General features: G+C 44.2%; 4 protein-coding genes and 3 non-coding genes across 7 annotated transcripts; 3 read left to right on the top strand and 4 right to left on the bottom strand.

The window, feature by feature from the left end:
• Positions 1-4,982: 4,982 nt before the first annotated feature.
• On the bottom strand, positions 4,983-5,410 carry LOC139324593 (histone H2A type 2-C-like). Its single transcript, XM_070954310.1, has one exon. It carries the CDS (start codon positions 5,408-5,410, stop codon positions 5,021-5,023), a length of 390 nt encoding a protein of 129 aa, XP_070810411.1. The 3' UTR covers positions 4,983-5,020.
• Positions 5,411-5,904: 494 nt separating this feature from the next.
• Positions 5,905-6,285, top strand: LOC139324628 (histone H2B 1/2/3/4/6-like). Its single transcript, XM_070954353.1, has one exon. It carries the CDS (start codon positions 5,905-5,907, stop codon positions 6,283-6,285), a length of 381 nt encoding a protein of 126 aa, XP_070810454.1.
• A 5,460-nt stretch (positions 6,286-11,745) lies between these two features.
• On the bottom strand, positions 11,746-11,819 carry TRNAI-AAU (transfer RNA isoleucine (anticodon AAU)). The gene has a single exon. It is a non-coding gene; the product is annotated as a tRNA-Ile (tRNA).
• An 11,813-nt stretch (positions 11,820-23,632) lies between these two features.
• Positions 23,633-23,705, top strand: TRNAK-UUU (transfer RNA lysine (anticodon UUU)). The gene has a single exon. It is a non-coding gene; the product is annotated as a tRNA-Lys (tRNA).
• Positions 23,706-24,230: 525 nt separating this feature from the next.
• On the bottom strand, positions 24,231-24,302 carry TRNAM-CAU (transfer RNA methionine (anticodon CAU)). Its single transcript has one exon. It is a non-coding gene; the product is annotated as a tRNA-Met (tRNA).
• Positions 24,303-30,505: 6,203 nt separating this feature from the next.
• Positions 30,506-31,607, bottom strand: ADAT3 (adenosine deaminase tRNA specific 3). Its single transcript, XM_070954463.1, has one exon. The coding sequence runs from the start codon at positions 31,572-31,574 to the stop codon at positions 30,546-30,548; it is 1,029 nt and encodes a 342-aa protein (XP_070810564.1). The 5' UTR covers positions 31,575-31,607; the 3' UTR covers positions 30,506-30,545.
• Positions 31,608-33,655: 2,048 nt separating this feature from the next.
• Positions 33,656-69,108, top strand: LOC139324262 (dnaJ homolog subfamily C member 3-like). The gene is made up of 12 exons (XM_070953982.1): positions 33,656-33,822; positions 37,923-38,033; positions 41,762-41,886; positions 42,669-42,743; positions 43,465-43,608; positions 45,555-45,736; positions 57,494-57,613; positions 58,560-58,665; positions 61,545-61,665; positions 64,038-64,170; positions 66,631-66,779; positions 67,731-69,108. The coding sequence occupies exons 1-12, from the start codon at positions 33,675-33,677 to the stop codon at positions 67,871-67,873; spliced, it is 1,557 nt and encodes a 518-aa protein (XP_070810083.1). The 5' UTR covers positions 33,656-33,674; the 3' UTR covers positions 67,874-69,108.
• Positions 69,109-70,825: the final 1,717 nt, after the last annotated feature.

The following is a 70,825-nucleotide window of genomic DNA, read 5'->3' as shown; positions in this document are numbered from 1 at the left end:
CCATCTGTACGCTGATGACACCCAGCTGTACATCTCCACCCCAGACCACCCCAACGATGCCCTTGAAGTGATGTCCCGGTGCCTGGAGGCGGTGCGGGTCTGGATGGGGCGGAACAGGCTCCGACTCAATCCCTCCAAGACTGAGTGGCTGTGGCTGCCGGCGTCCCGATATAGTCAGCTGGTGCCATCGCTGACTATTGGGGGCGAGACATTGGCCCCCACGGAGAGGGTGCGTAACTTGGGTGTCCTCCTGGACGCACGGCTGTCCTTAGAAGAGCATTTGACGGCCGTGGCCAGGGGGGCTTTCTATCAGGTCCGCCTGATACGCCAGTTGCGCCCCTTTCTGGATCGGGACTCCCTATGCACGGTCACTCATGCCCTCGTTACTTCCCGCCTCGACTACTGTAATGCTCTCTACATGGGGCTCCCCTTGAGGAGCACTCGGAGGCTCCAACTGGTGCAGAATGCGGCCGCGCGGGTACTTATGGGGGCGGCGTGGCGCTCCCACGTGACACCTCTCCTGCGCGAGCTGCATTGGCTTCCAGTGGTCTTCCGAGTGCGCTTCAAGGTGTTGGTTCTCATCTTCAAAGCGCTCCATGGCTTAGGACCCAGTTATTTACGAGACCACCTTCTGCCTCCGATAACCTCCCACCGGCCAACACGCTCCCACAGAGAGGGTCTCCTCAGGGTGCCGTCTGTCAGGCAATGTCGGCTGGCGACCCCCCGGGGAAGAGCCTTCTCTGTGGGGGCACCCGCCCTCTGGAATGAGCTGCCCCCAGGGATACGACTAATCCCGGATCTCCGGACCTTCCGCCGGGCCCTGAAGACGTTTTTATTTCAGCAAGCCGGGCTGGGTTAAAAATTTTTAATTGGTGAATTTTATGGGTAACGGGGTTTTAAATTGGTGAAGCCTAAGATAATTTAATCCTGTTTTAATGCATTTTAATATTTGTATTGTGTGTTTTTAATTTTGGCTGTTCACCGCCCCGAGTCCTTCGGGAGAGGGGGCGGTATAAAAATTTAATAAATAAATAAATAAATAAATAAAAATCTCATTTCGAAAAGACTCAGGAGCTATAGCTTATCTAATAACAAAGAAATAATTTTAAAATGTCAATCAAAAGAATCGGAAATACAAGTCCACCCGCACCCTGGGAACTTTTGGCCCGGTCGTGTCCCAGCTGTAGGAAGTTAGCACCCACCCCTTTCCTGGAAGAGTGAAATATTTTAGGAAATATGAAAAAGGCAGAATATTATATTTCCCTGGATGAGAAATGGAGAAGCACATTTTAAAGCAGCTCCCATCTTCCTGCCCCCACCCTTTGTCAATGGGCCATTAAGGCCTGGGCCAGTCTATTCTACATAACAAAGATCTACCTCCTTCAGGCAGAGCCATAGTAGGAATTGCCAAAGATCCAACAAAGATAGGATTAGCCCTCTACCCATCTAGCAACAGAAACTCACCACATGGCACCTAGGAAGATTACATCAGCCAGCAAGGCTAGCTAAGACCCCCACCCCCTGGGAGTCTGACAACCAATCAGGATACTCTTTCTGGGCCCCAGGAAATGCAGAGCCAGAGACAGCATAAAAACCCGAGGATTTGCTGTATCTGCCCCTTTTCTGTTCAGAAACTCAAGCCATGTGATCCTGTCCACCATTAAACCATCTCTCCAAGCAGTCTCCATGTTTCCAGTGTCTTTTTCCCCACTTGGAGCTGAACCTAGAAGAAGATTTCTTCCAACACAGCCTAGCCTACCTCACAGGGTTGTTGGCAGCAAGCACGAGAAATAGAGGAAGGCTACTTATCTCCTGCATCAGGCTCTTGGCTGTAAAACAATACCTTTAATCAAATCAATCCAAATAACTAGATAGCAAGCCAAGGTACTGATATCCTCTTAAATAGAACAGAACAGAATAGAACAGAACAGAATAGAATAGAATTCTTTATTAATCAGGTGTGATGGGACACACAAGGAATTGGTCTTTGGTGCATATGCTCTCAGTGTACATAAAAGAAAAGATACATTCATCAAGAATCATAAGGTACAACACTTAATGATAGTCATACGGTGCAAATAAGCAATCAGATCATATTAGGAAACAGTCAATATAAATATAACAGGATTAAATGGGGGGAAAAGCAATAACAATTACATTTTTGGTGCAAATCCTGGCCAGATTAGCCCACAGGGATCTGTGTACTCTTTTTAAGTTTTTCAACTTCAACAACTTTTAAGATGCAGGGATTTCAACTCCCAGAATTTCCCAGCCATCTGGCTGGGAGCTGGAATCCACATATCTTATAAAACTGCTGAATTTATTTTTAATCTGCCTTCCTTTTTAAATTGTGTATCACCCCAAAATATTTTCAAAATGCACCATTTGATCAATGAGAAACTGTAACTGATCCATTCCCCCACCCCACTTTGTGCAAAGGCGCGTTTGTCCTTCCAAGCCGGGCTGAATTTCTCTCCCCCCCTTTTCAAAATTCCCGCGCTTGCAAGCGACTGGCTCAAGTTCCTTTTTCAAAAAAAAAAAAAAACTCCCGCGCCGGCTGGACGGGAGCCAATCGCTTTCCTCCTTTGAGTTGGCGCGAAGTTGAGGATTTTGAAACAAGGAGAGGGAAAGCAAATGGCTTTAACATTTTTAAAGCCGGCGCTTTTCCTTTCTCAAACAAAGTGCTTTTTTATTTTTAAATTAAAAATGTGATCGTCGAAAAATCGCGGCCAGACTTCCTCCGGGGCTTTTTAAAACATTGTAAAAATATAAGGCCCACTTTGCAACATTTAAATTGAATTACAGTATCCATCTCGCAAAAGATGCTTACTAAAACGGGGCGAATTGGCTCGAAAGTTTCACGCGCCTTTCAAGCTCTCGTTTAAACTCGTCTTTGACAAGGGCTACGGGTTGCGTTCACACATTTTTGAGACGCTTTTTAAGGTTTTCATTGATTTAATCTGCCCTCCGGGTTGCAGCAAAACCATGTATTAAAAGGGACCATTTAAAAAATTAAGATCAGCTACAATTTGGTGGAAGTGAGGGAATGTCAACTGCTAAATTTCTGGAGGATCGAGTTATTATTTTTATTTATTTATTTATTATATTTCTATACCACCTTTCTCCCGTACGACTCAAGGCGGTGTACAGTCAAGAAAAATATAGACACACAAACATCATAAAATTGCTAATTAAAATTATTACTTAGTTTGGTCAATTAAATAAAACCCAGAATTAGATAACATTTAAAATGAGTTATGTGTGAGAATAAGGCCAAGGGGATGAAATGAATGGCTTTTTAAGAAAAACCCAGTTTTACTATCTCAAAAGTGGCTTTTTTTTTCAAGAGGCAAGAGGACTTTCATTTTTTTTGACTTTTGAACACGTTTCGCTTCTCATCCAAGCAGCTTCTTCAGCTCAGAATGAATGATGGGAAATAGATTTATACTCATTGCAGAAAGTGGGTCATTCAAAGAAACGTCTTCAAAGACAAACCAGGAAGTCCAGTTGCCTGGGGGGGGGAGGGAATCTCCATATAAACCAAAGTGGATAACTTTAAACACAATTGGAAAACTGAAAAAGAGGGGCTGTAATCTTGGGCTAATAAGTAGGTAATTTCTTTTAATTAGCACACACAAAAAGCAATATCAAGTACTATAAGATACAGAGTAGATGGTATGAATGGTTGAAAAATAAGGAAATAAGTTACCTGGCTAATTACTGGCCTGTCCTAATTTTCTCCCCCGTTTTAAAATTCTTTTAAATCGAAATTTTAATGTTTTAAATTATTGGGGTTTTTAATTGTCTCGGGCTAAATTATTTAATCTGGTTTTAATTATATTTCTAACTTTCCTATCTATGTATTTTATTTTGTGCCTGTTCACCGCCCTGAGTCCTTCGGGAGTAGGGCGGTATATCAATTTAATAAAAACAAACAAAACAAAAAACAAACATGAATGAAGAAAGGAAGGGGAAAATGTGGCCGATCAACTTATAGGATAGAGAGGGAAGGAAAGAAAGTAGAAAATGAATGTTACATAAGTCAAGACCTCAGTGCCTTCCGCCGTGCCCTTAAAACCCACTTTTTCCAGCAAGCCGGGCTGGTTTAGGAAGAAATTTTTTAAATGTTTTAATTGGTTTGTGATTTTTAAAATTTTTGGGCCAAATTTATATATATTTTGTTTTTTAATATTTGTATTTCATGTTTTTAATTCTGGCTGTGCACCACCCTGAGTCCTCAGGGAGAAGGGTGGTATATATATATATATATATATAAATTTTCTTACTTCTTCGTAGGGTTTATGTGTTTTTCTTCTAGCCAGGTTTTCCCTACGTAGCCAAAAAAAACCCTTGGCTACGTAGGGAAAACCTGGCTAGAAGAAAAACACATATATATGTGTGTGTGTGTGTGTGTGTGATATATATATATATATATATATATATATATATATATATATATATATGCATATTCTTTCTAGCCAGGTTTTACCTACGTAAACTAAGTTGTTCTACAGCCCTGGTTCTGTGAAATCTCATTCACAAACTTGTGAATGAGATTTCACAGAACCAGGGCTGTAGAACAACTTAGTTTACGTAGGTAAAACCTGGCTAGAAAGAATATGCACATAAAAGCCTACGAAAAAGAAAAAGACATATATATATATATATATATATACTAAAATATCTGTAAATATTGATATATAGAAAGAATCACTGCATCCAGCCAAAAAGTGAGATTTTCTCTTTATTTTTTTCTTCTATAAATGTTGTACGTCTATGTTTTGTTTTTAATGTGTTTAAAATAAAAAAACTTTTTATAAAAAAAAATATTTATGATTGCAAGGGGGGGAAAAAAATCAGAGATCGGCTTTTAAATTCTCTAACCCCCCCCCCATCTCAAAAAAAAAAACCACTTTATGTTCTCCTCAGCTCTTTCCGAGAAAAGGTGGGTGGCTCTTAAAAGAGCCTTTTGGGGGGTGTCGTTCTTGGGGCGAGCGAAGCAGGCGGGCCGGGAGGCTCCTCACTTCCCTTTGGCCTTGTGGCTCTCGGTCTTCTTGGGCAGGAGGACGGCTTGGATGTTGGGCAAGACGCCTCCCTGGGCGATGGTGACTTTGCCCAGCAGCTTGTTCAGCTCCTCGTCGTTGCGGATGGCCAGCTGCAAGTGGCGCGGGATGATCCGAGTCTTCTTGTTATCCCGGGCCGCGTTGCCCGCCAGCTCCAAGATTTCCGCCGTCAGGTATTCCAGCACCGCGGCCAGGTAGACGGGAGCTCCGGCGCCCACCCTCTCCGCGTAGTTGCCCTTGCGGAGCAGGCGATGCACGCGGCCCACGGGGAACTGCAGCCCGGCGCGGGATGAGCGAGTCTTGGCCTTGGCCCTGGCTTTGCCGCCTTGCTTGCCGCGTCCGGACATCCTGATTCAATTAGCCTAGAAGCGGAGAAAGAGAAAAAAAAGAGACTTTCAAATCTCCGAATGAAAAACTCGCCTTTTCCTGGCCCTTTATATACTTTTTCAAAGTCTCGCGAGCGCCTCTTTTGATTGGGCCGCTTGCATCTCCGTTCGTCCAATGAGGTTTGGGCTCTCCTTCTCCTCCTTCTTTCCCCCCTCCCCGGACTAACCAATCACCAAAAAAAAAAAAAAGACGTCTGTTTAAATCACCCAATGAGAGAGAGAGAGAGAAAGCAAATGCCTAGCGGTCGACCAATGAGAGCGCACCGCTGGTCAAACCCAACATTCCGAAAAGTTTTTTTGTTTTTTCCTTCCCACCACCATTCAAATTAGCCAATCATAAGCAGAGCATTTTTTTTTTATACTTCGTTTGCATAGGGCTCCTTTATAAGCTGGACCGATCAATGAAGTGCAAATTAATTCATTCGGTTGTGCTGTAGATTAAACTAGGACGAAGGATGCCCGAACCGGCTAAATCTGCCCCGGTGCCCAAAAAGGGCTCCAAAAAGGCCATCACCAAGACGCAGAAAAAAGGAGACAAGAAGCGCAAGAAGAGCCGCAAGGAGAGCTACTCCATCTACGTCTACAAGGTGTTGAAGCAAGTCCACCCGGACACTGGGATCTCCTCCAAGGCCATGAGCATCATGAACTCCTTCGTCAACGACATCTTCGAGCGCATCGCGGCTGAAGCTTCCCGCCTGGCTCACTACAACAAGCGCTCCACCATCACCTCCCGGGAGATCCAGACGGCCGTCCGCCTCCTCCTGCCCGGAGAGCTGGCCAAGCACGCCGTCTCCGAGGGCACCAAAGCCGTCACCAAATACACCAGCTCCAAGTAAAGTCGTCTTTCCTTGCAAAAGCTCGCGGGGATCCCCGAAGTTTTTTTTTTTAAAAAAAACCCAAAGGCTCTTTTAAGAGCCACCCACTTAAGCAAAGGAAGAGCTGCTGATCACTAGCCTTCATCTGATTTAAAGTCCCGTGCAGAGAAGAGCAACCAAGATAATTAGGGGACTGGAGGCTAAAACGTGAAGAACGGTTGCAGGAACTGGGTATGTCTAGTAGTTTGATGAAAAGAAGGACTAGGGTGACATGATAGGAACTTATATCTCTTTTTTTTTAATTGAAAAAGTTTTACAAAAAAGAAATACAAAAAAAAATTTTCCCCTGTTCCTCCCACCCTTCCCCCCACTTCCCAGAGCAAAATACAAGGTGTTTCATTTAATCAAACATAAACTAGATTAATCTACTTATCCTCAAAGTACTGCCTCCCCCACTGAAACCTTAACTCCACTACAGATAACCAAATACTTCTAATACCAACATTCATTCATAAGCTATTTGATATTTTCTTGTCAGATACTTATTTTGAATATAATCAATCCATCTTCTCCATTCCGATACGTATCTTAGGAACTTATATCTTTTATGTACACTGAGAGCTTATGCACCGGAGACAAATTCCTTGTGTGTCCAATCACACTTGGCCAATAAAGAATTCTATCTATGCTCTATATATTTGAATCAAGATGATTAGGGTACTGGAGACTAAAACATATGAAGAACGGTTGCAGGAACTGGGTACGTCTAGTTTGATGTGTAGGAAATTAGCACCCACCCCTTTCCTGAAAGAATGAAATATTTTAGGAAATATTAAAAAGGCAGAATATTATGTTTCCCTGGATGAGAAATGGAGAAGCATGTTTTAAAGACAAAGCAGCTTCCTGCCTCCTCTCCCCCCCACTCCTTTGTCAATGGGCAAGAGGCAGAAACTCAATCTTTCAATCTTTGAAACTCATCTGCAACACAATAGGGCCCATCTAGCAGCAGAAACTCACCACATGGCACCTGGGAAGATTACATCAGCCAACAAGGCTAGCTAAGACCCCCAACCTCTGGGAGTCTGACAACCAATCAGGATACTCTTTCGGGGCCCCAGGAAGTTCAAAGCCAGAGAAGGCATAAAACCCAGGGACTCACTGCGTCTCGGCCCTTTTCTGTTCAGGAACTCAAACCATGTGATCCTGTCCACCATTAAACCATCTTTCCAAGCAGTCTCCATGTTTCCAGTGTCTTTTTCCCCACTTGGAGCTGAACCCAGAAGGATATTTCTTCCTACAGTTTCATTACTATTATGTTCACATTTTTATCATTTTTCCTGCTTTACTGTTGTAAGCCGCTTAAAGCAGCCCATGGCAGGATAAACAGAGGCAAATAAATTTAACAAAGTTATGAGAGCTGTAGTTTTTACACATGTGGATTATGCCCAGTGAAGAAATGGCTTTACACGTAAATGGAATTAAACCAGCTTCATTGAGGCAGCCCACAATTCTACAGCTGGGCTTCCATAAACTGGCTGGGGAATTCTGGGAGTTGAAGTCCACAGGGCTTTAAAATGCCAAGGTTGAGAAGCAGTGGTTTAGATGTGCATTTAGATGCACATCTAATGTGAAAGATGTTAGATGTGAAAGCGGGGACTCCTATGGCATAATAGTAGTCTCTTAATTTCTAGTGGCAGTGGGTTTTATAGATTAATAAGAACAGGTGGGGGTGGATCAGTGGGTTTGGTGAGATAGAATACAATAGAATAACAGAGTTGGAAGGGACCTTGGAGGTCTTCTAATCCAACCTCCTGTTTAGGCAGGAAAGCCTACACCACTTCAAACAAATGGTTATCCAACATCTTCTTAAAAACTTCCAGTGTTGGAGCATTCACAACTTCTGGAGGCAAGTTGTTCCACTGATCAATTGTTCTAACTGTCAGGAAATTTCTCCTTAGTTCTAAGTTGCTTCTCTCCTTGATTAGTTTCCACCCATTGCTTCTTGTCCTGCCCTCAGGTGCTTTGGAGAATAATTTGACTCCCTCTTCTTTGTGGCAGCCCCTGAGATATTGAAACCCTGCTATCATGTCACCCCAGTCCTTCTTTTCATCAAACTAGACATACCCAATTCTTTATATGTTTTAGCCTCCAGTCCCCTAATCATCTTTGTTGCTCTTCTCTGCACTCTTTCTAGAGTCTCAACTCTAGAGTGCTTGAAGCACTTATAGTTTTAAACTAAGAGTTGAATTTAAGTGTTTCTTATATCCTTGGAAGAAGAAGTTGGAAGTCAGGATGTTCGTGACTTGACTCCCTCTTCTTTGTGGCAGCCCCTGAGATATTGGAACGCTGCTATCATGTCTCCCCTAGTCCTTCTTTTCATTAAACTAGACATACCCAGTTCCTGTAACCGTTCTTCATATGTTTTAGTCTCCAGTTCCCTAATCGTCTTGATTCAAATGATATTGAATATATAGAACATAGATACAATTCTTTATTGGCCAAGTGTGATTGGACACACAAGGAATTTGTCTCCGGTGCATAAACTCTCAGTGTACATAAAAGATATAAGTGACAGATCATGATCATAGTTATCATAAATACATTCATCATGAATCATAAGATGCAACACTTAGTGATAGTCATAGGACACTAAATAAGCAATCAAAAATCATACTAGGAAACTAAATAAAACAATACAAATCGTAAGGATTCTAACAATAATTTACTATCTAATTCTGGGTTTTATTTAATTGACCAAACTAAGTAATAATTTTAATTAGCAATTTTATGATGTTTGTGTGTCTATATTTTTCTTGACTGTACACCGCCTTGAGTCCTACGGGAGAAAGGCAGTATAGAAATATAATAAATAAATAAATAAATAAATAAATAAATAAATAAATAAGTAGAAAAGGAGGTAGTAATCGGAAGGTTGAGAAGAAGAATAGTAATACAGTCTTAGTAAATAGTTCTACAGTGTTGTGGGAATTAGTTGTTTAGCAGAGTGATGGCATGTGGGGAAAAACTGTCCGTTGTCTAGTTTTTCAGGTGTGCAATGCTCTATAATTTCGTTTTGAGGGTAGAAGCTGAAATAGTTGATGTCCAGGATTTGAGAGGTCTGAGGATATTTTCACAGTTCTCTTTTTGACTCGTGCAGTATACAGGTCCTCAATGGAAGGCAGGTTGGTAGGCAGTCAGATTGCAATGATGTCCATTAAAGGGGCATGAGAGCGGTGTCCCAATATTTGAGGGGCTTCCCCAGAGAGGGGGGGGGTCAGGCTATTATCCAAAGCACCTGAAGACCATTCAAGGAATAATGGGATGGAAACTGATCAAGGAGTGATTCAACCTGGAAATAAGGAGACATTTTCTGACCGTGAGAACAATCAACCCATGGAACAGAAGTTGCCTTCGGAAGTTGTGGGAACTTCATCACTGGAGGCTTTCAAGAAGAGACTGGGCTGCCATCTGTCAGAAATGATATAGGGTCTCCTGCTTGAGTGGGGGGGGTTGGACTAGATGCCCTACAGGGTCCCTTCCAACTTTATTAATCTGTAATCTGTAAATTGCCTCCAACAAACACCTCCAACAAACAGTAAAAAGGACACAGGAACTCCCAAATATGAGATTCGACTGCCATCTGTCAGAAATGGTGTATGGTCCTCTGGCTGGGCAGGGGGTTGGACTAGATGACCTACCAGGTCCCTTCCTTAATTAATTAATTGAAATTAAGATGTAAAACTGAATGAAATTGAAATGTAAAAAATGATTTAAATGACATACTTGTAAGAATGGCCTAGTCACCTCCCGTGTTGACTACTGTAATGGTCTCTACATGGGGCTCCCCTTGAAAAGCACCCAGAGGCTCCAACTGGTCCAGAATGTAGCCGCGCGGGTGATTATGGGCGCAGCTCGTTGCGCCCATGTAACACCTCTCCTACGCGAGCTGCACTGGCTCCCGGTGGTCTTCCGGGTGCGATTCAAGGTGTTAGTTCTATCACCTTTAAAGCGCTCCATGGCTTAGGACCTGGGTACCTATGAGACCGTCTTTTGCCACCAATAGCCTCCCACCGACCAGTTCGTTCTCACAGGGAGGGACTACTCAGGGTACCGTCAGTCAAATTATGCCGACTGGCGACTCCCAGGGGGAGGGCCTTCTCTGTGAGGGCTCCAACCCTTTGGAATGAACTGCCCCCGGAGATACGGAATATCCCTGATCTCCGTGCTTTCCGCCATGCCCTCAAAACCCTGATGTTCCAACAAGCAGGGCTAAACATATGAACATGTGAATGTTTTTAAAATGTTATCTAATTTTAGGTTCTATTTAATTGGGCCAAACTATGTTATAATAATAATTTTAATTAGCAATTTTATGATGTTTGTGTATCTATATTTTTCTTGACTGTACACCGCCTTGAGTCCTACGGGAGAAAGGCGGTATAGAAATATAATAAATAAATAAATAAATAAACAAACAAACAAACAAATAAATAAATAAATAAATAATAATAAATAAATAAATAAGAAGTAAAGTAGAAAAAATATCTTGTTAAAAGTAAAAAGTCTAAGGGTTGGAAGATTGCTTGAGTAAAGATTTAAAAGAAAAAATGGAATAAGATGAAATATACTGCTAATAATTAAAAAGATGAGGGGAAATTTTGAGAAATATACTTGATAAATGAAAGAAAGATTGGGGTTCCTGGACTCCATAGTGGAAAATATAAAATTGAAAATGAATACCGCAATAGAGAGGGATGAAGGAAGGAGAAGAGAAATGGAAGAGAGAAGGAAGGAGAGAGAAGGAAGGAAGAGAAGGGAGAAAGGAAGGGAAGGGAAGGGGAATTAGAGTAGGAGTGAGGGTAAGAGAGGGAGGAAGAGAGGAGGAGAAGGAGAAAGGAAGAGGAAGTAGAGAGGAGGAGAAGAAGAGGGGAAGAGAAAGTAAGAAGGAAAGAAAAGAGAGAGGTGGTAGGTTTGAGGAGAAAGATTACTGTACAATAAAAAAGATGAAATGGAAGAAAGACAACCCGGAACAAATATAAAGATATTAAGATAAAGAATGAATTGTTTAAAGAATAAAAGAGAACAAAAATGAATAAATAGCAATAATTAGAATTTAAGGGCAAATGAAGATGTTTTTTATGTAAGTAAGCATAGAAATATTCAGACATGATTAAAAAAAGGAGGGGGGAGATTTTGGCAAAAACTGTAATTGAGTAAAATGTATTTGCATTTGCATTGCATCACACTATTTCTTGCCTTGCTTTGCGTTACACTTTTCCTTTGCATTGCATGACATTGTGTTGCATTGCGTTTGCACACTTTTTCATGGTATTTTCTGCTTAACTGGGAAGAATCGCATAAAAGGTCGGTGTCCGAAAAGATTTGCCCGGGAAAAACAGCCAGTCACACAAGGGGTTTGTTGTTTAAAATAGTTTTTCATCGTCTTAAAAATAAAAATAAAATAAAATAAAAAATACTGGTTGGCCCGTACGGGGATCGAACCCGCGACCTTGGCGTTATTAGCACCACGCTCTAACCAACTGAGCTAACCGGCCACCTATGGAAGGAGCTGGTTTAGCCTCTTAATGAAGCCAATCGAGTCGAATTATAATCTCAAACGGGGAGATCTTTGGTGCCCCTTAAATTTGCTTGTTTTCATATAATCCTAAATATTAAATGACATTGTATAATCATCTTCCGTTGTTTCATTCGGATTCCTTGAACCCTCTGATCTTCATCCAGGATTGTCCTAGCCACTTTTCATCCTTCTTCCTGCAGCACATTTTAAAACAATATATATATTGCATATATATATATATTGTTTTATATATATACATATATAAAATGCAATATATATATTATATATATATATATATGCAATATATATATTATATATATATATTGCATATATATATATATTGTTTTATATATATACATATATAAAATGCAATATATATTATATATATATATATATATTGCATATATATATATAAATAGTATATATATATAATATATATGCAATATATATACACACACACACACACACACACACACACACACACACACACACACACATATATATATATATATATATATATATATATATATATATATATATATATATATATGTGCAAAAGAAACCTTTAGGATTTTTATTTAAATTACATTTTATTCACTGTCAAATTAAAGCTGTCAAATTCACTGTCAAATTAATGCTGTTCAGTTTATATGAACACTGAAGGCAGCACTAAGCGATTTTTTATAAAACGTAAAATCATGAAATAAACCCAGTTAACTCTGATCCTTAAAACGAGTAAGAATTTAAAGTAGAAACTTAAAAGCTTTGCCTTTTAGCTCAATACTGAACACTGAAAACTTTTTATTGCTACAAGAGAAGAGCCTTTTCCATATACTCAACAACAGAGCTTTGATGATGGTAGTGTAGGAAGCCCGTTCCCTCCCCAGATTAAAATATGCTTTATTATAAATATTGAATATTGAATATTGAATATTGAATATTGAATATTGAATATTGAATATTAAAAGAGGCAGGATAGAATATTTCCCCAAAGGAGATATAGACAAAACATGTTCTTAAAGGCAGAAAGCAGTCGTTCTTAACGGCCTCCAGCACATGCCTGAAGTCTTTAAGAGATGGATATTTTGTGCCCATTAAGAAAAGGCCAATCTATTCATAAACAGCTTCAACAAGTGGGAAAAAAGGAGAGATAGGATAGCAGTGTTCCAATATTTGACAGGCTGCCACAAAGATGAAGAGGTCAACCTATTCTCCAAAGCACCTGAAGGCAGGACAATGTGGGAAGCCCACCACCACCCCCTCCTAGAACAGTGATGGCTAACTTGCCGTCGCGTGCCAAAAGTGGGGGGAGCACGGGGGTCTCGTACACATGTGCCCACACCCATAATTCAATGCCCTCCCTGTGCCCCAAGCCCCATGCATGCGTGCATGACCCCCCTGCGCTCAACCCGCTTTTGGCACGCGGCGGCCAAAAGGTTACCAGTGGGCCTGCAAGGCCTGTTTTTCGACCTCTCCAGGCTCCAGAGGTTTTCTTGGAGCCTGGGGAGGGCGAAAACGGCCTTCCCCACCCTATCCCGCCTGAGACCCCCCGGAGGCTGGGAAAAGCCCATTTCCCAACTTCCGGTGGGTCCGGAAGGCCTTGTTGCAATATTTTCAGGATCAGACTCAATAAAGATAATAGAAGTTGGAGATTTAAATATATCTCTCTTTAATCATAATAGGCATTCTATATTCGCTGAATATTCAAGATAGAAGCAAGGAAAATGGGGAGGATGGCTCCTTTTATATACAAGGGGTGGAGCCAGGAATGGGAGTGGTAAATTATGAATACATTAAAGTCCAAAGAATAAGTTAACCCCTGATGTTCCATATATACATTATTTACACATTAGAGAATAAGGCATTTACATCTGACAAATCCCCCTCTAAATGCCGGTTCGTTATACAACACCAGTTACATTCAGATTCAGGACAATATAATACATATAATTTAGAAGTTAAATATTTGTGTTGTTTAGAAGGTAAGGGTTTTGTTAATATGTCAGCTAATTGTTCAGAAGTATCACAATGTATTGCTTTGATGAATCCGTCTTGAGATAGTTGTCTCACGTGCTTAAATTTTATATCAATATGCCTGGACCTTTGTCCAATTGCATCGGATCTAGATATTTCAATGGCCGCTTTATTGTCTTCATGCATAATAAATGGTAAAGTAGGTTTCTTCCAAACATCTGTGATCAAATCATTGAACCATACAAGGTTATTTGCAGCTTTAGACAAGCAAACATATTCCGCTTCTGTGGTAGAAGTGGCTACCAGTTCTTGTTTACCAGTATACCAGTAAACTGGACAATCGTTCAATAGAAAAACATAACCAGAGGTACTCTTTCTGCATGATGTATCACCAGACCAATCTGCATCAGCATAACAAGTAATTTTTGGTTCTTTGTCATTATTGGGTTCCAATATTAAACAAAAATCTAATGTACTTTTTAGATATCTTAAAATTCTTTTGACAGCTTCCCAATGATACAAGGTTGGTTTGCTAACATATCTTGACAATAAATTGAGAGGTAATGCAATATCTGGCCTAGTCCAATTAGATATATAAAGGAGTGAACCTATAACTGATCTGTAAAATGTGTTGTCTTTAAACTCAGGGGAAGATTCATCATTGTTTCTAAGAAAATCAGTTTGCATAGGTGTGTCACATGTTTTGGCATTATTTAAGTTACATTTGTTTAGGAGTTCAATGATTTTATCTTTCTGAGTAAGTTTGAATCCCCTTTTTGTTTTGTTAATTTGTACACCAAGGTATTTATTCACTCTACCTAGTGATTTCAATGAGAAGTGTTCGTTTAACTTATTTACAAAGATTTCCCTGCTCTCTTTATGCTTTCCAATATATAAAATATCATCCACATAAATTAATACAAATTCAATATGATCATTACTCTTTTTTACAAAGAAACAGTTATCAGCAGTGGTGGCGTTGAAATCCATGGTCTTTAGTACTTTTACCAAACAATCGTACCATCTTTTGCCAGATTGCTTCAATCCGTACAGACTCTTATTTAATAACCAAATTTCGTTCTTATTAGTGTATTGACTGTGTGGTGCTCTTACATATATTTCCTTATCTAATTTTGCATGTAAGTATGCAGTCTGTATGTCATATTGAAACACGTCTAGATTGAGTGCAGATGCTACTACAAGAGCTGTTTTGACACTCTCTGTTCTCACTGTGGGTGAATATGTGTCAGTATAGTCTTCTGGATATTTTTGTGCATAACCTTGTGCAACTAGTCTGGCCTTGTATAAGGTATTACCTCCTTCTAAATTCTTAATTTTATAAATCCACCTGGTACCTATAATTGTTTTATCCTTAGGTGCGATCGCAGGTGTGAATACATTTAATCCTTGTAAACTTTTCATTTCTTTTTCCATAGCTAGTTCCCATTTTTCTCTTTCTTCACGGGGAAGTTTCAATACTTCCTCATATGTATTAGGTGTTATTTGTTCTCCATCCATATGCATAATATAATCTTTGTATTTATTTGGTATTTGGTTTCTATTATTTCTAATATTTCTTTCAGGTTTGCTATGGTTGTCATGCAAATATCTGGCTTCCTTTTTTGTTAATGTGTCTGTCTTTATTTTATGCTGACTATTTGTCCAAGTTTTGGTTTTGTTCTTACTTTTGTTAATATTTTGATTTTCTGTTGTTCCTTCCTCGTAAGATATATTATCTTTGCTTTTATTAGGAAAAATTTCATTAAGGTGCAACTTAGACCAATTGGCCTGCTCATGAAACACAGCTGTTCTGGATACTATAAATTTGTTATTATTATCGATGAATCTGTACCCTTTGGTTCCAGTTTCGTATCCCATGAATCTTAATCTCCTGGATACGTTTTCTCCCTTTCTCCTCAATTGTTTAGGTATGTGCACGTCTGCAGTAACTCCAAATATGTGCATGTGTGCTAATTTAGGTTTTCTATTGTACATCACCTCATATGGTGTCTTATTCACAATACTGGACCATGTTCTATTTTGAGTGTAATTTGAATAATGTAAGGCTTCTGACCAAAATTGTTTGCCTAAACCAGCATCCTCTAATGTGCATCTAATCATGGTTTGTAGTGTGGAGTTCTTTCTCTCTGCAATCCCATTTTGAAATGCAGAAAATGGATTGGACGTGAAATGTAGCATCCCTCTATCCTTTAACCATTGGGAGAATTCTTTAGACATGAATTCACATCCCCTATCTGTCATAATTTGTTTTATTCTGATATTATGTTGTGTTTCTATGCGTTTGTAGAATTCCTTAAATTTCTGAAAGGTTTCATCCTTGTGCTTTAATGTGTAAACAAAACCATAGCGACTGTAATCATCCACTATTGTTAGGAAGTAACGTTTTCTATAGGTAATTGATGGAGTTAATGGACCAACTAAGTCCATATGTACCAAATCAAAAATATTGTTAGTTGATCTGTTAGATTTTTTTGGTCTGGGACTGGTTTTTAGTTTGGTGGATTTACATACTGAGCATTCTAAATAATTTTCACAATTTTTTATTTTTACACCTTCCGCGTGTTCAGTCATTTTTTGTACTACAGGAAAGCTTGCATGTCCTAACTTCCTATGTAAGATGTGAGCACACTCATCATGAATTGGTTTACCTATTTTTGGTTTCTTCTCATTGTGTGTATTTTTGTTATCATGAGTTATTTTACATTCATCATTGTCACTGTTACTGACATTTTCATCATCTGCTTCAATACAATCTTCCATATTTGAATCAATGTTATGTAACCATCTTTCTTTGGTTATCAGATAGGGTAGACCCCCTTTTATCATCACAGTGCCTACATTTGTTTTGTTCTTTTCTATATTTGCTTTCCCCTTTGAGAAAACTATATTGATGTCAGATTCTCTGCTTAGTTTTATAGCACTTAGTATGTTGTGAGGTATTTCTGGGATTAATAATACCCCCTCTATTTTCCCTAAACCAGGCAAGGTCACATTTCCTCTGCCTAATACTTGAACCTTTTCTTGATTAGCTACCTTTATCACAAACTTATCTTCTGTAAATGAAGATAATATACTTTTGTTGTTAGTGGTGTGATTTGTTGCACCAGAATCAATAAGCCAATTATTGTTCTCATCTTGTTGTGTTTTGGTGCTGTCTTGTTTATTTAGCCCATTTAGTGACCCAGATTTTCTCTCTTTTGAATTTTCTCTACCCCCTCTACTTTCTCTGTAGTTTGGTGGACTTCTATATTTGTGTCTATCTGTGGAAGATTGTCTGTAATTGTATTTGCTCCTATATTCTGGCCTATGTCTCTCCCTTGGGACTTTGGGACAGTCTCTTCTACTGTGTTCCCTGGATCCACAATTGTGGCATCTAAAGGCCTCATTATATTTATCTTGAAAGACTACTTTCCTAAAAGATTTGTGTTCTGTTTGGTTACTGGAACGATTTTTTCTTGAATTGTCTTCTGCTATCAATTTGTTAGATAGACTTTCTATTGATAAATATCCCAAATTAATGGTATCTAAGTGTGACATAAAGCTATCCCATGATGGATCAAGTGAATTGATAATAACACTTTTCATAGTTTGATCTGAAATCACTTCCCCCCTCAATTGCAGCTCAGCTCTTATTTTGTTTAGATTTATCAAATGTTCACTTATAGAAACCCCTGGTTTCACTCTAGAAGAAAAGAATTCCTTAGACATTCTTGTGGTTGTGGCTACGCTATCGCTGTGAAATAGATTAAACATGCATTGAATTATTTCTGATACAGTTAGGTTTGGTTTGATGCTATGATACATTGCAGGAGACACGCTAGAAATTATTATGAAAAATGCTCTATGATGTAAACAGTCTATTTTTAAAGTCCAAGGTCTTCTTGGAGGACTAGTTATAAAGAATAGTAAATTTTCTTTCATAAAAATAACCTGAAGCTGTTGGTACCACTCTTGTAAATTAATGCCATCAACTCTAAGTTTTGGGAAGTCACTGGGTAAGTTCCCCACATTATTTTGTCCATTACTTACAACCTGAGGCAGTCCGTGGTCTCTCAAGTGCAGGAAATTACAGAACGGCATTGGGATGCTTGTAACGAGTCTGCGCGGTTCTCTGGCCAGTTCAAGTCTTTCGGGGCCGTCTACGTAGTTTTGCACATGCGCGTTGCTCATTTCTTCTTTGGCGCCGTTGTGGAAGGTTCTCTCCATTTCAGCTCTCTCGATCCGCTCCTCTTCAGATGAGTCGGTCTCTGGCTCGGTTTTTGGGGCTTTGTTGATGGCGACGGTTCTTCTCTTTCTCTTGTGTGCGCTGGCACTCGATTCTGTCTGCGGTGTAGGACGGAATCGGCATGGCTCTCTGGGCTCGGGTGTCGTCGTTTTCGAAGTCAGGATGGGAGCGTGCAGGTCTTGAGTTGTCGGTTTGATTTCTTGCTTCTTCGTTGATGTCTTTGAGATTTTCAATCTTGGCCCAAAAGCAGCAAAAAGCGTTTTCATTGCTGACTTTACTTGAGACTTTGTTAAATCGTCTTCACTTTCTGATTTTGGTTCATCTGAAGAGTTTGAGACTTCTTTTTCACTTTCTTCGTCTGATAGCGTTTTTCGCGCCAGAAATTTTGAACTGAGCGTTTTGATTGGCTCTGCTTCACTCTCTTTTGAAGTTCGTTGAAACCAAGATGGCTGCCGTTCAAAATTTCGCGCGAGGTCACATCTTTTCTTTTTTACAACTATTTTCTCAGTAGTCATTTCACTCACAGTTTTTTGATCTTTGGGTTTTTCTTTAATGACGTTTTTCTCTCTCGCTGCTCCGCTGTTCCTCAGCATCTCCTGGAGGTCCGCGATGAGGCTTTCATCATTCTTTTGGCTTTTTAGTATCTTTAATATCTCTGACCTGAGTTCGTTATTTTCTATCTCAATTTCTTCCTGGTCGTTGTTTTCACTCATCAGTTCTTCTTCTTCAGTGGTGTATTCTTCGGATTCTCTCGAAATCGCATTAGTGGATTCGTTGATCATCTCTTGATCAGTTTCTATTTCTTTGCTGTAGGCCCTGGTGTTGGGCCTATCTTTCTTGGACATTTTTAATTACTTATTGAGTCAATTAACCATCCTCTGCTACCAGCTTGTTGCAATATTTTCAGGATCAGACTCAATAAAGATAATAGAAGTTGGAGATTTAAATATATCTCTCTTTAATCATAATAGGCATTCTATATTCGCTGAATATTCAAGATAGAAGCAAGGAAAATGGGGAGGATGGCTCCTTTTATATACAAGGGGTGGAGCCAGGAATGGGAGTGGTAAATTATGAATACATTAAAGTCCAAAGAATAAGTTAACCCCTGATGTTCCATATATACATTATTTACACATTAGAGAATAAGGCATTTACATCTGACAGGCCTGTTTTTCTTCCTCTCCAGGCTCCAGAGGCTTTCTTGGTGCCTGGGGCGGGCAAAAACTGCCTCCCCAAACCCCCCCACCCTCCCAAGGCCCTCTGGAGTCTTGAAATGGCCTGTTTCCCAACTTCTGGTGGGCCCAGAAGGCCTGAAAATAAGTTGGCCGGCGCGCACATGCACACTGGAGCTGAGCTAGGGCAATGCTCGCGTGCCCACAGATATGGCTCCTCGTGCCACCTGTGGCACGCGTACCATAGTTTCGCCATCACGGTCCTAGAAGAATGAAATATTCTGGGTAACTATTAAAAGGCAGAATATTATATTTCCCCAAAGGAGAAATGGAGAAGCATGTTCTTAGAGGCAGAAAGCATCCCCCAGTCTTTCTTCCCCCAGTCTCCTTACAGCATGTAAGGAGATAAAGAGCTTATTAACAAAGGAAGCCCACGATCTAGATGGCTCCATTCATAAGCAAAGCGAATACCGCCGGCAGAAGTCCATTCAAGACATGATGTTCTGAAACCCCTTTGCAGCAATTTCGACAGCTAACGAAAGCAAGAATTAGAGCAAGCAGACCCTCACCCAAAAATTCTAACACAGGACATCAACCATAATAGGATTAACTTACCACCATTTAGCCAAAGACACAAGCCCCTTCATTGCACAACCCCCCCAGAACAGTTCAAATTTCAAAGTCACAGAAACCTATAAAGATCCATCGACTCATTCAACCATTTGGTCAGTTGCTGTTCTGACCCAGCTCCGGATTCCCAAGGATTGTGACACACACCAACGGTCCTTATTGAAGTGATAACATACCAAGAATAAACAAAGTCCGGCAAAGGTTGGCAACCAGCCCAGAAAACAAGATACAAAAAGACACTCACTCTTCAAAAATGCTCTGTAATAATTACATGTTGTTTCCAGCAAGAAATTACTAACGGCGTGCCACTTAAATAGGCTAAGGGAGTGACCAATTATCCTCAAACCTTACTCTCAAGGAGACCTCCTCCTCCTGAGTAGCCACTCCTGCCTTTTGGCAGCCCTGCGTGTTCAAGCATTGAGGAGAGGCTCCTCCACTTCGCTCTCTCCACTTGAAGGAGCCTCTTGAGGTTCTGAAGCCCTGGCTGAGTCTCTGCCTCTGGCACCACATCCTCTTCAGCCTCCTCACTGTCCGACACGAGCGCCGGCTACGCGGGCTTCTGGCGCAACCCCAAACCAGCCTCCTCGTCGTCGGGATCAGCCACGATCCGCGCAGGCCGCTGATGGGCCCCAACAGCTGCCCCAGAACCACAGGCTGGTTCTGCTTCATCAATAAACAGAATCTTTCTTTCCAATCAGCCTCCATGTTGTTTCCAGTGTCTTTCTCTCAGCTCAGAACTGAATCAGACAGATTTTCCTTCCAACCACAAGAAGCAATGGATGGAAACTAATCAAGGAGAGAACCAGTCTAGAACTAAGGAGAAATTTCCTGACAGTGAGAACAATCAACCCGTGGAACCACTTGCCTGCAGAAATTGTGGGTGCTACATCACTGGAGGTTTTCAAGAAGAGATTGCATGGCCATTCATCTGAAATAGCATAGGGCCGTGATGGAGAACCTAAGGCACACGTGCCAGAGGTGGCACACGGAGCCATCTTTCCGGGCATATGAGCTGTCATCCAATTCAGCTGCAGCTGGAGCCGCACATAAGCAAAGCGCGTACCTATTTGGAACTCAGTGAGTAAATGGTTCTCCACCACTGGCATAGGGTCTCCTGCTTGAGCAGAGGGTTAGACTAGAGTAATGTGAATAAAGTAAATAAAATAGGAATCATACAGAGTCAGCTACATGGATTCTAAAGGACTCTCTCTATTCATATTATTATAAGGGAAAAACACGCTTAGCCCCATGAACTCTAAAAGACCCTCTCTATTGTAAGAAAGAAATGTGCTGGTTTGGAAGAACAATATTTGTTTGGAAGATTACACTAAGTCAGATAAATTACATCCTGTATAATATATATATCTTCTGAAGGGGCCTAGTTGTCAAGGATGTAAGGACATCCATATGGAACCAAGGAAGACATCAATCTATGCATCAGCAATCACAGAACTAATAAAGGATGTTTAGCTACGATAATCTTATGAACTAGAAAATAATATAGGAATTTAGTAATTAGGAAATGTCAATTATCTTATAATGGATGTATGTTAACCATATATGGAAAACTGCTGTGCCAGCAAAGTCCTTTGTCTTGGATATGTATAAAAACAGTCCTACCAGGCTCTTTCTTTGTTCAGATAGCAAGAACCACTCTGCCTCTGAACCTTGCGCAATAAAAACTGTCTCTGGCTGACCCAGGAATGTTGTTTGGTCCTATCATTCCATATCAAGAGGACCTTCAAGTTCCCTTCCAAACTCTGTTATTCTGGCCTGAAGAAGAAACAAGCGGAGCAGGCATTGCTCAGATTAAAACCGATGGCAGAGGTTGCCTGGCGATGTTTGTCCATCAAAATAAGGGCATTTTTTAAAAAAATGTCATATATATTTTTTCCCAACACTGAACGTGCAGCATCTATGCATAAATTTCTGATTCAAGCAGAAATCAAAGCCAAAACAACTTCCAAAACAAACAACCTTCCACAACCCTTAGCCATCCAAATCCTCCTCAGCTCCTTACGGTTATTGTTACTCTCTTCCTTGTTTTTAGTTGTCTTTGCAGGCTTGCCTTATGGTTATGAAGGAAAGAGGAAAATCCATCAGGTTCAGTTCCAAGCTGGGAGAAAGACGGTGGAAATAAAAGGGAGGCTGGAGGCCAGTGGTGAAATCCATTTTTTTTTACTTCTGGTTCTGTTGACGTGGCTTGGGGGGTGCGGCAGGGGAAGAATATTGCAAAATTTCCATTCCCACCCCACTCTTGGGGGGAAGGATACTGTAAAATACCCATTCCCTCACCACTCCTGGGGGGAAGGATATTGCAAAATCTCCATTCCCACACCAATCTGGGGCCAGCCAGAGTTGGTATTTGCCGATTCTCCGAACTACTCAAAATTTCCGCTACGGGTTCTCCAGAACCTGTCAGAACCTGCTGGATTTCACCCCTGCTGGAGACTGATTGGAAAAAGGGGCCGTTTATTGATGAAGCAGAACCACCAACCGTGTGATTCTGGTACTGCTGACAAAATGGAGTTTAGAGTGGGTGGGTTTTTATACCGTCTGGATTCCTATGGGGTCATGTAGGGGTCATAGCTGGTTTTATAGGCAAGAGGGGAAATGGAAATCCTAGATCCGTGATGGCGAACTTATGGCACATGTGCCACAGGGGGCACATAGAGCCCTCTCGGCGGGCACACGAGCCATCGGCCTAGCACAGCTCCACCGCGCATGCGCACACCTCTTCTGCCGGCCAGCTGGTTTTTGGGTCTCTGCCATGCATGCGTGGGGGGTGGGGTGCAGGCGGGAGATGGGCATGCATTTGTGGGGGCAGGCAGGATGTGTGGGATAGCACGTGCATGCACGGGGGCACACGAGGGGTCATGCATGCATTTGTGGGGGTCACACGTGTATGCAAGGGGCAGGGCGCATGCAGAGGTGATGCGCACATGTGCAGGGCAGGGATCATGGGGAGTCACATGCACATGCGCAGGGGTGGGGCACACATGAAGGTGCGTGCACATGTGTGGGGGTGGGGCATACGGCGGAGTTGCGCATACTTGCACAAAGGTTGCACGTGCATGGACGGGGCGAGGTGCATGCGGGGCGTGTTGCATGCATGCACAGGGCAGGATGTGGGGGGTCATGTGTGCATGCGCAGGGGAGGCGCATATAGGTGGGTGTGTGCGCATGCACAGGGTACACGGTGGGGTTGCAGGTGCATTGCATTATGGGTGCGCGCGCGCTTGCTTTCAGCACTTGGCAACGAAAAGGTTAGCCATTGTTATCAAAGTATTGGTCTGAGCTAATCTTGTCAACCTTTTGTTTATTGCTTATCTGGAGTTTCCATCTGACCCAGTCTTTCTGAATGGATTACCAAATTTGCGTTTCTAAAAGCTGGCCTCCTCAATTTCTGCTAAGGGGCCGGTTTCTGCCTCCCTTAAATATTTTTTCCCATTTCTCATTTGGGGGAAATATTCTATCCTGTCTTTTTTTTTTTTAATATTTTCCAAAATATTTCTTTCTTCGGGATGGGGAGGTGCTTCCCACAGTTATTTAATGCATTGCTTTTTTCTCTCTCTCTCTCTCTCTCTCCCTGTTGCTTCTACGAATGATTTGGATTCCGGGTCAAAATCAAGATCAGAGAATTGGAAAAAAAATCAATGGAATATTCCCTTCTATACCCTTTAAAAAAAAAAAAGCAGGGGAAAAAAAAAGCATCGGGAGTTTTGAGTTACACTACAGGAGTGCAGAAAACCACCTTCACCAAGAGCCCGGATAGCTCAGTCGGTAGAGCATCAGACTTTTAATCTGAGGGTCCAGGGTTCAAGTCCCTGTTCGGGCGGCAAATTTTTTTTCCCCCTTCCCCATAAAATGTTGGTTTATGCCTTTATCCTAGTTAGCTTTTCCAGCCTCTGCAGCGAAGCCTTTGAAATCCCAAAGGAATAATCCAATTTATTATAAGATGTGCCCACATTATTTTTTTTTCATTAAGGTAGTTAAGGTCAGTTTCCATCTGCAACCAAGAAGCACTACAATTCCCATCCTCCTCCACCTCCTTAACCCAAGCTAGCTTTCCCTCGCCCCTGCGCCCCGAATTGCACCCGCGCAAAGCAAGGTTTTTCGTTAAACAGCAATTAAAGCCAATTCTCTGCAATCCTGAATAGCATGCTTAATGCTCAGAAGTCAGGATGATTGACAGGTATGGTTTTGCATCATCTAAAAAGCGTTCATTTCCTGTATTTTCTGGAATCCAAGCCAGGGGGAAAGGCAAGTTTTTTTTTTTAAGTTTTTAAAAGGATGTATCCAAAGGTCGACAAATTTTTATTTTAATTTTTCTATTTTATTTATTTTAGAAAAAAATACTACTTAGCAGAGGATGGTTTCGATCCATCGACCTCTGGGTTATGGGCCCAGCACGCTTCCGCTGCGCCACTCTGCTTGCTGCAATAAAGGCTTTCTTATCTCCTTGAAAGGCAAAGCTCTATTTCCCAATAGATTCCAATTACACTGCTTAATATTATAAAGCAGGGGTTTCTAAACATGGCCACTTTTAAGACTTGTGGACTTCAACTCCCAGAATTCACCAGCCAGCATGGCTGACCTCCCAGAATTGCTAGCTAGGGAATTCTGGGAATTGAAGTCCACATGTCTTAAAAATGGCCAATTTTGGAGATCCATGATATAATAACTTTTGAGGAGGAGTTGTTCTCAGTCCCAGACAAAGACCATGAACAAAATTAAAGAGGCAAAGGAGATACCGTTACAGGTAGTCCTCGGTTTACGACCACAGTTGAGCCTAACATTTCTGTTGTTAAGTGAGACAAGTGAGTTTCACCCCCATTTTACGACCTTTCTCGCCACAGTTGTTAAGTGAATCACCGCAGGTGTTAAATTAGTCACACGGTTGTTAAGTGAATCTGGCTTCTCCGTTGACTTTGCATGTCAGAAGGTCGCAAAACGGGATCACGTGACACTGCCACCGTCATAAATACGAGTCAGTTGCCAAGCGTCTGAATTTTGTGGAGATGCTGCAACGGTTGTAAGTGTGAAAAACGGTCATAAGTCGTTTTTTTTTAGTACCATTGTTAACTTCGGTCACTAAACAAACCGTTGTAAGTCGAGGACCATAAATGAGGAGAGGCTTATTTGATTCTGATTCACAAATACCAAAACCACGTGTCCCTTGAACATTGCAACTTTAAGATAGGTGGACTTCAGCTCCCAGATATGAAATATTTTGGTTAAATATTAAGTTAAATATGAAATACTTCAGTTAAATATTTACTTAATGGGAGAAGGTCATTGTGTCCTGGTGTTGGCAAATTAGATTTATCTGTTTCCCTCCCTTTTCTTGGACTTCCCTATCATTTTATCAGCCGCCCTCATTATTTCTTGTTTAATTTTCAAATAATTGGTTTCAGTGTTTATTTTTAACTTTATAATTTTAGATAATTCCTTACAAAGGGTTTATTTACAGCCTTTTTTAATCAAGCAGCTGAGATTATTTTGGGAAGAAATAGGAAAGAGTGTGTGAATATGGATTCTACTCTGTGGTAGAATGGGACAAAACTCACTTAACTGCCTTAACAATGGAAATTTTGGGCTCAACTGTGCTCATAAGTTAAGGACTCCCTGTCTTAAATATTTTGGTTAAATATTTAAATATTAAATACTTTGGTTAAATATTTACTTAATGGTTAGAAGGTCAATCTGTCCTTGGTGTCAGCAAATTAGATTTATCTGTTTCCCTCCCTTTTCTTAGACTTCCCCATCAGCTGCCCTAATTGTTTCTTGTTCTATTTTTAAAATAATTGGTTTTAATCTTTGCCTTCTTGCTTTATCATTTTGTTTATTTTCTTACAAAGGGTTTATATATAGCCTTTTTTAATCAAGACGCTAAGATTGTTTTAGGAATACATAGGAACAAAATTTTTATATGGATTCAACGCTAGTGTTCACTAATTGCTTGTTGGCATGAAATATCTCTCCAAATATTTTCAAAATTAGTCAATCAAGTGTCATTAAAGCAAAAATTAGTAAAGTATCAGTGAACACCTCAAAACGATATATAGATAATATTTGTTTCCGATCCATCCTCCAACATGTAAGACTCAGATACATTTTTTCAGAATACAGATACTCCTTGACTTATGACCGCAATTGAGCCTGGAATTAATCAAGTGACACTGCTTGATTTTATAATATTTTTTGTGACGGTCATTAAATGAATGCAGTGGTCGTAAAACGAACCCATTGTCCACAATGGATTTTTTTTTGCCAGAAAGCAGAAGTAAACACCAAGTTTCCAGCAAAATACATTGTATATCATAGTCACATGATCGCAGTGTTGTGGAATGATGAGGATAAAGCAACATTCCTAGGTCATCCAGAGACAGTTTTATTGCGCAAGGTTCAGAGAGGTATGCGTACCTAAAAATCTGAACAACTTTATGATTCTGAGACCACAGTTTTATACATTTTCAAACAAAGGATTCTGTTAACTCAACAGTTTATATGGTCATATACATTTGTTATATTTAATTGACATTTCCTAATTACTAAAGTTTTACATTATCCTTGCCAAACAATCATAATTCTTCTGTAAATTACTGGAGCATAGATTCAAATTATCTTCTGTTGATAAACGACTTCTAGCTCATGTGGATACCCTTGACCTTACCAACCTTTAAGCTGTATGTCATTAGAATGTTCCTATCTTCTGACAACTTAGAGGCCTCCTAAAGGTATCAAAAGGATTTTGGCTGACTTTATACTTTTTCCAACCGGATGCATTTCCTGCTTTTAGAATAGAGTGAATAGAAAGTTATCCAGTGGTCATCTATCAGATCCCGCTTCATCTACATTAGCAGGACACTGCAAACAGCCAAAAATTGGGCCAATTGCTGACCACCAAAAATGTAGTCCCATGATCAGAGCGGGGAGGGGTGGAATGTGACCGTCAGAACTTTGAATCTCGGTTGTAAGTGCATGTAGTCCTCGACCTACGACAACTGAGCTCAACATTTTGGTCGCTAAGCAAGACGGTTGTGGAGTTTTACCCCATTTTATGGCCTTTCCTGCCACAGTGAAGTGATCCACTGCAGTTGTTACGGTAATAACATGGTTGCGAAGTGAATCTGGCTTCTCCGTTAACTTTGCTTGTAAGGAGGTCACCAAAGGGGATCACATGATCTCATGACACCGCAACGGTCATAAAAATGAGCCCGTTGCTAAGCGTCCAAATTTTCATCATGTGCTGCAACCGTCGTAAGTGTGAAAACTGGTCACAAGTCACATTTTCAGGGCTGTTATAACTTCAAATTGTCACTAAATGAATGGTCGAGGACTACTGTTGTGGCCTGTCGGCCAATGGCCCCTCCAGCAGCCAAATCAGAGGAGGCGGCGGTGTGGGAATCAGGGCCAGCGTCAAGGCAACCTGAGAGCTCTGAGTGGAAAGAGGGAATGGAGCTGGCAGAGAGAGAGAGACACAGAGGTGGAGCCTGGGCCATCTGTCAGCCCTCAGATGGAGAGTCAACAGCCCTCAGGTCTGGAGGTGGCTGATGAGGAAGAGGAGGAAAAGCTGGGTCCAGTGCCTGATGCACGGATGCGCAGAAGGCAGAGGAGAGGAGAGCAGTGGAAATCTATGGGCCGATCCTTGGGACAGAAGAGCCACCGCTTCTAGCGAAGCCCCACCCTAGCTCTGGGGATAAAAGGCAAGAGGCGGATATGAATAGATGTGGCAGACAACTATTCATCTCTCCTGCCAGACAGACTTGTTATCCTGAGGTGAAAGAGAAACTTTTTGCCGGGGCTGCTGGCGCTCCTAATAAAGGAATCATTGCTTCAACTACAGAGGGTTTGGGGAGCTGGGTCAGAACAACTACCTATAACCTTGGACAGATTAATTGTATCTTTGGTCGCTAACTGAACAGTCACTAAGTCGAGAACTACATATAGTCTGGTACATATTCATATCATAGCAGCTTAACTAATACGAGTGGATAGATCCACATTTTATGGATTTTAAAGGAAGGAGGATGCCGTTCAGGCCCATACAGGCCATCACCACCCCTTCATAAATGTATGAGTGTCTTCAGGACAGGTATTAAAACATTTATTTCATTCCATTTTTATGTAATAAAAGTAGAAAGCAAAAGGACTAACTCTACAACTCCTGCCGTACTGCCTCCTTGGGGAGATTGTCCTGAGAAAAGTGGAAAACGCCAGCACTGTTGGTTATACTAGGAGTCGGCAACCTGCGGCTCTGGAGCCGCATGTGGCTCTTTCACCCCTCTGCTGCGGCTCCCTGTCATTCAAAATATATGTCACAACCGCCGATGTGCGACACCCGCCAACACACAAATTTTTATTTTTTAAATTTGATTTATATGCCACCCTTCTCCGGAGACTCAGGGCGGCTTACAATGCGTTAAGCAATAGCCTTCATACTTTTGTATATTTTTACAAAGTCAGCTTATTGCCCCCACAAACTGGGTCCTCAATTTACCTACCTTAGAAAGGATGGAAGGCTGAGTCAACCTTGAGCCTGGCGAGATTCGAACTTACTAATTGCAGACAGCTGGAGTTAAATTACAATGCATTAGTCTGCTGAGCTATCCAGGCTCCTTTATTGAAATTTTCAACCCCTGGTAGGTCAACCATGGATAAATCCAAGAAAAGAAAAGTTTCAGAAGAAAACAGAACATTTAATTCAACTGCAGATGCTAGTTTTGTGGCCGTTCAAGAAATCATCAGGCACGGGAAGGGTTTTGTGGCTCCCGGTGTTTTCTTTTCTGTGGGAAACTGGTCCAAATGGCTCTTTGAGTGTTTAAGATTGCAGACCCCTGGGTTATACAATCCCAACAGAGTCATCCAAAATCATTATTAGTTGCTGAATTAAAGCAAGCAGGCACACCTGTATTGGGCAGCGGCAGCAGTGACGTACAGGTAGGTCTTGAGTGGTGCGGTTAACAAATGTCACAAAATGGTCGCACCGTTTTCAAAATATCAAAGTGATATTTTTAGGGAAAATAAGAGCAGTTGGTTCCAGCTCACCAGAAATAGGCAATGCAAAAATTTTACATGTTTTTTTTTATATGCGTACCAATAAACAAATTACAAGAATAAAAAGACTTGACTTACAATTTATATTTATGGTTAATAAAGTCACAATTTGTGACGCATCGAAAGCAAAATAAAAACACAATAACAATTCCACTGTAGATCCAGAGCATTGCAACATCCCGTCCTATTTTAGCATTGCTATGACCATGTTTATTTTTTTTGTATCCAACCTTTATAATTTTTACAAATAACTCAAGCCAGCGAATAAATCCAATACTCCTTCTTCCTCCTGTTTTCCCTACAACAACCCTGTGAAATGGGTTGGGCTGAAAGAGAGAGGGACTGGCCAAAGTCACCCACCTGGCTTTCATAGCCAAGATGGAACTAGAACTCACGGCCTCCCAGTTTCTAACCTGGTGTTCTGCCCCAGCTATGGACCCCAAAGAATGCAGCACACACAAAGTCCGTTCAAACCTTGGTTTACTAAATAAATCAGTCTTTTACAACAACGGCTGTTAATTAATTGCATTAACAGCCACCAAGAATTCAATTAATAACTGAAAGCTTACTATGGTTGGCAGAATGCCCAGAAGCAATTTGCAGGAAGCTGATAAGCAAGACAAGACAGGAAGTTATGTGAACGAAGTTGTTCCCTGCAAATTGCTTCAGTCGGAATTCCTCCTTAAATAGGCTAAGGGAATGGCCAATTAGCCCCAAGCCTTACTCTTGAGGAGACCTCCTCCTGAGGAGCCACTCCTGCCTTTTGGCAGCTCTGCACGCCCGTGCATTGAGAAGAGGTTTCTCCTCTTCCTCCTCTTCACTTAAGGGAGCTTCTGGAGGTTCTGAAGGCCCTGGCTGAATCCCTGCCTCTGGCACCACATCTTCCCCAGCCTCCTCATTGTCTGACTTGAGTGCCAGCTGCACAGGCTGCTGGCGCAGCACCACACCAGCCTCCTCACTGTCTGAATCAGCTACTAGCTACACAGGCCACGTACGAGCCACAACACCTGGTGCTTTATTCACTAGAATTAACTGGCTTTTGCTTATGTCCACCATACATTATGGCGACCTATATTTTGGCTCTATCACCACCAGCTGATCTCATGACTTTTACAGGTAGTCCTCGACTTATGACCTCAACAACCCCAACATTTCTGTTGCTAATTGAGACCGTTGTTAAGTGAGTTTGGCCCCATTTTAGGTCCTTTCTTGCCACAGTTGTTAAGTGAATCAGTGCAGTTATCAGTGACACGGTTGTTAAGTGAATCTAGCTTCCCCCATTATCTTTGCTTGTCTCCGAAGGTCGCAAAAGGGGATCACGTGACCTCAAGACCCCGCAACCGTCAGAAATATGAATCTGTTGGCAAGCATCCGTAACCAAGAGGATGTACACCACGGCCGTAAGTGTGAAAAACCGTCATAAGTCACTTTTTTCAATGTCGTTTTTAACTTCAAACCGTCACTAAACAAATGGTTCTAAGTCAAGGACTACAAACAAACTACACCACAAACACGAAACCATCCTTCCAATATCTTTTTTTGAAAAAAAAAAAAAATACAATATATACCATCCCCAGAAGCCTCAAAAGTAAGAACCTTCCCCCCAGACAAGTTTCTCTCACGAGGATTCCTTGCACGCCAAGCGTTTGCACTGATCTTCCAGAATGCCTCGGAAGACTTCATAACGGTGGTTTAGGTCCTTCCGGCTGTGGATGTGGTGCGTTGTGCCCAGAGCCCCGTGAGAGGACGGAGCACCGTAGAAGACCCGCTGAATGCGGGAGTGCACCAGCGCCATGGCACACATCATGCATGGTTCCCGAGTTAAGTACATGTCGTACCCGGTGCAAATGTACGGAAGGCCGTCCTCAAGAGAAGGAGGCGGCTGGATACTGTTGTCCGCAGGAAGAAAGGTGCAAGCAGGATAATCTTCGAAGCTGTAAGCTCCCCCTCCGTGGCTGTGGGCCACCAAGTCAACGCAGACCATCGCCGCGTGGAGAAGTGGGTTGGAGCCCTCTCTACAGTCGTGACCAACAGCCAGGACTCGGCCAGTGGCCGGATCCACCACTGTGGCTCCTACGGGCTCCATACCCTGCCTCGCTCCCTGCTGGGCTGCTTGGATAGCCAACTCCATGTAACCCTGCATGCGATCCTTCTCCAGGGGGGAGAAAAGACAGCCTTTCAGAGCTTGGCTGATCCGTTTGTTCTCGTGGAAGGAAACAGGCCAGTGCGACGCGGCTTCCTCATATTGGGGACGAGTCAAAGGCGCGCAAGCCGGCACATGGGCCAAGAAAGGTTTCCCCAAGCCACAGAAATCTACTTCGCCGCTGGGAAAGAGTTCAGCGAGGGACCGCAAGCCGGCCTGCTCTCCGTTGAGGCCTGCAAGGCACAAGATCATCTCCAGCGGGTGGGGGCTGCCTGCCGAGAGACAGGCCCGGATCCGTTTCAAATGAGGGTAGTCGCTCAACGGGTAGATAGCAGAGACTTCTTTCATCAGGCGACAGGTCTCTTTCTTATCCAGCACTGGGGCGGCGTAGACAGGCATGAGCCTGACGTCGCGAGATTCCAGCTCCGAAAGTACAGGCTGCACTTCCCAAGCGGAGGCGCCATTGGGTTCCGCTGTCTTCCGTCGCTTGGAATCGGGCTCCATCAGGCATCCTTGTCACATTCTCTGGGAAGGAAAGAGATTGTTAACAGATTAACAGAGTTGGAAGGAATGGCCCTAGTAGGCCTCCCTGCAGCCTCCTGGGAGCAGAAATGGGCCACGGGGGGTGAACTGCGCCGCACCATCCCCATGCCCCATTTTAGGCCTAGGAGGCTTCCCTACACTTATAACCCATAATGCAATGCATCCGCACCCTCCGCGCCTCGCCCACCCATGCATGTGCATGTGATCCCGTGATCCCGCTCGCCCCGCGCGTCTTCTGCATGCGCCCTTCCCCTCACGCATGCGTGGCAGAGACCCAAAATTCAGCTGGCCGGCAGGAGGCACACACGCATGCACTGTGGAGCTGAGCTGGGGCAACGGTTCGAGTGCCCGCAGAGAGAACTCTGCGTGCCACCTGTGGCACGCCTGACATAGGTTCGCCTACACCATTTCTGACAGATGGCAGTCCAATCTCTTCTTGAAAGCCTCCCGTGATGAAGCTCCCACAACTTCTGAGGGCAACTTCTGTTCTCACTGTCAGAAAATTTCTCCTTATTTCCAGGTTGAATCTCTTCTCGTTCAGTTTCCATCCATTATTCCTTGTCCGGCCTTCAGGCGCTTTGGAGAATAGCTTGAACCCCCTCCGCTCTGTGGCAGCCCCTCAAATATTGGAACACTGCGATGATCCAAAATTAAATGCAGGATGACAGTTAAAGCACTAGTCGCATTGTTCACCTTCCCTCCCATCTTCTTCCTTCCTTCAAAAATGTTAAAAAAAAAGAAAAAAAAATTCTAAACATTAAGCCAGTTTTAAAGAAATAAGGCAAGCCTTTGTCCCACAGCTCACAACTGTGAGCCGGCACTGTACCGAACTTCAGAGTTGGTTCCAGGATGTGTGGATATAGACACAAATGCAGCCACCATTTTTTAATTTTTGAAATTAGTTCTTCAATTTGCCATCTAGCTCACCGTGAGGCAGAATTTACACTTTTAAATTTAAAACCATGATTTCCCGCCTCCCCCCAAGATTACGGGGCAGCTCCAGAAAGCTGCCATGTGATCCCAGGAGAAAGAGATGGAGCTGTTTTAAAGAGACCTAGTACAGGTCTCTTGCGGTGAGCAGGGGGTTGGACTAGATGACCTCCAAGGTCCCTCCAACTCTTGTTACTGAATTCAGAAATTCATGCACCACGAACCATTTTTTTCCCACTGATTCCCAAACATTTCACAACTTGAAAAGCACAGAATCCTCATTGTTGTTAACATTCTACTAGTGATCCAATGACCTTCCTACTCCTTGGCTCATTTCACTGACAACTCCAAGAACTAGATTTTTTTAAAAAAAATTACATTGTTTAAAAATGTGGGAGATAGGAAAGGCCAACCTTAAAAGAGCTGCCCGTCTTATTTTATTTTATTTTATTTTTTACACTGCACAAGCTTAAGAATGGATCTCTAGTGGCTCATGATCCGTTTTGGAAAACCATGCCTGGCTTTCAATGGGAGAGTCTTTGGTAGAGAACGGGAGAGGCGCTCTGCACAAGCTCAGGAACTACATGCTGCATCAAGTGCTGTTCCTCGTTCCTCTGCTTCCGCTGGAAATAATAAGGCACCCTTAAAAATATTATTATTATTATTATTGGCTGTTAATTAAAGTCATGCATATGGTAATTCCCTTTCTTCCAGTTTGCAAAAGCTCTTACAAATAACCGCCCCCCCTCCCCCCAATCCAGGATCCCACTTTTTTTTTCGCACCACGTGATTGGGGGGGGCAAAAAAAAATCTCACCTCGTTTCGAATTCTGCAAATTTTCCCCGGCGAAGAAGCACCGCCTTCCGATTCTCCGCCGCGCCTGCCCTAAGCTCTGATTGGCCAGGGAAGTTCCATGGCTCTCCAAGAGGAGGGCGGTGATTGGCTAGCAGGCTCCACTCTTTCTTCTTTCCTTTGGACGGCCGTTGGGTGCCGACGAGAGAGAATGGTCATCCTAGAGCGGCCCTTTTATCTTCACCCTCGAACAATAGAGAGACGACCAAGCGTGCCGGAAAGAACTGTCAGCCGATCTGAATACGGATGCGGAAGTGAAGGGGTTCCGGAGTTTGGGACATGGAGTCCGGGCAGCAGCCGGTGTGGCGCAGCCTAGGGCTGCTTGGCCGAAGCGCGGACGGTCCCGGGCTCGGTCCGGGCAACTGTGAGAAAAGGCTGCTATGGGCCGCTTCGTTGCTCTGCGTCTTGCTGGATCTACAGTTGCCAGGTAACCATAGTAACCGGAGCCCACCTCCGTTTCCTTTTTGACCTTAGCAACCGAGCTTCTATTGGCCCCGCCCCTTGTTGCCACAGTCGTTTCCTGTCAATCTTTTTTCCTCCCAATACCCCTTTAACTTGGCAAGCTCCGCCCTGTCAGTCCTCGAGAGACCCTCCCCTTGGGCAACGTGATTGGCTGGCTCCGCCTGTTCTTCCCTACCCACCCCCTTCCTCTCTTGGTTTCCTCCGTTTAAACCTTAGCATGTTCCTAGTCCTCAGTGATCTCCTCTGTACAATGGGACTGACCTCTGTGAACCCATTTGCTCTATATAATGACCATCCGTATACAAGTAGTCTTTGATTTAACAACAGTTCATTTAGTGACCGTTCAAAGTTACAACGGCACTAAAACAAAAAGGGACTTTATGACCATTTTTCAATCTTATGACCGTTGCAGCATCCCCTTGGCCAGGTGATCAAAATTCAGAACAGTTTGGCAACTGACTCATATTTACGACCGTTGCAGTGTCCCGGGGTCATGTTACTATAACCTTGAGACAAGTAAAGTCAATGGGAAGCCAGATTCACTTAACAACCATTTTACTAACTTAACAACTGCAGGGATTCACTTAAAAACGGTGGCAAGAAATGTCTCACTTAACAAAAGAAATATGGTCACAAGTCGAGGTCTACCTGTAGCCATTATTTAAAAACCCAGGACAGGAGAGAAATAAAAAAAAGTTAAATGTTAAAAACCCAGGCTAGGAAAGAAATAAAGAAATGTTAAATATTAAAAACCCAGGACAGGAAAGAAATAAATAGAATAGAATTTTTTATTGGCCAAGTGTGATTGGACACATGAGGAATTTGTCTTGGTGCATACGCTCTCAATGTACATAAAATGAAAGATACGTTCATCAAGAATCATAAGGTACAACACTTAATGATAGCCATAGGGTGCAAATAAGCAATCAGGAAACAATATCAATATAAATCGTAAGGATACCAGCAACAAAATTACAGTCATACAGTCATAAGTGGAAGGAGATGGGTAGTGGGAACGATGAGAAGATTAATAGTAGTGCAGACTTAGTAACTAGTTTGACAGTATTGAGGGAATTATTTGTTTAGCAGAGTGATGGCGTTCGGGGAAAAAACTTCTTGTGTCTAGTTGTTCTGGTGTGCAGTGCTCTGTAGTGTCATTCTGAGGGTAGGAGTTGAAACAATTTATGTCCAGGATGTGAGGGGTCTGTAAATATTTTCACAGCCTTCCTTTTGACTTGTGCAGTATACAGGTCCTCAATGGAAGGCAAGTTGGTAACAATTGTTTTTTCTGCAGTTCTGATTATCCTCTGTCCTTATCCTGTGTCTGTCTTGTTGGGTTGCAGAATGTAGAGGTGCAGATGACAGACAATAATTCCTCTGTAGAACTGTATCAGCAGCTCCTTGGGCAGTTTTGAGCTTTCTGAGTTGGCACAAAAAGAACATTCTCTGTTGTGCTTTTTTGATGACGTTTTTGATGTTGGGTGACCATTTTAGGTTGTGAGATATGGTGGAACCTAGAAATTTGAGTGTCTGTACTGTTACTACTGTGTAGTCGTGTTGTGAGAGGTGGAAGTATGGGAGGGTTTCTCCTAAAGTCCACCACCATTTCTACGGTTTTGAGTGTGCTCAGTTCCGGATTGTTCTGGTCACATCACGAGGCTAGTTGTTCAACCTCCCGTCTGTGTGCGGATTCATCGTTGTCTCGAATGAGACCGATCACTATCGGGTCATCTGCGAACTTCAGTAGTTTAACAGATGGATCGTTTGAGATGCAGTCATCGGTATACAGCAGGGGGTCTCCAAACTTGGCAACTTTAAGACTTCAGGACTTCAACTCCCAGAATTCCTCAGCTAGCAAAGCTGGCAAAGGAACTCTGGGAGTTGAAGTCCACAAGTCTTAAAGTTGCCAAGTTTGGAGACTTCTGGTATACAGAGAGAAGAGAAGTGGAGAGAGCACACAGCCTTGTGGGGCCCCTGTGCTAATTGTACAGGTATCTGATGTGATTCTGCTTAGCTTCACCTGCTGCTTCCTGTCTGTTAGGAAGCTTATGATCCACTTACAAGTGTGTTCAGGTACCACTAGCTGGTTTAGCTTAGTTAGAAGAATGTCTGGAATGATGGTATTGAATGCTGAACTAAAGTCTACAAAGAGGACCCTTGCGTAGGTCTATGGAGATTCAAGATGTTGTAGGATGTAGTGCAGAGCCATATTAACAGCATCGTCTGTTGATCTATTTGCTCGGTATGCAAATTGCAGGGGATGTAACAACGGATCCGTGATGGTTTTCAAGTGGGACAGCACTAGCCTTTCAAAGATTTTCATAACTTCAGATGTTAGAGCAACTGGTCTGTAGTCATTCAGTTCCTTGATGGTGGGCTTCTTCGGGACTGGGATGATAGTAGAACATTTGAAGCAAGAAAGTTCAGAAAAGAAATGGTAAATGTTAAAAACCCAGGACAGGAAAGAAATAAATGTTAAATGTTAAAAACCCAGGACAGGAAATAAATAAATAAATGTTCACTAAACTGATCTATACAAAGTCACAATTTAGACCCATCAAAACCTAGGCTATAAGGGGAGAATACCCTTGGTAGGGGGATACCAAGCAAGTAACCGTTTTACAATAAAAAACAGTAAAGGTTTTATAACTGTACAGCTAATTTAGTACGGTAATGTTAAATAGAATAGTTTGAATTAGAAACTTGATCTAAAGTTTCAGTGGGCCCCTAAACAGAAAAGCAGAAGGGTATAGAGCAAATGCAGGAGAACATCTAAGGAAAAAATAGCATGAAAAGTATGTTCACATTAACAACCGATGGTTTTCAGGGTTTGAGCACATTTGAGTATTATTTCCTAGCTGCGGCCTTTCAAACCTTGCTCACTTAGTCGAAGAAGGACAGGAGCTCTGCGGTTCTCGTGAAAAGAGCAGCAATCTGCAAAGTTAAAAGTCAGTGTTTTTCGCCCTTATACTAGCATCCCTCCGAAATCCATATGGCCCCGATCTCACTAAGGTTCGTTAAGCCAGTCTTTTTCCACAGATACTGGGGAAGGACAGTGTACAAACCCAATACAGTAATGCTATTATATGTTAAGCCTGCTTTTGTCTCTAATGTGGCCGCTTTTATTCTCGTATTTTAATAATTGGTTTCTACTACAGGTGAGCCACCCAGAGTCACTTTTAAAGGAAAGGGATTCCTCAGGGAGGAAGGGAGGGAGGGAGGGAGGGAGGGAGGGAGGAAGGAAGGAAGGAAGGAAGGAAGGAAGGAAGGAAGGAAGGAAGGAAGGAAGGAAGGAAGGAAGGAAGGAAATTAGTGAGGTACCATCTTTGGTGTTTGCAAAAGAATTTGTTGTTTCACCAGTTTGCTAACAATGCATCAAGGATCTAAGTCAGAATTCCTCAGCCATTTTAAGTTGTGTGGACTTCAACTCCCAGAATTCCCCAGCCAAAATGTGAGGTCTTCAACTCCCACAGTTCCCTACCCAGCATGTGAAGCCTTTAACTCCCAGAATTCCCCAGCCACCATGTGAGGACTTCAACTCTCATAGTTTCCTAGCCAACATGTGAGGACTTCAATTCCCACAGTTCCCTAGCCAGCATGTGAGGACTTCAACTCCCAGAATTCCCCAGCCAGCATGTGAGGGCTTCAATTCCCACAGTTCCCTAGCCAGCATGTGAGGACTTCAACTCCCAGAATTCCCCAGCCAGCATGTGAGGGCTTCAATTCCCACAGTTCCCTAGCCAGCATGTAAGGACTTCAACTCCCAGAATTCCCCAGCCAGCATGTGAAGCCATTAACTCCCAGAATTCCCCAGCCAGCATATGAGGACTTCAACTCCCACAGTTCCCTTGCCAGCATGGGAGGACTTCAGCTCCCAGAATTCCCCAGCCAGCATATGAGGACTTCAACTCCCAGAATTCCCCAGCCAGCATGTGAGGACTTCAACTCCCAGAATTCCATACCAGCATGCTGTTTGACAAAGATGTTAAAGTCCCAGACATCTTGCCATCATTGAGAAACACTGCCCCTAACTCTTGGTCTCCCGAATGACTTCATCTCTTCCAGGTTTGTTGGCTGCCGGACAAGCTGAGATTGACAACCATCTAGAAATGGGTCGGAAGCTACTGGCTGCTGGGCAGCTGGCCGAAGCCCTCTCGCACTACCATTCGGCAGTGGGTGAGTACCAGCCTTGGAATACCACTTCAAGATGCCAGCTGTCTATTGGAAAAAAAGAGCTGTGGTGGCTGATACAGTTACATTAACATTGGGGCACTGTCCAATTTTTCTCGGGTAGAGGCTGCTAAAAGGCAATGAAAGATCTCTTAGTACAGTGATGGCTAACCTTTTCCGGACTAAGTGCCCAAAGCGCAAGCGCGCACCCAAACCCCCAAAATGCAATGCGCACGCAGGCCCCGTGCATGCGCCCTGCTCCTGCGAATGCGTGCGTGCCCCCTTCATGCGCCCTACCCCCATGCATGCGCGCGCATCCCCACGTGTGCCCTGCCCCACGCATATGTGCATGCGCGCCAGGAGTGAAATCTAAAAATTTTCCCTGCCAGTTCTGTGGGCATGGCTTAATTGGTGGGGCATGGCTTGGTCAGGTGACCTGTGGGTGTGGCTTGGTAGCCAGGTGACAGGGTGGGCGTGGCCAATAATAATAAGTAATAAAAATAATAAACAAAGTACACAAAACAATAAGAGATACCAAAAACCAACTTTCACACTTTACACACACACAACGCAACACAATGCAACACAACTGACTCACACACAATGTATAAGCAGCTGCACTTCACCCAAAATGGCCCCTGCAACAAGCAGGAACCTCACAACACAGCCACAAAAAGCTCAAAAAACAACTTTCACACTTTTCCCACAACAAAATGCCACATACACCTTTGTGAGATTTTTGTGTGTTTGTGTAGTTAGAGTGAAACACTACAGAAACACACCAAATCTCAGAAAGCTACACAAATAGTTTATTTTATTTTATTATTTCATTTCATTTATATTTTTAGATAAAAGCAGCTAAGTTTAAAATTTCCTTAACATTAAATTGCTATGTCTAAAAAAAAAAAACAACCAATTAACTATTTTTTTAAAGCTCCAAAAAACCCAGTTACTTACCAAATTGAAGGCACAAGGCAGGCAGATTCAGTTGCTCACTGATTGGATTGATTGCAGGCAGGCAGATTCAGTTGCTAACTGATGCAATGGATTGCAGCAGCCAAAGCAAGGCAGAAAAAGCGAGCGAGCCCGAAAGAAGCAGCAAGCGGCCAAGCAGACAAGTGGGCGACCGGGCAATTGGGTGGGCATGGGCGGGTGGGGCAGGGATTTTTGCTACCGGTTCTCCGAACTACCCGCCTCTATCGCTAATGGCTGATCCGGTCCGAACCGGGAGCATTTCACCCTTGATGCGCCCACCCCCCACCCCCACATGCATCCTGCACATGCCCAGCAGAGACCAAAGACCAGCTGGTTGGCGGGAGGCGCACGCCCATGCGCGGCAGAGCTGAGCTGGGGCAACAGCTCGTATGCCCACAGAGAGGTGCTATAGGTTCGCCATCACTGTCTTAGTAGGAGTTTTATTGTTGTTGTTTTTTTTTATTTGATTTATATGCCACCCTTCTCCGGAGACTCAGGACGGCTTACAATGCGTTAAGCAATAGCCTTCATACTTTTGTATATTTTATACAAAGTCAGCTTATTGCCCCCACAAACTGGGTCCTCAATTTACCTACCTTAGAAAGGATGGAAGGCTGAGTCAACCTTGAGCCTGGTGAGATTCGAACTTACAGTAATTGCAGACAGCTGGTGTTAATCACAATGCTATCAGTCTGCTGAGCCACCAGGCCCGGAGTAATTTAAAGCTATAGGAATCAGCTGAAGCAGTTTAAAGAAGGAGAATTAGATGAACTGAACTGGAACAAGACTATCCTGTTCTTCAGCAAAAAAAAAAAAAAATGACTATTAACTATTAATAACTACTAAATAGGCAGATCTGCTACATAATAGGATTAGTGTGTTTTTACAGTGTTGTACTCAGGCTTAATAAGAAAAAAACAAAAAGCTTAAAAAAAAATTTAGCCCTGCTGCCAGGACCTAGATCAATTGATTTTAAAAAAATATTATTTTAACTCAAGCACTTTTAAAATCTTCTGATGCGAAATACTGTTCTGTCAGGTTTTCCATAAGGGAAAATGGCGTTTTTAAAGACAGGGCCTGCTATGAAATGGGCCGTGTCTCTTGCAAGAAAAAAACCAACCAAAACCCCCTGCATAATTCTTCCTTCAAATTCAGATTATTTTCCCCTTCTACAAACTTGATGAACTATTGATTAGATAAGGAGCAGGACTCCTTTCCTTCGGTAGCTGCTCTCGATATTTTTATTCAGATGTTTCACCTGCCCTTCCTTTACCGCAGGGCACAATTTTCTTCCCCACCACCCGTTTTTAACCTTCACAATAATGCAGTAGAGCAGTGATGGCGAACCTATGTTACGCGTGCCACATCTGGCACGCAAAGTCCTCTTTGCGGGCACCGAGCCGTCGCCCAGCTCACGTTCACTGCGCATGCGTACACGCACCTCCCGCCAGCCAGCTGATTTTTGGGATGTGCAGGGGATGGGGCGCATGCGGGAGACGTGAATGCATGCACGGGGAGGAGAGCGTCGCGTGCGTTCCGGAAGTGTGGAAACGAGCCCGGAGTCTGGAGGGCCTCCAGAGCCCGAGGGAGGCCGTTATCACCCACCTGGAGGCTCGGGGAAAGCCTCTGGAACCTGGGGAGGGCAAAAATGCCCACCCTCCCCGCTGTGGTGCAGGTTGCTAAATAATGTTAATCCCTCCCCTCCCGCGCATGCACAGGGGCTATGTGTCGCGTACATATGCGTGGGGGGTGCATGCATGCGTGGGGCGCACACATTGCATTATGGGTGTTGGCACACGCATGCGCTGTCACACACGCACACACACGCTTTTGGCACCCAAAGAGAAAACGTTTAGCCATCACTGCAGAACAGAAGAGCAACATAATGACAGCTCCAGGATGCTCTGTTGAGGTTCAGTCCAAGACTTTTCTGACCCACCGCTGGCAGCTGCAGCAGGAAGAGGTAGCCGTTTTCTGCATTGTGTCTTTTGCAAAATGACTCCGGGAAGGATTTTGCACACTCGGACAGGATCACCCAGTTGAGGGACCACATTCTTTGTTTCCATGGCTGCTTTTCTGGTGTTGCGTGTCACAAATGGAGGCAGAGCTGCAGGTCGCTTAGTTTAGAATGCTAGCAAGATTAGCCTGCTTTCCTGCTAAATATGCACTCAGTGACTGACAACACTCTAAACCAGGGGTGGACAACTGTGGCCCTTTTACAACCTGTGGACTTCAACTCCCAGAATTCCTGAGACAGCCAAGCTGGCTCTGGAATTCTGGGAGTTGAAGTCCACAGGTCATAAAGGGGCCATATTTGCCCACCCCTGCTGTAAACAGAAACGATCCTTGGCTCCATTTATTGAAAAAGGTATAGCTTTATTAGAAGTCAAGTGCCTTGCAATAGTGCATAGGCGGAATCGCACACCAAAATCCCCAAGTTCAACTTTTCCCTCCCTTAATTGCCTCTCATCGCTGACACACACACACACACACATACCCATGACCAATCAAGTTTCATCTAAAATGTTTTCAGAACGGTCACTTCAACTTTGGTATGCAGCTGCCTTCTTCTCCCAGAAGGGTGACCTTGAAGTAGCATCTCCTGGACATACAGCAGTTACTTTCGCTTTCCCCCAAGCATTTCCCCCTCCCATCCACCCTCCCCAGAGTCCATGGCAGACTGTCAACGAAGCACAAGCAAGCGTGAAGTAGCGATGGACACACTGACACTGTGGCTGATTTCTTTTTCTCCCTTCAAGAAATCGATCCGAAAAATTACCTTACCTATTACAAACGGGCCACCATTTACCTGGCTATGGGCAAGTTTAAATCAGCGTTGCCGGATCTCTCCAAAGCTATTGAACTCAAGCCGGACTTCCTTGCGGTAAGTTCTTCTTACTTTCACCTCCCGTCCTCCTCTCCAAGGTGAGATTAAGCAGAAAGGGATTCTTAAGGAAAAATGGGATTATTCTGGTCCCAAGGTGCTGGACTTTTAAAAAACAACAACAACGGGTCGTGTTCTAATTTGGGGAAGTTAGTTGACTCTGAAGGATCTAAACCAGGGATGAAATGCTCCCAGTTCGGACCGGATCGCCTGATCCGGTAGCGATGGAGGCGGGTGGTTCGGAGAACCGGTAGCAAAAATCCCTGCCCCCCCCCCCCTCATGCCCAGGTGAGCTGCACAGTCATCAGAGGCTTTTTCAGACCTCTTCAGCTGAAAAAATGCTTTTAAAAGTTAAAAAAAAGCCTCTGATGATCGCGCGGCTCAGCTGTGATCGTCAAAGGCTTTTAAAAGAAAAAAACCCTTTTTTTCTTTTAAATGCCTCTGACGATCCAAGGTGAGTTGCCTGATTGGCAGAGGCTTTTTAAAAAAACTCAGCTTGGATCATTAGAGGCATTTAAAAAACCCTTTTTTTCTTTTAAATGCCTCTGATGATCCCAGCTGAGTTTTTTTAAAAAGCCTCTGCCGATCAGGCAACTCAGCTGGGATCGTCAGAGCCTTTTGAAAGCATTTTTTAAAAATGGTTTTAAAAGTTAAAAAAAAAAAAATTGGCCATGCCCACCCAGTCACATTACCCCCCCCCACCACCACCAAGCCACGCCCACAGAACCGGTAGTAACAAATTTTAGATTTCACCACTGATCTAAACTTCTCCGCTTCCATAGGCCCGGCTTCAGCGAGGCAACATCCTTCTGAAACAAGGATACACCCAGGAAGCAAAACAAGACTTTGAAGCCGTGGTAAGGAAAATATACTCGTTTCAAGAAACTGGCTGAGTAGGGTGTAAAGATATCCAGGTGTCATTCTTTTGACTTGTGCATCAGAACCACTGTTTCTTGGTAGCAACAAATTCAGTTAGTGGGCAACATGGTTAGCTGACAGTCTGGCTTTCTGGATTAAAACCAGGGTGTTACAGAAAATACCTTTTCAACACAGGGAAGGAGGGGTGACCAAGATTTATCGCCCTACTAAATCGCCAGCCACAAGTGGACTGTGTGTTGGAATCTACCCATCCCATTCAGCAGCCTGAAATCCGTACAGCGCCCAAACCCCAATGTTTTCCTGTAGCAAGAAAACTCTGGTTTTTAACGGGGAAAAAAAATTGCAGATTAAGAGCACTAGCTAGGATGACGATTCTTTTTTCTACCCTACGCATTTCAGACATTTCTTCTTTGATCCCGTCGTCCACGTTGTGCCACGATTATCGTTGTTGTTTTACGAGTTTCTATTTGATTATTTCGCTGGCTACCCAGAGTCTCCGGAGCTGGGTGGAATAGAATAGAATAGAAACACTACTAAATAAACAAACCCCTGTCCAGATCTGTTGGAACCGAGCGTTTTTCTTTTAACATATGCCACAAAGGAATGCAAACAATGTGCGTCCTTTCATATGCAGTGTGTATCATGTAACCTTTTTTATTTTATTCTTTTTTTTAAAAAAAAAAAAACTACTTTCCCCAGCTCAAGAGCAATCCGGATGATGCAGAGGCCCGGAACCAGCTATCCAGAGTCACCGAGCAAGAATTTTCCATGCAAGAAGCTCAGACTGCCTTTCAGAAAAAAAACTATCGGGGAGCAGTCGGTTTTCTGGATCAAGTCATTGAGGTACCTTCTTAATTCATCTTCTCTAAGCTAAAGTTGTCTAGTTTAGTTTAGTTTACTTTATTGTCCTTGCACCTCGTACAGCGAAATTAAAGGCCACCTTCAGTGTACATTATACATAAAAAAAATAAAACACAAGCACGCATCCTTCACATTCTATACAATTGAATTGAAAACCCCTGATTAATATTGCACTGTACAAGAACTTGTCGATCGAAAGGTCGGCAGTTCAGCGGTTCGAATGCCTAGTGCCTCGTAACGGGGTGAGCTCCCGTTACTTCTCCCAGCTTCTGCCAACCTAGCAGTTCGAAAGCACGTAAACGATGCATGTAGAAAAATAGGGACCACCTTTGGTGGGAAGGTAACAGCGTTCCGTGAGCCTTTGGCATTTAGTCATGCCGGCCACATGACCACGGAGACGTCTTCGGACAGCGCTGGCTCTTTGGCTTTGAAATGGAGATGAGCACCGTCCCCTAGAGTCAGGAATGACTAGCAGATATATACATAGCACATATCAACTTGTGCTAATTAGGCTGTGCTGAAGCTGAAAGGAGCTGTTTTTCCTTCCTGTTTGCTGCAAGGAGGTAACTGCTGGGAGGCAGAGGCCAAAGGGTGGGGGCCAGTGGGTAGGCGGGGCTACATTCGGCGTATAAGACGCACCTAAATTTTCACCCCCTTTTAGGGGGGAAAAAGCTGCGTCTTATACTCCGAAAAATACGGTAAATAGTGGAACGGCTTTCCTTCAGAAGTTGTGGCGGCTGCGTCCCTGGAGGCTTCTAAGAAGAGACTGGACAGCCATTTTGTCTGGAATGGTACAGGGTCTCTAGCTTGAGCAGGAGATTGGACTAGAACAGGGATGTCAAACTCAAGGGGTGCTTAGCAGTAGTGGGTTTCACTTACCTTCGCTACCGTTTCAGAACTGTGAGAGTGCGCTTGCGCGCGGCACTTCTGCGCATGCACAGAGCATCCATGATGATGTCCGGGCGGGTGGGCGGAGCCTCCCTCTCCCACCTCTACCATTCACCCGAACCGGTAGAAACCCACCACTGGTACTTAGGTCTGGCTCGCGGGGCTGGCCTGGAAATAGCAAAGGACCGGCTCACGGTGCCTCTGCTGGCCAAAACGGGGTGGGAGGGTACACATGCCCCTCCCCCCTCCGCGCCCCGTTTCGGCTGGCAGAGGGGCTATCAAAACAAACTGAAAACAAAACAAAAGGAGAAATATTTCCCCTTTTGCCTTTGAGCATGCAAGAAGGGCCTGGTAGTACAGTGGTCTAAAGCACTGTGATTAACAACTGCTGCTTGCAATTACTGCAAGTTCAAATCTCACCAGGCTCAAGGTTGACTCAGCCTTCCATCCTTTCTAAGGTAGGTAAATTGAGGACCCAGTTGTGGGGGCAATAAGCTGACTTTGTATAAATATACAACAGGATGAAGGCTATTGTTTAGCACATTGTAATCCGCCCTGAGTCTCCAGAGAAGGGCGGCATATAAATCAAATTTAAAAAAAAAAAAAGGGGGGACAGGAAAGGAGAAAGGGAAAGAGGAAAGACAAAGACAAAGAAGAAAAGATGGGAAGAGAGCAAGGAAGGAAAAAGGAGGAAAGAGGGGAAGGAAGAAGAAATTAGAATAAAGAGGGAAAGAAAAAAAAAGGAAGGAAGGAAGGAAGATTATAATGACTGAGGGAAGTCCTGCCTCACCACTTGGCCACCACAGGTGCCCCTCCCGAACACAAGTCCCGTGTCATGCCTACCATGATCACGCCCCTCCCCTCCCCAGCCCTCCGTGGTCAAACACAACCCTGATGCGGTCCTCAGCGAAATCGAGTTTGACACCCCTGGACTAGAAGATCTTCAAGGTCCTTTCCAGCGATGATGTTGACAGGACCACAATGAGGCTGAGCAAAACCATTGTCATGTCCCACTCCCCCCACCCCCGGCTTTCTTTCAGATCTCCCCTTGGGATCCAGAACCCAAAGAGCTGCGCTCCGAGTGCTACCTCCATCTTGGGGACTACAACAAGGCCATCCTGGACTTAAAGCCCACCACTAAGCTGCGGAATGACAACAGGGCCGCCTTCCTTAAGCTCAGCAAACTCTATTACAACTTGGGAGAACACGAAGAATCCTTAACGTGAGTGAGCCATGTAAATGCAAGGTCATTGTGTGTGTGTGTGTGTGTGTGAGGGGTGGTATTCACTTATCTTCGCTACCGGTTCGCAAATGTGAGCGTGCGTGCTTGCTTCGCTCGCTCGCACCACCTCCGCACATGCACAGAGATTAAAAAACAGGAGGTGATGACGTCCGGGCGAGTGGACAGAGCCTTCCACAGCCGCCGCTACCAGTTCGCCCGAACTGGATAGAATCGGCTGATTTTCACCACTGGTGTGGTTTGTGTGTGTGTGTGCATGCACGCGTGCTTCTAGTATACATGCGTATCAGGTGGACAACACACAGTCTATCGACAACCCCAACAACACTCTTCCGGAGACCCCTCCCAGCATCCCAAAGTTGGAATGCTGGGATTCAGGAAAGAAAAAGTTGCGACGTGCAAACGGTAGCAGTTTTGCCTCTGATTTCCATTTTTCAAATGAGTGACAGGGTAGTCCTTGACTTACAACTAAGCGAGGCAGTTGTTAAGTGAGTTTTGCCCCGGTTTTACAACTTCCCCCCCCGAGTCATTAAAACGAATCATGTGATTATTAAGCGAATCTGGCTTCCCCCATTTGCTGATTACAAATGGTGATTGACCCCCCCCCCCCCCAGGACAATGCAACCGTCCTAAGTACATGCCGGTTGCCAAATTTTGATCAGGGGACCCTGGGGATGCTGCAATGGTCATAAGTACGAAAGCCAGCCCTAAGTCACTTTTTTCAGCGCCGTTGTCACTTCCAGTGGTCACTAAATGAATAGATGCAAGTCAAGGAAGGACCATCTGGATGAAATTGGCCACAGCGCTTCCTGTGATGTCCTATAGCAGTGATGGCTAACCTTTTTGCCATCATGTGCCAGGAGCTGGGGGGGTTGTTGTGCGCATGCGTTCCCACATCCGTAATTCTATGCGCTGTACCCCCGCGCATGCGTGCATGCCCCCCCCCCCAGCTTCCCACCAACTTCCCACTGGAAGTTGGCAAACGGGCCATTTCCGGCCTCTGGGGGGTGGGGAAGGCCATTTCTGCCCTCCCCAGACTCCTAGAAAGGCTCTGGAGCCTGGGGACAGCAAAAACCAGGCCTTCCGGTCCCACCGGAAGTTGGCAAACGGGCCGTTTTCGGCCTTCGGAGGGGGTGGGGAAAGCCATTTTTGCCCTCCCCAGACTCCTAGAAAGGCTCTGGATCCTGGGGACAGCAAAAAATGGGCCTTCCCCACCCCCACCCCGCAGAGGCAGGAAACAGCCTGTTTCCCTACTTCTGGTGGGCCCAGAAGGCCCGAGCTGAGCTCACGTGCCCAGCGATATGGTTACGGGTGCCACAGGTTCGCCATCACAGTCCTATAGGATGTCAATGAGAACAGCAATACAAATCTGGCAGAAGGAGGGTGAATTTAGTCATCTAAAGCTAGTACAAGTAGTCCTTGTTTATCGGCCATCTCGTTTAGTGACCATTCACATTTACAGTGGTGACAACCAATCCTCGCATTTAACAACCTGTGAGGTCCGCTAAAAAAAAAGAGAGAGAAGTTGAGATAAGATCATAAGCACATTTCACTTAGTGACCACTTCGCTTAACGACCGAGTTGCTGGTCCCAATGGTGTTTGTTAAATGAAGACTGTCTGTAAATGAAGTGCAGATGTCGCTCCATGGCCTGTCAGAAGACCAAGAGGAAAGATTGTGCCCAAATTTCCCACTGCTTGAAGCCAGCCATTCTCAAACTTTTTAACGTTAGGACCAGCGGTGAAATTCAAATATTTTTACCACCGGTTCTGTGGGCGTGGCTTGGTGGGCGTGGCTTGGTAGGCGTTGCGGGGGAAAGATACTACAAAATCCCCATTCCCTCCCCACTCCTGAGGGAATGATATTGCAGAATCTCCATTCCCACCCCACTCTAGGGCTAGCCAGAGGTGGTATTTGCCGGTTCTCCAAACTACTCAAAATTTCCGCTATCGATTCTCCAGAACCTACTGGATTTCACCCCTGGTTAGGAACCTTGTCTAAAACGATAAGAGGTTCCTCAAAACAGTTTGCTTTTATGTGGTTTATATTTATACGCCAGTTGCGCCCCTTTCTGAGTCGGGATTCCTTATGTACAGTCACTCATGCTCTCGTCACTTCTCGCCTGGACTACGCTAATGCTCTCTACATGGGGCTCCCCTTGAGGAGCACCCAGAGGCTCCAACTGGTCCAGAATGCGGCCGTGCGGGTGATCACAGGAGCGACATGGCGTTCCCATATAACACCTCTCCTGCGCGAGCTGCACTGGCTCCTGGTGGTCTTCCGGGTGCGCTTCAAGGTGTTGGTTCTCACCTTTAAAACGCTCCATGGCTTAGGGCCAGGGTATTTACGTGACCGCATGCTGCTACCAATAATCTCCCACCGGCCAATACGCTCTCACAGAGAGGGCCTCCTCAGGATGCCGTCAGCCTAGTAATGTCGGCTGGCGGCCCCCAGGGGGAGAGCCTTCTCTGTGGGAGAATCCACCCTCTTGAACGAGCTACCTCCCGGAATACGGCTGATTCCGGATCACCGCACTTTCCGTAAGGCCCTGAAGATGTTTTTATTTCAGCAAGCCGGCCTGGCCTGAGTAGGTTTTAGGATTTTTAAATTGTATTGCTAGGGGCTTTAAATTGGGGCGGCCGTTTAATTTAATTTATTTTTAATTATTTTAACTTTTATATTATATTGTATGTTATTTTAATTCTTGGCTGTTCACCGCCCTGAGTCCCTTCGGGGAGAAGGGCGGGATATAAATTTAATAAATAAATAAATAAATAAATAAATAAATAAATAAATAAATAAATAAATAAATAAATAAATAAATACATAAATAAATAAATAAATAAATAAATATTCGTTGACGTTTACAGCATTGGAAAATAAAATTAAGAAAATGTAAAATATTTACTCAGGAGACTTCCGCGGACCCCCCCGAAAGGGTCTCAGGCCACCCTGGAAAACTACTGCTTTAAATCTTTAATAATTTAAGCAAAAAAAAATAAATAGCATAAATCATAGTTAGACTTAGACTTAGAATAACTTTATTCTCACTTTAAATGTACACTAACCGGTGTACATTAAAATAAAATTTCATTGCATACTGCTCTCAAAGGGTCACCACTTCACTATACACTACATAAACATGACAAAAGTATAGGTACGTAGCAGTGGTGGATTGCTCCTAGTTCGCACCGATTCACAAGAACTGGTAGTAAAAATTTGTAGTAGTTCGGAGAACTGGTAATAACATTGGGTGGCCACACCCTGAACCGGTCCCCAGCCCGGTCGCCGCTCGCTTATCCCACCCACCTCATCAGAGGCTTTTTTTTTTTTTTTTTTTACTTTTAAAAGCCTTTTTTTCTGCAACCTCTTCGGCCAAAGAGGTTGTAGGAAAAGAAATCCCTTTAAAAGCCTTTGGCGATCCCAGCTGAGTTGCCTGATCGTCAAAGTCGTTCCTGACTCTAGGGAACAGTGCTCAACCCTGTTTCAAAGCCGAAGAGCCAACGCTGTCCGAAATCATCTCCGTGGCCATGACTAAACGCCAGAGGTCCACAGAACGCTGTTACTTTCCCACCAAAAGTGGTCCGTATTTTTCTACTTGCATTTTTTATGTGCTTTCAAACTGCTAGGTTGGCGGAAGCTGGGATAAGTAACGGGAGCTCACCTTGTTACGTGACACTAGGGATTCGAACTGCTGAACTTCTGACCTTTTGAGCAACAAGCTCAGCGTCTTAGCCACTGAGCCACCACATTCCCCCTGGATAGATAGATAGATAGATAGATAGATAGATAGATAGATACCATGTTTCCCAAAAATAAGACCCTGTCTTATTTTTTTTCCACCAAAAAAAAGGCACCAGGTCTTATTTTCGGGGCAATATCATCCATTGACTCAGCTTACTTGTGCTTGTCACCCCCAGCCTCCTTTTCTCTGTCAGAGGCCTTCAGGAACTTCAGCTTCGGATTGTGGCAGCCAGGCCTCGCACGCCTCTGCCCATTTCTTCTACAGCCAACAAGGCTTTCCTGAAGGCCTCTGTAGCCGATAACAAAGCTCCGGATCGATCTGGATTAGGAAAGCCCTGCTGGCTGCAGAAGAAATGGGCTGAGGTGTGTGAGGCCTGGTTGCAACTATCCAAAGGTAAGTAGTAGGGCAGCTCCACCACCACCCAATCCCCACCCTAGCTTAATTTTTACCCGTGAACCCTGGAGTGAGTTGGGTCTTAATTAGGGCTTATTTTGGGAGTAGGGCTTATAACGGGCACACGTGTAAAAATCAAGCTAGGACTTATTTTCTGAGTAAGTCGTATTTTGGGGAGATAGATAGATAGATAGATAGATAGATAGATAGATAGATAGATAAAAATTACCATACTTTTTGGAGTATAAGACACACTTTCCCCCCTTAAAAGAGAGTGAAAATTTGGGTGCATCTTATACACCAAATGTAGCCCCGCCCATCCCACCCTTCGGCCGTTTTCGGCCTCCGTGCATTACGTTTTCGGCCTCCATATGTCACATTTTTGGCTGGTTCCAGGAGGCAGGGATCGGTGGCGGCAAATGGGCCACGGCGAACGGGCCATGACGGTGGCGAACAGCCCGTGGCAAATGGATGGTGGCAAATGGACTGTGCCAAACGGGCCGTGGCAAACAGGCCCCAGCAAATAGGCTGCGTCGAACGGGCTTGCGGTGGTGGCGAACAGGCTGTGGCAAACGGGCCCTGGTGGCGGCAAACGGGCCGCGGCGAATGGGTGGTGGTGAATGGGCCACGGAGAATAGGTGGCGGTGGTGAATGGGCTGCGGCAGCGCTAAATGGGCTGCGACGAACGGACCAGATGAATACTGGATGGATGCTGGGAGGCAAAGGCAGATTTTTTTTTTCTTGTTTTCCTCCTCCAAAAAGGTAGGTGCTTTCTTATAGTCCGGACTTTATAATCCAAAAAATACAGAAATTATGCATGTACCCACATATGTTATATGACACAGAGAAACAACACAGTCGAGTTCGGATGTATAAATGTACATGGCGAGAAAAAGTTGATTGAGTTTGCTCAGGATGCAACGCTCTAAAACGTGGTTTGCAAGCTGCCATAGCTTTCTATTAGCCTTTCAAGGTATAAAGCCGAAATTCCCAGAATGCTTTTTGGTTGATGTAGCAGGGTCAAAAAAACAGCCTCTTCAAAGCCTATCGAGAGTTTTTTTTTTGTTTTTTTCCCCCTCCGCTCCGCTTGTATGCCAAATCAACTCAAGGCGGGGTCATCTTGAGTTTCTTCTTCTCCTCACACTCAGACTGACTCATCTTTTCCGAAACTTCCCCTTTGATGGCGGGGTTATTTCTTCCCGGTTCTCAAGGCCAAGTCTGCATTCCTTCACCTATGCCAAACCCAAATTAGGGAAGTCACATGGTGGCTTAGCAGAATTTGGGAACCCAAGTCAGTGTACCATGAATGAGCTGGCTTTCCTTCCCAGACATACCCCTCCTCTTTTTCTTTTTTAAATACATTTTATTTGTAATTTTTCCTGTAACAGCCCTACATATTTTGTGGACAGTGTATTGTCTGGATCAATGTACCTTTTGCACAATGCTAATGCTAATAATAACAATACAATTACTGTATTTTCCGGTGTATAAGACGACTGGGCGTATAAGACAACCCCCGACTTTTCCTGTTAAAATATAGGGTTTGGGCTATACTCGCCGTATAAGACTACCCCTCTTCCAACGCACACCAAATAAAAATTAAAAAACATCAACTGGCTCACCCACAATGTAAAAGCAGCTGTGCTAGACCCAAAATGGCCCCTGCAACAAGCAGGAACCTCACACAGCCACAAAAAGCCCCAAAACCCAACTTTCACACTTTACACACACAAAATTCCACATACAGCTTTGTGAGGTTTTGTGTGTTTGTGTAGTTAGAGTGAAACACTACAGAAGCACTAAATCTCAGAAAGCTGCACAAATATAATTTTATTTTATTTTTATTTTTATATGAAAGCTAAATTTAAAACTTCCTAAACATTAAATGGCTAGGTCTAAAAAAGAACAACTAAAAAAAACCCCAATTAACTATTTTTTTAAAGCTCCCAAAGAGGAAAAAACTTACCCAATAGAACAGGGGTCTCCAATCTTGTCAACTTTAAGACTTGTAGACTTCAACTCCCAGAATTCCTCAGCTAGCTTTGCTTTGCTCTGCTTGATTGCAGGCAGGGAGTTGCTTGCTGATGGAATGGATTGCAGGCAAGCGAAGCAAGGCAAGCATTGCAACTAGCAGCTAAGGTAAGCAAGCTGGAGAGGGAAAACTTTTTTTCTTTTACATGGCTCTGGCGATCCAAGCTGAATTGCCTGATTAGCAGGCAACTCAGCTGGGATGGTCAGAGCTTGGCTCGTCAGAGCCATTTAAGGCTCATCAGAGCCTTTCGGGCTGGTCTGCCTGGTTACAGGAGAACGACACCCAGCGTATAAAATGACCTCCGACTTTTGAGAAGATTTTCATGTGTTAAAAAGTCATCTTATACACCGGAAAATACATGAAATATACATAATCATAGTCTTCCAACTTCTAACCTTAATATGCACATTGTAATAATAAATTCTGTTATATATCAGTGTGCATAATATTATTTTCCCAATGTGGACTTTCTACTTTTTTGGGGATGTGGTGACTCAGTGGCTAAGATGCTAAGCTTGTCAATCAAAAAGTTGGCAGTTCAGCGGTTCGAATCCCTAGTGCCGCGTAACGGGGTGAGCTCCTGTGACTTATCCCAGCTTCTGCCAACCTAGCAGTTCAAAAGCACGTAAAAAATGCAAGTAGAAAAATAGGGACCACCTTTGGTGGGAAGGTAACAGCATTCCATGAGCCTTTGGCATTTAGTCATGCCGGCCACATGACCACGGAGACGTCTTCGGACAGCACTGGCTGTCCGGCTTCGAAATGGAGATGAGCACCGCCTCCTAGAGTTGGGAACAACTAGCATATATGTGCGAGGGGAACTTTTACCTTACTTTTTTTTTCTTAATTTTTAATACGGTCACTGTATTAAAAGATATTTTGTCTCTATCCATCATCTCTTGCTCTTTTTAAAATTTCATCATTTATTGATTTTTTGGTAACACTTTCATATTTCTCCCTTGGGATCTTATATCACTTTATAGCAGTTTTGTTCAAACTGAATGTTTCCTCTACCTCACCCCTTATCTCCTGCTGCTGACTCGTTTGAATACCCATCCATAATCCTTTCATTATTTTATATTATATTTCAGAATCTGGGAGGCCAGGTCAGTGTACCATGAACGAGCTGGCTTTCCTTTTTGTTACCTTGGGTATGGTATGTCTTGTCATTGACATACCATCCCAGGGATAAGGAAAGATGGGGTTGAGCTTATGACACCTCACAGTACAGATATTCCTCAATTTACAACAATTTGTTTAGTGACCGTTCAAATTTACAACAGCACCAGTGGTGGGATTCAAATAATTTAACAACTGGTTCTCTGCCCTAATGACCGGCTGGGTGGGCGTGGCCAGGGGTGTGTGACAGGCAGCATTCAGCCTTTTGCCCCCCGGGCCATCAGGGAAGGACGCACCGCCCCCCCCCCCATCCCATTTTGGGCCTAGTAGGCCTCTCTGAAGCCTCCTGGGAGCGAAAACGGGCTGCGGGGGGGCACTGCACACCCCCCCTCACACCCCGTTTTGGGTCTAGGATGCCTCCTTGCACTTACCTGTGAGCCAAAATGGAGCATGTGGGGACTCCTGGAAGGGAAGGGAAGGGGAGGGGCCAGCCAGCAATTTAACTACCGATTCACCCGAACTGGCTGAATCCCACCACTGAACGCCACTGAAAAAAGTGACTTATGACTGTTTCTCAGAGTTAACAACCATTCCAGCAACCCCACATATGATCAAAATTCAGACAATGGGCAACCGGTTCATATTTCTGACCGTCGCTGTGTCCCAAGGTCACACAATCCCCTTTCACAACCTTCTGACGAGTAAAGTCAAAGGGGAAAGCCAGATTCACTTAACAACCGGGTTATTCACTTAACAACTAAAGCAAGAAAGGTTGTAGAATGGAACAAAACTCGCTTAACAAATGTCTCCCTTAACAACATAAATTTTGGACTCAATTGTGATCGTAGGTCGAGGATTGCCTGTATACAAACTACTGGCAAATTAACAGATCAGATGTACCCTGTTTCCCTGAAAATAAGGCATCCCCTGATAATAAGCCAATCAGGCTTTTGAGCGCCTGTGCTAAAATACCCCCCCCCCCGAAAATAAGCCCTCCCCGAAAATATTTAAACGCAGAGCTGGAAATCAAATAAGACGGCAAGAGGAGCCCCATCTTGCTCCATGCACCCCAAAATAATAAGACCTCCCCAAAAATAAGGCCAAGTGCTTATTTCGGGGTTCAAAAAAATATAAGACAGGGTCTTATTTTCGGGAAACTCGGTAGTTTCTTTCCCCGACCTTGAAATATATGCAGGTAATCCTTGACTTAACGACCATAATTGAGCCCCAGACTTCCTTTCCTAGGCAAGAAGTGAGTTGTGCCTCATTTTTACGCCCTTTTTTTGGCCACAGTTGTTAAGCGAATCACTGCAGTTGTTGAGTGAATTGTGCGGTGGTTAAGCGAATTGAGCTTCCCTCCCCATTGACTTTGCTTGTTGGAAACCAGCTGGGAAGGTTACAAATAGGTGATCACATGACCCCGGGACAACACAACAGTCATAAGTACATGCCAGTTGCCAAGCGCCGGAATTTTTGATCACATGACCATGGGAATGCGGCAGTCACTTTTTATTAGCGATGTCGTCACTTCAAACGGTCGCGAAACGAGTGGTTGTAAAACGAGGACTGTCCGTATATCATCTTTGGAGCATCATTCTCCCAGGACTCGGATTGGCTCCTGCCCTTTTGTTCTTTTAGGAAGGGCCTGAAGGCTTCCTTTGCCATCTTGTTTGGGAATCTGGAAGCGTGGAGATACTTTAAAATGGCCGTATTGTTAGTAAGCTGGATGGGGCGTCCGCAGATTACATTTTTTTCTATGATTTTAATAATATTTTTCTTGTTATTGATGTGCTTGAATGTTTCTTTATTTTGTTCTCTTTGTCACATTCTCATCGTACGCCAAATAATAATCATGCAATTTTGGTTATTTAGGATATTATGTGTGTTTTAACACTGTGAGCTGCCCAGAGTCATGGTGGTGGTGGGGGCTATAATAAATTAAATTAAATTAAAATAAAATAAATAAAATAAAATAATGAAATGAAATGAAATGAAATAAAATAAATAATAAAATAAAAATAAAATAATAAAATAAAATAAAATAAAATAATAAAATAAAATAATAAATTAAATTAAATTAAAATAAAATAAATAAAATAAAATAATGAAATGAAATGAAATGAAATAAAATAAATAATAAAATAAAAATAAAATAATAAAATAAAATAATAAAATAAAATAAAATAAAATAAAATAATAAAATAAAATAATAAAATAAAATAAAATAAAATAAAATAAAATAAAATAAAATAAAATAAAATAAAAAAATAATAAAATAAAATAAAATAAAATAAAATAATAAAATAAAATAAAATAAAATAAAATAAAATAAAATAAAATAAAATAAAATAAAATAAAATGCAACATCAAACCTTCCCAATGGTGTAAACTCAGATACAAAAGCAGTTTTATTTTAAAAAAAGCATGCATAGAAAAGAGAAACTCATAACTAATCAATGTGAGACCCAACCTAGAACTAAGGAGAAATTACCGCACAGTGAAAACAATTAAGCACTGGAACAATTTGCCTTCAGAAGCTCTAGGTGCTCCAACACTGACAATTTTTAAGAAGTGATTGGACGGCCATTTGTCCGGAATGGTATAGAGCAGTGATGGCTAACCTTTTTGCCATCGCATGCCAAAAGTGGGGGGAGCGGGGAGGGTCGGGTGCATGCATGCCCGCACCCATTATTCTATGTGCCCTGCCCCCACACGTGTGTGTGACTCCCCCCCTGGTACTTCCCCTGCTTTTGGCATGCAATGACAGGGTGGGCCCAGTAGGCTCGTTTTTCGTCCTCCCTAGGCTCCAGAGCCTTTCTAGGAGCCTGGGGAGGGCGAAAACTGCCTTCCCCAGCCCCTCAGAGGCCCTCCGGAGGCCGGAAATGGACTGTTTGCTGACTTCCAGTGGGCCCAGAATGCCCGAAAATCAGCTGACCGGCGTGCGCATGTGCACCAGAGCTGTGCTCGCGTGCCTACCGATATGGGTCTGTGCACCCTGCACCCCTATGCATGCATACGTGACCCCCCCGCTCCTCCCCTTCACATGCATGCAAAACCCCCCGTCTCCCCGAGCATGCACACGTGACCCTCCCCCCCCGCACTCCATTTTGGGCCTAGCAGGTTTCCCTAAAGCCTCCTGGGACCAAAAACAGGCCGCGGGGGGGGCTGTACACCCCCTCAACGCATGCGTCCATGACTCACACCCCCCGTGGCAGAGATCCAAAAATTAGCTGGCCGTCGAGAGGCGCGCACACATGCGCGGTGGAACTGACCTAGGGCAACGGTTCACATGCCCGCAGAGATGGCTCCGTGTGCCACACGTGCCATTGGTTTGCCATCACGGGTATAGGGTTTCCGGCCTGAGCAGGAGGTTGGACTATAGAACACCTCCAAGGTCTCTTCCAACTCGGTTATTCTGTTATGGCTTCAATTTCTTTGAATTGTCTGCTTATCTTCCTTCTTCTGGAGCTTTAATTCAGAATAGAGCGTGGAGTGGCTGGCCAGTCTCTTCTTAAAAGCCTCCAGTGATGAAGCACCCAGAACTTCTGGAGGCAAGCTGTTCCGCCAGTTAATTGTCCTCACTATTAGGAAGTTTCTCCTTAATTCCAGGTTGTTTTCTCCTTCATTTCATTTTCATTTCATTTATTGGATTTATATACCGCCCTACTCCCGAAGGACTCAGGGGGGTGAACAGCCACAGAATAAAACACATAAATAAATAAACACATAAATACAAAATTTAAAAACAGAATAAAACCGAATTAAACAATTTGACCGAGACAAATTTAAAACACCCAATAATTTTAAAAACAAATTAAAATTTACATTTTAAAGGGGAAAGATTTAGGCCAGGCCAGCTTGATGGAATAAAAAAGTCTTGAGAGCGCGACGGAAGGTGCGCAGATCCAGGATCCTCCGTATCTCTGGGGGGAGCTCGTTCCAGATAGTAGGTGCCCCCACAGAGAAGGCTCTCCCCCTTGGGGCCGCCAGTCGACATTGTTTGGCCGACGGCACCCGGAGGAGCCCCTCTCTATGAGAGCGTACCGGCCGGTGGGAGGCTATTCGTGGTAGCAGGCAGTCCCGTAAATAACCAGGTCCTAAGCCATGGAGCACTCTAAAGGTGATAACCAAAACCTTGAAGCGCACCTGGAAGACCACCGGGAGCCAGTGCAGCTCGCGCAGGAGAGGTGTTACATGGGAACGCCACGTCGCTCCCATAACTACCCGCGTGGCCGGGTGGTTATGATTTCTTTCTGTGTATTGTTTCTTATCCTGCCCTGTGATGCTTTGGAAAATAAGTTGACCCCCTCTCTTCTTCATGGCAGCCCCTCAAATACTGGAATACTGCTATCTCTTCTGGGGCTTCGCTCTGCCTCAGTTTCCCTGCCTGAAAGGCTTCAAACATCTCCCTCTTTTCAATTCTCGCTCTCCACTTTTTTCCACACACACAGCCAAGTGCGGGAGTGCTTGAAGCTGGATCAAGACGACAAGGACTGTTTTTCCCACTACAAGCAAGTGAAGAAGCTCACCAAGCAGCTGGAATCTGCTGAGGAGCACATCAAAGCTCAGAGGTGATCATCCCATCCTGGATTTTCGGTTTGCATGGGTGCCCATATCCAGGGGTGGGCTTCAAAAATTTTAGCAAGGGGTTCTCTGCCCGGTTGCTGGGTGGGCGTGGCCTAGTCGGTCTCCTGCACCACGGTTGGGGGGGGCGTTTTTGCCCTCCCAGGGTTCCGGAGGCTTTCTTTGAGCTTCCGGGAGAGCAAAAACGGCCTCCCCAGGCTCCAGAGGCCCTCCACGGGCCCGTTTCCGGTCTTCTCGAACTTCCAGTAGGCCCGTTTTTCACCCTCCCCAAACTTCCCCGCACACCTTGCACTTACCTGCATTCTAAACGGGCCGCGTGGGGACTCCTGGGAGGGGAGGGGCGGGGTAGGCAGGGCCAGCCAGGAGTGGGATTTGGGGGTTCTCCGAACTGGACAGAATCTTAGCTGGAGGTTCTCCTGAAACCCCCAGCAGCCCACCCCTGCCTATATCTAAGCTGACTTGGGCCTTAACCGTTATTGAGATTTCAACAGCCACCTTCGTGCACCGCCTAACCTAACCTTTACCAACCCACGGAGGTTGCACGGCGCATGCACCGTGGAGAAAATAATTGGGCATGAGGTTAAGAAGGATATGAAGCGATCCTTTCTGGTTGAATCCCAGACATAGGATCAAGGAATATGGAGGTCTGCTTTTGATTATACTTAATTCCCAAATCGTGCATGCAGCGCCCCCGAGGGCCATTTTTGCTGGCAGAGGCACCATAGGCCGGTCCTTCGCTGTTTCCAGAGAGGCCCCGCGAGCCAGTTCTAAGCATCTCACGGGCCGGATGCGGCCTGTGGGCCTTGAGTTTGACAACCCTGCTCTAAAGTGCAGTGGGGCGGTATATAAGTCTAAATGCTCTTGCTATATCAACGTTCACTATCTGTGTCCCTTGTCCAATCTTGTTTCTTCTTTGCTGTTCTCCAACAACAGATACGCAGATGCCATCGAGAAGTACAAAGCCACCATGAAAACGGAACCCAACGTAGAGATCTACACCATAAAAGCGAAAGGATGGATCTGCCACTGTTTATCCAAGGTAGAGGCTGAACTCGAACTCGGGAACTCCTTCGAAATGAATCCGGGTTTGGGTCCCTGGCGATTAAGCACCCTCTTTGGGAAGCTGCCAGTCTTGGTATAACCCAGGGGTCGGCAACCTGCAGCTCTGGAGCCGCATGTGGCTCTTTCAACCCTCTACTGCGGCTCCCTCTCACTGTTCGGCTCCACAATTGTGGCTCTTTGAGTGTTTAAGGTTGCCGACCCCTGGTATAACGTGACCAGAGGCTGAAAGAAGCGTGAATGCTTTGCTTAATCTCATAAAGTTGAAATGGGGATCTGTCCTTGCTTCCTGGATCTACTATCAGGCCTGTCTGTCTGTCTGTCTGGTTCTGTTGCTCCACCTATCTGAGATTTTGCTTCCTTCCTGTATAGCAATAACAACAGCGCTTATATACTGCTTCACAGTGCTTTTACAGCCCTCTCTAAGCAGTTTACAGTGTCAGCATATTTTCCCCAACAATCTGGGTCATCATTTTACCGACCTTGGAAGGATGGAAGGCTGAGTTAACCTTGAACTAGTCAAGATCGAACTCGTGGCAGTAGGCAGAGTCAACCTGCAGTTGTCAGGGTTCCAAGTAACACACCCAACGGAAGAAAACTCCGAGGCTTGAAATTCCTCAAAGCTACGTTTTATTAGAGATGTCATATTGGCACATCTGGGAAAACCCGAATCTGAAAGTTCCCAGGTTTTCCTCACCCAAAGAAAAGTTCAAGTTCCTGCCCAGCATCCACATGTCCATCACATGGTCCAATCAAACATCGTCCCAACTGGGGAAGCCTCCCAGGTCCAGCCTTCCAGGTGCAGGGCAAAATGGCCTTGACTCCTCAAGAAAGCAATGTTATTATGACTATATATTACCCATGCGCCATATAATTCCCCCCTCCCAGTTTCCCACAGTGTAAACATTGCAGGCCTGAAGGCCTAACACCAAAGATGGCTTCCAGGCCTGACAGCAGTATTGCATTCTGACCACTGCACCACAGGGACGTGGTCCTTCATCTGCAGCCTTGGCCCAGCTGATCTTCTCCAGATGTTTTGGAGCTAATAGAAATCATAACCCAAGGCCTCTGTAAGGCTCTGAAATTGTAAAAAGATGCATTAACAAACGTTTTTCTAGATATTTTGCCCAAGAATTCTCCTGACCTTTTCCCAACTTGCTGGAAGAAATGGCACAGGATGGGTTTATTTGTCAAATTCTCCTGGCCCATTCCAAAGGCATTTAAAATCCATTTTTTTCACCCGTTGGGCTCTTGGGACAGGATGATGGGAGTCCTCATTTTGAGGAGGATAACAATTCCAAATCCCTGGTGACTTAGGGAGTATTTGTTTATATTCTGATGGAACTGGTTGTTTTTGTTTATTTGGGGGGGCGGGTTCATTGTACAGATAGTCCTTGACTTATGACAGGTTGCTTAGTGACCGTTAGACGTTATGACCTACCTGAAAAAGGGGACTTGAGAGCCAGATCTACGTTCTGATGGATTTGCAGCGTCCCGCAGTCTCACACACCCATTTTACGGCAGTTTTGCCAAAAACTGGCACTTATTTCCAGCACACACCCACACCCACAATGGATTTGCACTTACAACCGCTGTGTTTGTTTAAAAAAAAAAACTTGGGGTTCGCCCTTATAACTGCCGTGTTTGCTTACCAACTGGGTATTAGTGTTTAGGACCACTCCGTTGGCTCAATGACCATCACAAAAATGTAAAATTAGAAGTTAATCACCGTAAAGGGCAGACTCCATTCTGGTCATAACTCAAAGGACTATCTGTAAGTTGTCCAGAATCACAGTATTCCATACGGGAAGCCTTCTGCATTTCTTTAAAATGATCAAGTAAATGAAATTAAGTCGAGGGTGTGTTATTAGAACCCCACTGCAGGATCATAGGGTAGATTGGAACAGATGGCCAGGCCCAGGAAAGGATGTGCGAATGTGTTAACCAACAAGAGTACCCACATCGCGGTTCTCTTTTTCCTCCTGTTAAATGTATATTTACCGACAAAGAAGTAAAAGGAGACTAATATAGATTATAGATTATATAATATAATCTACAAATCTACAACAGCATTCTAAACAGCAGAGACATCACCCTGCCAACAAAAGTGCGTATAGTCAAGGCTATGGTTTTCCCAGTTGCAATGTATGGCTGAGAAAGTTGGACCATAAGGAAGGCTGAGCGCTAAAGAAATTGAGACCTTTGAACTATGATGCTGGAAAAGACTCCTGTGAGTCCCTTGGACTGCAAGGCGATCAAACTGGTCAGTCCTAGAGGAGATCAACCCTGACTGCTCTTTAGAAGGCCAGATCCTGAAGATGAAACTCAAAATACGTTGGCCACCTAATGAGAAGGAAGGACTCAACTGGAGAAGAGCCTAATGCTGGGAAAGATTGGGGGCAAAAGAAGAAGGGGACGACAGAGAACGAGATGCCTGGATGGAGTCACTGAAGAGAATAGGCGTGAGCTTAAATTGACTCCAGAGGATGGTAGAGGACAGAAAGGCCTGGAGGAACGTTGTCCATGTGGTTGCGATGGGTCGGACACGACTTCGCAACTAACAACAAAATATAGATCTATTTCAAGCTATTTAGCTCTCGTCGGCTAGCCATACCCTTCTGGGATTCGAACCGGCCTAAATACTAGCTTGAAATAGATCTGTACTACTCTCCCTTTATTTCCTTGTCGGTAAAATCTAAAATCAACACACAAAAATTAGTTTGTCACGAAAGCGACTGCCTGCAAAGGCTCCTGGATTGAAGCCGAAAGGTGAAAGCAGAAGTAGTATGCTCCACCCCATATTTGGGTAGACCAGGTTGCCCTGATTTTTTTTAAAAAAAACTTTACTTCCTGTTGCAGAGCAAACGGACTGCCGAAGCGATAGATGTCTGCAGCGAAGCCCATCAACTGGATCCCAGAAATATCTTCATCCTGCGCGACCGAGCAGAGGCCTTCATCCTTAATGAGGAATTTGAGAAAGGTCAGCGTCTGAGATAGCTCATTGTCACCACTTCATGGGGATCCATTTCTCCTCCTTCCATCCCAGGGTTAACGACTTCGCTTACTTATTTATTTTTCTTCCATTCAGTCGTGTTTAGTTCTCAGGAACTGCCTGGACGAGTCCCTGCCGTTTTCTTGGCAAGGCTTTCCCAAAGTGATGCCCTACAGTCTCCTTCCTCCTTCCTTTGAGTGTAGGACTAGCCCAAGGTCACCCAACTGGCTTCGTGCCTAAAGCAGGACTAGAAGTCCCAGTTCCTAGCCTGCTGTCTTAACCGCTACACCATACTGGTTCTCTGGCTTACATTTACATTTACATTTACATTTCTTGGCAAATGTTATCGTCCCGGTCAAACTATTTTCTAATTGCAAAATACAAAAGCCACACGAAGCGATCCCAATTGTTCATTTCCAGCCCAACTAAAAATCTTATCCAGAGGCAATAAAACACGATTCCCAACATCTCATATCTCAAACCTGGGAATGTATTTTTAAAAAACCCAACACTTCATAATCAGCAGGGAGGAAAATGGGACCAAACAAAGAATAATTCCCTAAATGGAATCTCAAGATCATGTGAAGTGTGAATAGAATAGAATAGAATAGAATAGAATAGAATAGAATAGAATAGAATACAATACAATACAATACAATACAATACAATACAATACAATACAATACAATACAATACAATACAATACAATACAATACAATACAATACAACACAACACAACACAACACAACACAACACAACACAACTCAACTCAACTCAACTCAACTCAACTCAACTCTTCATTGGCCAAGTGTGATTGGACACACAAGGAATTTGTCTTTGTGCATACGCTCTCAGTGTACATAAAAGATACAATCATCAAGAATCATAAGGTACAACACTTAATGATAGTCATAGGGAAACAGTCAATATAAATCTTAAGGATACCAGCAACAAAGTTACAGTCATACAGTCATAAGTGGGAGGAGATGGGTGATAGGAACAATGAGAAGATTAATAGTAATGCAGACTCAGTGAATAGTTTGACAATGTTGAGGGAATTATTTGTTTAGCATTTGTTCGGGAAAAAACTGTTCTTGTGTCTAGTTGTTCTGGTGTGCAGTGTTCTATAGCGTCGTTTTGAGGGTAATACCACTTTATAAGGCCTTGGTAAAGCCACACTCGGAATACTGCATTCAGTTTTGGTCGCCACGATGTAAAAAAAGATGTTGAGATTCTAGAAAGGTTGCAGAGAAGAGCAACAAAGATGATTAGAGGACTGAAGGCTAAAACATATAAAAAACGGTTGCTGGAACTGAATATGTCTAGTCTGATGAAAAGAAGGACTAGGGGAGACATGATAGCAGTGTTCCAATATCTCAGGGGTGGCCACAAAGAAGAGGGAGCCAAGCTATTCTCCAAAGTACCAGAAGGCAGGACAAGAAGCAACTTAGAACTAAGGAAAAATTTCCTGACAGAACAATTGATCAGTGGAACAACTTTCCTCCAGAAGTTGTGAATGCTCCAACACTGGAAATTTTTAAGAAGAAATAGGATAACCATTTGACTGAAGTGATGTAGCAACCAAAATAAATAGTAACATCAAAGCTTCCCAATGGAGTAAACACAGATACAAAAGCAGTTTTATTTTAAAAAAAACATGCATAGAAAAGAGAAGCTTATAACTAATCAATGAGAGAACCAACCTAGAACTAAGGAGAAATTACCTCACGGTGAAAACAATTAATCAGTGGAACAATTTGCCTTCAGAAGTTCTGGGTGCTCCAACATTGGAAGTTTTTAAGAAGAGATAGGACGGCCATTTGTCCGGGACGGTATAGGGTTTCCGGCCTGAGCAGGGGGTTGGACTAGAAGACCTCCAAGGTCCCTTCCAACTGAACGTACCCAGTTCCTGCGACCGTTCTTCATATGTTTTAGCCTCCAGTCCCCTAATCATCTTTGTTGCTCTTCTCTGCACTCTTTCTAGAGTCTCCACATCTTTTTTACATCGTGGCGACCGAAACTGAATGCAGTATTCCAAGTGTGACCTTACCAAGGCATTATAAAGCGGTATTAATACTTCACATGATCTCCATTCCACTCTGGGTTCCCCAGGCCCGCTGGCAGAACCAGGTCTTGAGTGCCTTCCGGAAAATATGAGTTCTTCCCCCTGCCTGTTTTTGGAGAATAGCTAATAACCTGCAGAGTATCTGCTATTTGTAGATGAAATATGTAGCTGCATATTTCCATTTAACTGGATAATATAAAACATCTGTGACCGAAGAATCAAAGCTGGCGGGGGAGGAAGCTTCCATGTTGAAAGAATTAAAACTAGCCTTTTTTTTTTTTTAAATAATCTCCAGCCATTGAAGATTATCAAGAAGCGAAAGAATTTGATGCTGAAAACGAGGAATTAAAAGACGGGCTCGAGAAGGCGCAGAAACTGCTGAAGCAGTCCAAGAAGAGGAATTATTACAAAATTCTTGGAATTCAGAGGTAAGCAGGTTCATCTTTGGCATCCGATCTCTTTCACAATCCAGGATTAAAAACTGCTGAGAGGAATTCCCCTGTAACAGAACATTAAAACCCGTACTGTACTATAACCATGAAGGTTGAAGTCCTGGTTTAATAATTTTTGGGAAGCCAGAACAGCTGCTGCACTTTTGTCACCTCAAAGCTTCTTTCTGCAAGGAAAAAAATAATGATCTATTGACATTAACAAAAGCCATCTGGCCTGAACGAACAGTATGTTCAGCCAAGTCTTTTTTTTTTTTAATTTATTTATTTATTTGTTCCTATTTCTATACCGCCCTTCTCCAAATAGGACGCAGGGCGGTGAACAGCCAAAGTAAAAAACAGAACATACAAAATTTAAAAACAGTTTAAAATAATTAAATATTTTGGCCATAAATTAAAACAACCCAATTTAAAATCAATTTAAAATTTAACTCAAGCCAGCACAGCTAGTTGAAATAAATGGGTTTTCAGGGCCCGACAAAAAATCCGGAGGTCTGTTATTGTACGTATCTCTGGGGGGAGGTTGTTCCAGAGGGTGGGCGCCGCCATAGAGAAGGCTCTCCCCCTGGGAGTCGCCAGCTGACATTGTCTGGCGGACGGCACCCTGAGGAGGCCCACTCTGTGCGAGCGTACTGGCCGGTGGGAGGCTATTGGTGGCAGAAGGCGGTCTCGTAAGTACCCCGGCCCTAAGCCATGGAGCGCTTTAAAGGTGGTCACCAACACCTTGAAGCGCACCCGGAAGACCACCGGGAGCCAGTGCAGCTTGCGCAGGAGAGGTGTCACATGGGAGCGCCTCGTCGCCCCCATAATCCCCCGCGCGGCCGCGTTCTGGACCAGCTGGAGCCTCCGGGTGCACCCCAGGGGGAGCCCCATGTAGAGAGCGTTGCAGTAGTTTTTAAACCATAGCTTGTTGACTAAGCCACAACAGCCTGTTTTCACCCAAGCTGTAACTAGTAGGTTCAAACATAGCCCCAAAGAAGTGAACCATATTATGGTTTAGAATTGCAGAGTCTCGTAAGAGTGAGAACTTCTCAAATACTTCTGAACTAAAGGTAAAGATTTCCCACATCCAGTCATGTTAGAATTTAGCGGACAGTGCTCATCTCGGTTTCTTAGCCGAGGCAGCCAGCATTGTCTGAAGACATTTATGTGGTTATGTGGCAGCATGAATATACGCCAACACACATAGAATGATGTTTCCTTCCCACCGAAGTGGTACCTATTTATCTACTCGCATTTGCCTGCTTTCAAACTGCTAGGTGGGCAGGTGCTGGGGTTCACCCCTTTGTGTGGCACTCGGGTCTCGAACCTTGGCTGTCGGCTTTTTATAAGCTCAGCATCTTTAACCGCTGGGCAATCGTACCTGCCCCCACTAGAGTCCCCCAAATCCTCCATTTTTGACCCTGCTGGCTGCTGGGAATTATAATTCACAACTTCTGGAAGCACCATAAGTTCCCCATCTTGGACTATCTTTATATATTAGGTGAGAAGGATTAGCACTTAGACTGGTATTCCGCTTTACAGTACTTTTCAGCCCTCTCTTAAGCGGTTTACAGGGTCAGCATATTGCCCCCAACAATTTGGGTCCTCATGTTACCCACTTCGGAAGGATGGAAGGCTGAATCAACCTTCAGCCTGGTGAGATTTGAACTGCCAAATTGCAGGCAGCTAGCAGGCAGCAGAAGTAGTCTGCAGTACTGCACTCTAACCACTGTGCCTCCGTGGCTCAGGAAAAGAAAGGAAGGGGGGAAAAACCACCACTTGGACTCTAAACTCATTTATGGGAGTGTAGTTAAAAATAAATTTATGTGTGAATATAAATTTCCAATAATTATAGCATTGTGGACATAAAAAGGTAAAGGTAAAGGTTCCCCTCGCATATATGTTCTAGTTGTTCACTACTCTAGGGGGCGATACTCATCTCCGTTTCAAAGCCGAAGAGCCAGTGCTGTCCGAAGACGTCTCCGTGGTCATGTGGCCGGCATGACTAAACCCCAAAGGCGCATGGACCGCTGTTACCTTCCCACCAGAGGTGGTCCCTATTTTTCTAGTTCCATTTTTTACCAGCTTTCGAACTGCTAGGTTGGCAGAAGCTGGGACAAGTCACGGGAGCTCACCCCGTTACGCGGCACTAGGGATTCGAACGGCTGAACTGCCAAGCTTTTCGATCGACAAGCTCAGGGTCATAGCCACTGAGCCACCGCATCCCATATTGTGGACATACTGTAGACAAAAGGAGTAATTTTGGTTGTTTTCTTTTTAATTTGCCTCCTGCAATCTGCCATTCTCCCTGCCCTCCATATTCCCACCAGCAGAAGAAAGACAAATGGAGCTTCTCCTGGGTATTATCCATAACATGGAGCTGATTTCTGGTCCCGAAGAGATCATGCTTTAGATCTCCCTATCCTAAACAGGCCTCTTTCTCGTGCCCCCCCGCAGGAACGCCAACAAGCAGGAGATCATCAAAGCGTACCGAAAGCTGGCTCAGCAGTGGCACCCTGACAATTTCCAGTCAGAAGATGAGAAAAAGGAAGCTGAGAAAAAATTCATCGACATTGCAGCTGCTAAAGAGGTCCTGACAGATCCAGGTAAGGAGGCGTTTGGGGACAAAGCAGTTTTCTCGTCTCTTCTTAATAAACCTCAAATGCTGGAGCATACAGCATTCATTCCCCAGCATTCAGTCAGAACTGAGGATGCTTCTTGGAGGAGAAGCGAAGCATCTTCAACCCAAAAATAAAAGTCCAGTTGCCTTTCGAAAAAGCAGCTTTTGGGACAACAGCAGAAAAACCAGAGAGGGGGAAGTATCTACCAGCGGGTGGGGTAAATATCTGTAATGGTTTGTGGGCATGACCTTGTGGGAAAGGAGAAGAGATGCTGCCTAAGAAAGGTTCAGATAAGAGCATGAGGAGCCCACAATGGCTTAATGGGCAAAGAAAGAAGCTTAAAAAGGACCCTCCCTAATTGTTAAAAGGTGATGGTGGGAGATTTGTACTTTCAGACTTGCAAGAGTCTACTAATGTAGCCCGGTGTTGTCAAACTGTATTTCATTGAGGGCTGCATCAGGGTTGTGTTTGGCCTCGGGTGGGGAGGCGGGGGGCGTGGCCAAGGGGTGTGGCCAGCTCAATGTCACTCATGTCATGGGACCGGAAGAGGCCGTTTCCGGCCTCCGAAGGGCCTGTGGGGGGTGGGGAAGGCAGTTTTCACCCTCCACAGCCTCCTAGAGAGGCTCTGGAGCCTGGGGAGAGCAAAAAACGGGCCTACCGGTCCCACTGTGCCATTGCGTGCCAAAAGCTGGGGGAGCGCAGGGGGGTCACGTGCGTGCATGCACGGGGGCGGGGCGCATATAATTATGGGTGTGGACACACGCATGACAAACACACACACACACACGTGCGACCCCTACTTTTGGCACGCGATGGCAAAAAGGTTAGCCATCACTGGCGTAGGGTCTCCTGCTTGGGTAGGGAGGTTGGACTAAAAGACCTCCAAGGTCCCTTTTCAATTCTGTTATTCTCTCATTTCCCTCCCTCGCCTTCCAGAAATGCGACAGAAATTCGACTCGGGCGAGGATCCTTTAGACCCGGAAAATCAACAAGGAGGATCAGGACATCAGCACCAGTGGGCGTCTGAATTTAACCCCTTTGGCTCCGGGAACTTTCATTTTAAGTTTCATTTTAATTAATCCGCTTGAGCCGGCCTCCCACCCACCCACCCACCCAAGACCTTTTTGGCCAGCGAGTTGATGCACAAAGAGGACCAATAACAACTCCCGACGCAAATGGAACCGGGGGTGGGGAGGGAGGTTAGTTTCCTTATTTATATATTCAAGTATCCCTTTCCAGAGGACCGGAAGTTTGCTCCTCGAGATAGTAACCCAGGACCACAAGGAAGACGGCGGCCTCTCGCTCCTAGCTGCGATTCCCATGAAACACTGACCGGGAAAAGGGGATTTACGATGCATGCAGAGCCTTAAACCTGTCCTTTCTTAGGGATGTTTCCCAAAGTTAGGTTGAGCTCAATCCTTGTAGTCCCATCTAAACATCTCTCAAGTTCTTCTTTGTGCCTGCAAGACCCAGGGAAGCACTGCCGGTCCTACGATCCCGCCGGCCTTTTTGCCAAGGAAACCGTTCATTTTTAAAATCCTAGCAAGGCGAAGGTGTATCCTTTTTCCTTTTTTCTCTCTCTTTTTTTTTTTTAAAAGGAAAGCATGCCGTTTTGAGTTCACCTTCCCAAAGGGAAAGCTTGGCCGGACATGTTGACATTTGAGTGGCGCCACGCCTTGGGACGGTTTCGGCCGATGGCCCTGCCAAGAATTGTGTTTTTGTGCCATCTCTTGGTAGGGAAGGAGTTGTGCGTTGGGGAGGGGGGGTTTATAAACTTTGGGGGCAAAGTTTGTTTGACCTTGGAAGGAGGAGGAAACCCCAGACTGTGTCAGACTGGGGGAAAAAAAGGAAGAAAAATAACATTGGTTTGGTTGCTTTTGAGCCTATCTGGATGGTATTCTTTATTGATAAGATATTGGTTTTGCACATTGACTGCTCCTTCTTTCAAATACTGGAGGAGGACCCGAAGAACAGTATGGATTCGGATACAAAAATTGATAGCTTTCATCCTTTCCGTGACATTCCCCTCTGTCCCGGAATTTAAATATTTTTCAGGCATAATCTAACAGCTCTACCTGCTGACCGTGAACGCCCTCATTTTCTACAGTTAGTTAAAAAAAAATTTTTTCTCCTCCTCCTCCTCTTCCATTTTTATTTAGTACAGTCATTACATAAAGCCCGGTCTGCTTCAATTGTTATCATCAGAGTCCGGGGGAGGGAAGGAAAAAAAAAAAAGAGATTAAGGAGAGGTATTAATATCCTGTCTTTACCGAGAAAAGTGTCAAGATTAAAAAGTTTCGTATTGCAGAAATAATTGATTTCTTTCCCCCCCCCCCCCCTCAAACCTTTAGCATTTTTTGCTGGAGCAAAGGTTGAGGAAGCGACCAAAAGTGCTGAGTTAAGAAGGCTGAAGGTTTCGGCATAATTTGCCTCCTGAAGTTCTGAGCCAGAAGAAAAAAAAAAGGGGGGGGGGGGAAACTAACTAAAATACATTTTAACTCAGGTTGAAAGTGAGGCGTTTTAAACTGGGTGCAGTTGGGTGAGCCTGGAGGACGGAGGGGTAGGGCTGTGTGTAAAACAGAAATGTTTTTGTTTCCAGTTCTGAGGGAAATAGATCGGATTTGGAACATTCTGCAAACGTGTTTCAAGTGTACTTATTCCGAGAGAACACAACATGTGTTGAGTGTCTCATCCTGTGGAAAAAATACGACATAGGAACCAAGCTCCTTGTTGCCTGGTTTTGCTTTCTAAAGTCATCCAAGTAAAAGGAGGTGAATGTTACACACCACTCAATCCACACACACAAAAATGGGCAAGAGGCAGAGGTGGGCTGCTGGGAGTTCGCAGGGGTTCAGGAGAACCTCTAGCTAAGTTTCTGTGCCGTTCGAAGAACCCCCAATCCTACTCTGGGTTGGCCCCGCCCACCCCACCCTTCCCAGGAGTCCCCACACGGCCCTTTTTGGATGCAGGTAAGTGGAGGGCTCGTGCGGAGACTCAGAGTGGGCGAAAAACGGGCCTACCAGAAGTTCGGGAGGACCTCCGGAGCCTGGGGAGACAGTTTTCGCCCTCCCAGAGGCTTGAAAAAAGCCTCCGGAGCCCGGGGAGGGCAAAAACGCTCCCCTACTGCTGTGATGCAGGTGGCTGACTAGGCCACGCCCACCCAGCAACCAGGCTCAGGGTGGGCGAGGCTTGGGAGGGCGAAAAACAGGCCTACCGGAAGTTTGGGAGGGCCTCCGGAGCCTGGGGAGGCAGTTTTCGCCCTCCTGGAGGCTCAAAGAAAACCTCTGGAGCCCGAGGAGGGCAAAAACGCTCCCCTACTGCTGTGGTGCAGGTGGCTGACTAGGCCACGCCCACCCAGCAACCAGGCTCAGGGTGGGCAAGGCTTGGGAGGGCGAAAAACAGGCCTACCGGAAGTTTGGGAGGGCCTCCGGAGCCTGGGGAGGCAGTTTTCGCCCTCCCGGAGGCTCAAAGAAAACTTCTGGAGCCCGGGGAGGGCAAAAACGCTCCCCTACTGCTGTGGTGTAGGCGCCCGCTAGGCCACACCCACCCAGTAACCAAGCAGAGAACCCCTTGCTAAAATTTTTGAAGCCCACCCCTGGCAAGAGGATTATATTTGTTTATAAGACTTTGGTTTTATTAATCATTTTTGACCAGTTTTGTTCCGGCTCGGAATGTTTCGCACATTATTTTAAAAGGGAGACCCCCCTCCCCACTTGTGACCCATTCTGCAAAGCACCTGAAGGCAGAATTAAGAAACCACGGATGGAAACGAATCAAGGGGAGACAACCAACCTAGAACTAAGGAGAAATTTCCTGACAGAACAATGAATCAGTGGTGGGACAGCTTCCTTTCAGGAGTTGTGGATGCTCCCATCAGTGGAGGTTTCAAGGAAAGATTGGATGGCCACTCGTCATCCGTGAGCCGTGATGGCGAACCTATGGCACGCGCGCCAGAGGTGGCACGCAGCGCCCTCTCTGTGGGCACGTGAGCCGTTGCCCCAGTTCAGCTCTGCCCTGCATGCGCGCACAGC

The sequence above is a fragment of the Pituophis catenifer genome, unplaced genomic scaffold (assembly GCF_029215685.1).
Source record: "Pituophis catenifer annectens isolate HBS135680 unplaced genomic scaffold, rPitCat1.0.hap2 SCAF_15, whole genome shotgun sequence".
In the NCBI taxonomy this organism is placed as follows: domain Eukaryota; kingdom Metazoa; phylum Chordata; class Lepidosauria; order Squamata; family Colubridae; genus Pituophis; species Pituophis catenifer.
Note: the sequence above shows the minus strand (reverse complement) of the source record. Positions and strands in the feature narration are given on the sequence as shown.

What these genes read in the sequence shown, in the direction of transcription:
- LOC139324262 (XM_070953982.1), top strand. Translation starts at nt 33,675, where the DNA reads ATGGAGTCCGGGCAGCAGCCGGTGTGGCGCAGCCTAGGGCTGCTTGGC. An exon ending in GCACTACCATTCGGCAGTGG is followed by an intron (nt 38,034 to 41,761) that starts GTGAGTACCAGC and finishes TCTCCCTTCAAG; the next exon opens with AAATCGATCCGAAAAATTAC. An exon ending in AGAGGTCCTGACAGATCCAG is followed by an intron (nt 66,780 to 67,730) that starts GTAAGGAGGCGT and finishes CTCGCCTTCCAG; the next exon opens with AAATGCGACAGAAATTCGAC.
- LOC139324593 (XM_070954310.1), bottom strand. Translation starts at nt 5,410, where the DNA reads ATGTCCGGACGCGGCAAGCAAGGCGGCAAAGCCAGGGCCAAGGCCAAG.
- ADAT3 (XM_070954463.1), bottom strand. Translation starts at nt 31,574, where the DNA reads ATGGAGCCCGATTCCAAGCGACGGAAGACAGCGGAACCCAATGGCGCC.
- LOC139324628 (XM_070954353.1), top strand. Translation starts at nt 5,905, where the DNA reads ATGCCCGAACCGGCTAAATCTGCCCCGGTGCCCAAAAAGGGCTCCAAA.